This window comes from Phascolarctos cinereus, unplaced genomic scaffold (genome assembly GCF_003287225.1).
Source record: "Phascolarctos cinereus isolate Bilbo 61053 unplaced genomic scaffold, phaCin_HiC Scaffold_5;HRSCAF=322, whole genome shotgun sequence".
NCBI lineage: Eukaryota > Metazoa > Chordata > Mammalia > Diprotodontia > Phascolarctidae > Phascolarctos > Phascolarctos cinereus.
The window spans coordinates 448958891-449029866 of NW_027555958.1; the positions used below are offsets into that span (position 1 = coordinate 448958891).

The following is a 70976-nucleotide window of genomic DNA, read 5'->3' on the forward strand; positions in this document are numbered from 1 at the left end:
CCGTGTGCTAATAAATCCACATTTTAAATTACGTCTGGATCTCACTCGCTGATTTCTCGGTATAACAAAAGCAAAAATTCAGCACTGGCCAGTCCCAGGTACAATGTGCAGCCCAGAGACATTAAAAGACTCACCCCAAGTCATAAAGCTGGAATGGGAAGAGCCAGGCCTGGAACACCAGGTCTTCTGACTCCAAATGCAGTGCTCTTTGTAGAGTTCCAAAGGGCACTTAGGTTTCTTCAAATTTTCACTATTATATGATTTTGCTATAAACAATTGCCAGGTTGTTGTTTTGTATTTTTTTTTTAGGCAATTGGGGTTAAGTGACTTGCCCAGGGTCACATAGCTAGTGTCAAGTGTTTGGTCTGAGGCTGGATTTGAACTCAGGTCCTCCTGACATTGGGGCCAGTGCTCTATCCACTGTGCCATCTAGCTGTCCCCGTATTTTTTTTTAACTACACCTAACTACAATGGATAGGAACTGAAACCAGAAAAAGGATGCTGAAGCCTTGCCAAAGTTGGAAAATAAAAGCTATTTCATGGGGTTTGACTGAAATGATTCATGGAATTGTTTTTTACCTTTGGTAGGGAGATTCCTGTATGAGTCCCCTGTGATTTGCTAGCTCCCTGAAAGCTGCTTTGAGGCTCCTGGAAAGAGAGCTGTATGGCATACCTAACAGGGAACCTCCAATATATGTAACAAAACTCAACAGCCTTGGGGTCAGTTAGGTGGCTCAATGGATCCAGTACCGGCCCTGAAGTCAGGAGGACCTGACTTCAAATGTGGCCTCAGAACACTTACTAGCTGTGTGACTCTGGGCAAGTCACTTAACCCTAATAGCCTCAAAAAACCAAACCAAAACAAAAAAACCCCCTCAACAACCAACATCAGATTCCATTAAAATGTGAAATTCTCTAGGTGGGTTAGCATGGTTGGTGACAGTGTGGCTCCCATCAGCGAGATCACAGACCCACCAAAGCCAATATTATTAGCTGGCTACAGTCAAGTCTGAGCAGAAAATGCAGGGAATGGCTGCTTTTCCCCTCCCACTACCACAGATAGAGGCAAAGAGTAAGAGCCTATTGAGTTGAGAAAGGGGAAAAGTAATTATACAGTTTATCAGTAATTATACAGTTTATCAATTATAGTTTGTTCAGACTAGAATAGACCTTTTCCCATCCAGCCCTGCTCTGTAGAGTTCTTGTTAGTAAAAGAACTTATAAGCCCACTTAAGTATTCTCACAAAGGTCAGGGACGCTTCCCTGAAATTGTGGATGGATAGACGTGTAGCTCCTAGCATTAATGAACTGACAATGCTGGAAATGAAACTGCTGAAATTTATGAGAACTTATTAGGAAAGATAGAATTTTCAGGTTTATGGAATCAGACTTGTCTGACAAATATTTATGGACATATAACAGAGCAGGACAGACTTGAGAAGAAAGGATCTCATTACTTACGCAAAGCAAACAGAGACTCTGGTAGAACCACAGGATGTTAATATCCTGTGTGTATACAGTGTGACCAAACAGTGATACAGTGGTTAGTTCAGGAACACTCTGAACAGGCCAGGATTACTGTTCACCACAGGTAAGACTGAATACCAGTTATCTATCTTCCTTTCAGAATCCCCAGCTAATGCTCAGTTTTCTCCTAGTAGACAGTATAGTGCTTTTTATAGCATTAAGTAAGTCCTTGGTTGTTCTTACCAATAGGTTGACATTGTGGATAAAAGGACTCATTGTTATCACCATGAAAAGAGAAGTTGGAATTTGTTTCTTTAGCCTCTATGCTTAGTTCTGTAACTCATTTTTTATATGCTTTAGCAGCTGCTACTTAATTTCCTGTAGTTCTGTTTAAACTTATCCTTCTATTCACAGTTAGGCTTAATCAGAAAGTTCTGAATTCAAATATGGACCACTTACTGACCACGTGACTTACTAGCCCTCCCTTTGTACAATACATATCTGTTCCAGGAAACTAAGGTCACAGCAGCTCTCTTGGCTTCCATGTTACACTTTTGACTCCTCAAATTAGTTTTTTTTCTTGTTTAGTCTTTTTTAGTCATGTTCAACTCTTTGTGACCCCATTTGGGGTTTTCTAGGTAGATACTAGAGTGCTTTACCATTTCCTTCTCCAGTTCATTATACAGATCAGGAAACTGAGGCAAACAGGGTGAAGAGACTTGTCCAGGGTCCCACAACTAGTCAGTGCCTGAGGCTAGATTTGAACTCAGGAAGATGAGTCTTCCTGACTCTAGTCCAGGTGGTCTGTGCGCTATGGTGCCTGAAGTTATAGCCCACTAGAAACCTTATGTCTTTTCCACACCAATAGCTTCCTTGACACATCTGTTCTAGAGTGGTTGTTATTTTGCACTGAAGAGTTGTCCAAAATTATTTGCCAAGCTGCATTAAAATCTTAGCCTAATTTTATAGGATCAGGAAATTGGAGGAAAAGCCATTTGCCCAAGGAAGTGAATCAGTGGCAGACTTTGCATAATAATAATCAACAAACATATATATATATATGTATATGTATAGATATTTTATTTTTTATTTATTTTTTAGTGAGGCAATCGGGGTTAAGTGACTTGCCCAGGGTCACACAGCTAGTCAGTGTCAAGGGTCTGAGGCTGGATTTGAATTCAGGTCCCTCCTGACTCCAAGGCTGGAGCTCTATCCACTGTGCCACCTAGCTGCCCCAACAAACATATATTAAACATCTACTAACTGCTACAATGCCAAGATTTCCCTGGGTGTCATTCCCCCTTCTTCTCCTAGAGAGCCACCCCCTAAAATAAAGAATTTTCTTAAAAACTAAAAAGAGAAAGAAGAAATTCAGCAAAACTGATCGATGCATGCACAAGATCCAGTGTCATGTGTGATGTTCTGAACGCATGGATCCTAACCTCTGCAAAGGAGTAGGGAGAAATGTCCTTTTATGTCAGTTCCTCGTGGTCAAGCTTGGTTTTTGTAGTTTCACAGCTTCTTTTATGGTGGTTATTTTTTCCATTTGCATTGTTGTAGTCACTGTGTGTATTATTCGCTCACTTCATTTTGCATCAGTTCACATCTTCCCACACTTTTCCATAGTCATCGTGCTTGTCATTTCTTACAGCACAGCAATATGCCATTATATTCATGTGCCACAATCTGTTTAGACATTCCCCCATGTCGGACATCTACTTGGCTTCTAGTTCTTTGCTACCACAAAAAAGTGCTGCTAAAAATATTTTGGTGAATATGGAACTTTTCTATGAATTATCTTTTATTATTTCCCTCATCATGGTGTTAAGGTTTTTTGTCCCGTCATATTTTCCTAGGAGACCTACAATCCTTAGGTTGTCTCTATGCACTCTGTCTTTGAGATCAGTGTGTTTTGCTTGTACAATAAGCATCTTTTCTTTTAACGTTACTGCTTTTGCCTTTCTTCTTCTGGGTTGTCCTTTACTTTTGTTTATTTACATTCTCAGTCTATGTTCCTCTTTTTTGTTTCTTTGGTGAGGCTTGCCATCACAGATTCTAGTTTTTCTATTCTGCCCATTAGTTTTTTCTGTGAAGGCCACAAATTCTGCCCTCATAAGTTTCATAAGTTGTGGCTCCATGTTCTCCTCACATTCCACTGCCTCTTCTGTCTTATTAAGCCCTGCATCATTTTCCTTTGTTTGCAGTATTTGTTCATAGATGCTTCCACTCATTTACTGGACCTGGGGGCCATATTTCCTTCTGTTGTTACCGTTTTTCCTGTTGATATGTTTGTGTTCAAGGTTGCTGAGTTTTCTTTGTCCTGAAATGTTTGGTAATTTTCAGTCTTTCCCCTCCCTTGTTTTCCCCTATGACTCACTTTATGATCCCTTCCTGATTGTGGTTTCTTTAGGTGTTGGGTCTTAAAGCATCTCAGCCTCCTCCCACACTAGGTAATTCATAGTATGCCAGGCTAGATCTCTGCCTCAAGTGACTTTGGGTGGTCAGAATTGGCCCCACTTGGATGCTGTGCTTTTTTCCTTAGGCTTAGTGGAGTGTTACACAACTATCTTCCCATTTCACTAAATAGCACCCTGTCCTGGGGTCCTATCCCGCTTCCTATTCCTTAGTTCTTTGGGATGCACCAGTAGTTTGGAGCTTTGAGGCACTGATGTTACAGGGTTGTTGGCCTGGCTCTAGCTTTGCCAGTGCTACAGGGTTGGCCACCTGACAGCACTGGCAGTTCAGAGCTTTGCAGCACTGGTGCTATAGGATTGTGGCCCCTGGCTCATGTCCTTAGGTCTGCTAGTGCAGCCTCACTGCTGGTAGCTTAGGAGGCAGAAAAGTGACAAGCGAACTCAAGGTGAATAAGTGTCAGTTTATGGATTTGGATTTTGTTTTTTAACTTATTTTGGATTCCAGGTGTCCTACACCATGGAAACAGCTGACATTGCTTTATCTTTGTTTTGTTTTTTGTTTTTGCTAGGAAATGGGGTTAAGTGACTTGCCCAGGGTCACACAGCTAGTAAGTGTTATGTGTCTGGGGCCGGATTTGAACTCAAGTCCTTCTGAATCCAGGGCCGGTGCTCCATCCACTGAGCCACCTAGCTGCTTGCATACTCCAGCCTATTCTTCCAAGCAGGTGGCAGTGCAAGATTTAGATAAGATCTCTTCCCTGACCCAACTGGAGATTTCTCTTGGGATCAGCATTGCTTCTCAATTAGCTCTTCTGTGAGCTACCCTATTGGTTCAAAGCAAGGTCCCCTTCAGTGAAATGATTCACTTCTATCTTATGGTTATAAACTCAAATCCACACTCCTGACAACTAAGCCTTAACTTGGCAATATACATTTGTCTCATAGGCACCAAACAGTTCTAGGAACCAGAGTTTTTGAGCTATTAACTCAAAGTCCTCGTGACAGGAATTTGCAAGTTATATGTTTAGAAACAGGACACTTGGGACATCTTTACCCAAAGTAAGTGTATTTTCTCCATGGGACTTTTTTTTAAAAAAGCGTTTCTCTCACAATTATCTTTGTTTTTGCCTCTTTCAATGAGTAAAACTGTGTACCTCTGAAAGGGACAGTCCTTTACATCAGGATACACAAAAAAATTACAAGGTAATAGTAGGGGGAGGTATTAATAGTTGAGGGAATCAGGAAGTCTTCATGTGGAAGATGGGGTCTAAGGTGAACTTTGAAGGAAACTTCCAAAAATTAGAAGTGAGGAGAAAGTGCCTTTCAAGCATAAGTGACCCCCACTTATGGATGGGAAATAGAGTGATGTGTATGAAACCCAATAATGCTAGTTTGCCTGGACCATAAAATGCACAAAATGGAGTAAGGTGTACTAAGATTGGAAAGGTAGGTTGGAACTACACTGTTACGGTATTCAATCCCTAATTTGATTCTAGTGGTAATAATGGCCAGTGGGGTTTTGTGTTGGGAAGTGATATGGTCAGACCTGTGTTTTAGGAAGATTAGATTAGCAGCTATACAGAAGATGGATTGCAGTAGGGAAAGATCAGAGGCAGGTAGTTCCATTAGGAAGATATTGCCATAGTCCAGGCAAGAGGTGAGGTGGGTCTAAGCCAGGGTGACAGCTGTGAGTGGAAAGGAGGGTATGGATAAGAGAGATGATACGGATGTCAAGGGGACAGTCAAGGTCCCCGGGCCACTCTGTGGCCTCCTTGCTGTTCTGAGGTGAATGTCAGCCAGTTACTTTGGCACAATCAGCCTTTTAGGATGGTTTGCAATTGTGTTCGTGCCTGTGCTTCCTTTAATTGATCATATCTGATCCCTTGACAGAGGTTCTTCTGCGAAACCTATTACAATGATTACCATGAAAGCTCTTGTGGAAAGGCCTTTATTATAAGAACAGATTGGTGTTACAATGGGCTGGGCATTCATCCAATGTCAATAGATTGCCATATGGACAGGCCTCCTGATAGGGGAGAGAGCTGGACTCAGAGCTAGCAAGCCTTGGGCTCCTCCTGACCCCTACTGGCTGTCCCAAAAGTGACCTTGGGGCAAGTCACTCAAGTTTCAGGCAACTTTCTAAAACTATCAAAAAGCACAGGGAAGGAGTAGCTGAGCTTTTCTCATTTAGGAGTTCTCTACATCAATTCAATAAACTTGTTTTTTTATTAAGCACCTACTATGTGCCAAGTGCTGGGGATACAAAAAGAGGCAAAAGACAGTGCCTGCCCTCAAGGACTTACAATCTAATAGAATTAGACTGACTTGGATCAATGAAATCACAGGGAAGACAACGATGCCTTCCAAGGGCCTCAAATGACATGTCCCTGACTTGCAGCCCCCTGATTAGCTGCAGTGCTGCCTCCTGGGAAGTAGCTCAGGGAAGGAGGTGGTTAGAGGGGTACATGGGGGGTTCAGAGAGGACCAGCACCTCTGGTACGAGGGTTTTTTTTTCAGGGCTGCTCATCCACCTTTGTTGTCCACTGTCACCCAACTCTCACCTGTGGTTATAAGAAGCTGTAGCATGGGCTACACCCCAGTAAAACCAGGTTGGGGGTTTCAACAGGCCTCAAACCCACCAGTGAGTTAGGGGGTGTCTACCCCAAGCAGGTGAAGCCTGCCCCCAGTGGGATGGGCAGCTGAGAACAATGTGTTCCAAGGAACAGGAAGGTGGCTGAAGCAGGCGCTTCAGGGGAGCCCACAGAGCCTTGGTCAGACATGGATGATGCCAAGGTCCCCCACGGGACCACGGCCAGCTGTCCTGACTTTTGTCCTGCCACTGGACATTAATGACTCCAGAAGAGAGAGTCAGGCCGAGGACACGGTTCAGGTCTGCCTCACTTAAATCCAATTCACACGCAAGTCAAGGCATCATCCTCATGACATCAGTCCTCTTTGGAAATGAAGGACAAGTTAGGGGCTGGAGCAGAAGGGCGATTCCTCCTGTATTGTTTGAAAGGGCAGCTGGGTGGCACAGTGGATGGACAGCCAGGCGTGCTGTCAGGAAGACTCATCTCCCTGAGTTCAAATCTGGCCTCAGTCACTTACTAGCTGTGTGACCCTGGACAAGTCACTTCACCCTGTCTGCCTCAGTTTCCCCATCCATAAAATGAGCTGGAGTAGGAAATGCAACCCACTCCAGTATCTCTGCCAAGAAAACCGCGAATGGGATCACAAAGAGTGGGTGGCAGTCTCGGCACTGAAAGCCAATCCTTAGACTCTCATCGGGAGGGCTGCAGACAGACGCCAGGTTCGGCCCGGGGAACTTAACCCCAGCTGGGGCTCTCAGAGCTCCCAGAGCCGGCCCCTCCCCGCCTAAGCTTCTCCTGATTGTCCCGACCCCTGCTGCCCATTCGCCCTCCCTCGAGGCCCCGCCCACCGCGCACGCTCCCGCGCCCCCTCCGGCCCCGCCCCCGTGCCCCTCCCCGTGCTCCTTCTCTTTCTAGGCAGCTAGATTCAGTCCTCGGGAGTCGAGGTTTGGCGCATGCTGAGCTGCTGCCTCCGCCTCCGCCTCCGCGTCTCCGGGCCCGGCCTCGCACTCCCGCTGCCCTTCCTGCTGCAGCCGCCTCGGGCCCCGGGTCCGAGCGTCCGCCGCCTGCTCCCCCCAACCTTTGACTTCGGCTTCCGCCCGCGTAGCCTCATGAAGCCGTTCGTCGTGTTCGTGCTGGGCGGGCCCGGCGCTGGCAAGGGCACGCAGTGCTCCCGCATTGTGCAGGTGAGAGCCAGGCCTGCAGGCTCGGGGACCCCCGGACTACGGCTTCCGGCGTGCCCTGCGGGGCTGCCCCGCAGCCCAAGCGCCCGGGGCTCGCGGGGCATGCCGGGACTTGTGGTCCTCCGAGGGCGGGAGAGGAAGGCCGGGACCCTCCGCGTCCAAGCCGCCCGCGGGGCATGCCGGGACTTGTGGTCCAAGGGCGGAGGCCAGGACCCTCCGAGAGTGTCGTGGGCCCGCGTGGCATGCCGGGACTTCCCCCGCCTCCGCTGGGGGGTGGTGCTTGGAGCAGCCAAAGGTCGTGGGCTGTAGCCACGTAGCTAACGCCTGGCCGGCTGGCTGGGTCCTTCCCCTCCCTGGGCCTCGGTTTCCCCCTCAGCCCTGGCCGTCACTGTTCTAAGCTCCTCCCAGCCCTGCTAGTCTATGGAGCGTCCTCTCTGGGCCTCAGTTTCCCCACTGGCAGTCAGTGTTCTAAGCTCCTCCCACCCCTGCTGGTCTATGGAGTGACCTCTCTGGGCCTTAGTTTCCCCATCAGCCCTGGCAGTCAGTGTTCTAAGTCCCTCCCACCCCTGCTAGTCTATGGAGTGACCTCTAGGCCTCAGTTTCCTCCTGTGTAAGACACTAGATGATATCTGTGTCCCTTGCAGCTCTGCCTTTGCCTCTGAAGGACAGGGTTAAGCCACAAGATCTCCAGGGTCGTTCCTGCACAGCAACCTCAGGTGCACACTGGTTGTTCATCTGTGTAGAGCATAAAACCCTGTCCCTGGCCTTAGGTGGGAGTCTTTAGGCAGGGACAGCTGCATAAATGTCTCACCAGAAGTTTTCCTCCCCACAAAGGAGCAGCCCCGAGGCTGGGTGCTGAGCCACATCACACAGAGGTGGAGCCTCTCTGAGGGGTAGCCCTGGGTCTCTTTCCTGCCTGCGGTCAGGGGGTCAGGCAGGCTGCTGGTGTGTGGGGCTCCTCTGAACTTTCCAGGGCAAGGCTGCTCATCTTTGGTTCTGGGGGTTTGAAAGCTTCTGTGACAGAAGAGTTCTGGATTCGGGGTCAGGACTGTGGAGGGAAAGCTTTGCCCTGCCACTAGGCAGGCAGTGAATTAAGTACTTCATTATATTCTTTTGTATTTGTGTTTATCTTATTAAGTATTTTCCCCAGTTACATTTTAATCTGGTTTAACTGGGGAATTTTGCACACCTTGAGTATGACCCTGTGATCTAGCTTAACTCTTTTATTTAATACATAAAGGAGACGCAGAGATGAGAAATGACTTGTCCAAGGTTACAGTTAGTCCATGACAGGATTTGAACCCCTATCCTAACCCCCCGTCTAGTACTCTTTTAGTGGCAGTAAGTGATTCAAGGGCCTGTGGAGCCCAGGATGACAGAGTTGGAAGGGTCCTGGGAGGACAGCCAGCTCATCCCACACCTGAGTCAGGACTCCAGTGAGGCATCCATCCTGTACCTGCCAGCTCACTCTGAAGGGATCCAGGGTGGGCTGAAAACTCTCTCTAGCCTGCGGCTGCCCATCTTTACACTTTGGGACAGCTCTCACTTTGCCAAAATCTACCTTGGCCACTGAGAAGAAATGAATGAATGAGATCAGCATTTGCTAGTGGGCACGAAGGAGTCGAGTCACCCAAATGCTGGGCTCCAGAGAAGGAAGAGCGTCTCAGTGATTGTGGGGAAAGAGTGAGTGTCCGGATCTGACCCCGGCAGCTGCCCTCCCTGGCAGCCCTTGACAGAAGTGTTGGGGAGCTGCTGTTTTCCAAGATCATTTCCTCCTTGGCCTCTCTGCTCCAAGGCCTTGGCCAAATTGGGATTTGGGCCTTTACTAAATTTCTCGATGCTGTTGTCCTGAGTTTCCTCCTGGATTCTCCCCTGGACCATCTGAACAAAGTTGTTTTATCCCAACTCTGACATATCAGTGTGTGTGTGTGCTCATGGGATTTAGGATCAGAGGCTGGGAGCTCCTCAGCTGGGTTTTATAACTGCAGCCTTTTTTTTTTTAAATTTAAAGAAAAACCAAACCCTATATGTTGAGAAGAGAAATAATATATAAATTCCGTTTTTTCTTAATCTTTAGATTACTTTTGCTTCTTTTTTCCTTCACCTTTTAAAAGGCAGATGCTAGAAGGGAAGATTGGAAAAACAGCATGACTGTCCTCAAAGAATTTTTTTTTTTTTGCTTTTTGGTGAGGCAGTCGAGCTTAAGTGACTTGCCCAAGGTCATACAGCTAGTAAGTGTCAAGTGTCTGAGGCCAGATTTGAAGTCAGGTCTTCCTGACTGCAGGGCCAGTGCTGTATCCACTGCACCACCTAGCGGCCCCCAAAGAATTTTAAATGAATAATAGATCACAAACATACAGATTCTTGATGATTTTCATAGTATGTCAAGGCTAGAGGCAGTATTTTCTAGAGGAGTGAACACTGGATTTACATCAGATGACCTGGGTTTCAATTCCAGGTGTGTTACTTGGCTCTTTGCCAAGTATCAAGTATCTGAATTTCAGTTTCTTTCTCTGAAAAAATAAGAAAGGTGGATTAGATGAGGGATTCTTAGCCTGGGCTCCACAGATCCCCCCCCCCTCCCTAGGGGCTTGTGGATGAATTTCAAGGGGTCTGTGAACTTGGATGGAAAAAAATGACATCTTTATTTTCACTAACCTCAAGCTGAAATTGAGCATTTCTTTCCATAGAAATTAAAAACAAAACCATACCTAAAGCGTGATTGTGGCCCAAGGCGTCTTCTCAGGCTGTCCCAGCTGGTGTGCCTAAGGTGTCCAGCTCTCACTGAAAGGTGAAGAGCCCTTGGCCTTGAGGATCCCAAAGATCCTTCGACTTCATCAATCAGTTTAAAGTCCTGTTATCCCCGTCTTTGCAGATAATAGGAAATGGAGGCTGGGGAGGTGAGATCCTTGCCCAGAGTCTGTGAGCTAGTAAAGGTTAGAGCTGTGATTTGTGTTCTCTCTCTCCTGCTTTCTCCAAGTGTGAAGCTTTTGCTAAACCTGACTCCCGCCTGCCACCCCCAGGCATTTGGCTGGTTTTGTATTTTAGTGACAAGTTTTAACATAACCAACCAAGTGTGCTCCCAGAAACGTATTAAGTAAAAATGGAAAAAAAACCCCCAAACCTAGCACCCAACCAGGTTTGTGCCTAATAATCCTATCTATACCTGTACCCTTATTGTGAAAGAGAAGGGATGACTGTATGCGTTGACAAAGGTTGTTGAGATAGGGCAGGCAGCCTCTGTGGTCTTTGACCTGGATTTTGTGGCTGCGCAGTATCAGCTGTCTTCTCGCATGGTTGCTTTCACTGTGTATGTTTTTCCTCTTCCCTCTCTCAAACATCAGGTGTTGTTCTTCAGGCTGGGAGTGAGTTGTCCGGGGCAGGAGTTTTAGCTATAGTAAAATCCCTTGAGCTGCCTTACATGAGGCCTGTGGGTTACTCTGAGTGACTTGCTGTGATTTAGTGATGAGGCTGTGACTCTGAGTCTGGAGTCACAGAGTTAGACCTCCATCCCAAGGGACCTACCACCCCCCTGCTTTACTGAATTCAGAATGACCTCGAGGGTCTGGAGTTGGGCTTTTATCACTGCCCAGCAGGTCACGCCAGTGGCTGCCAACACCATGGTGAGCCTTGGACTGTGCATTCATCGTAAGCTTGAGTTCCTGAGATCTGAGGATTTTGGAGCAGAGGATCAGCTAGTCCCTGGAAGGTCACCCACAGGGCCTTGTAGACCTACGTGGGATATAGCCTCAAAGGGTTTCGAGGCCCCTGTTCCCAAGTGAGCATCTTGAGCCTGCCCAGCCTTGGGTCCTCTGTCCTACCCTTTCTTCTTTCTTTTCTTTTCTTTTCTTTTCTTTTCTTTTCTTTTCTTTTCTTTTCTTTTCTTTTCTTTTCTTTTCTTTTCTTTTCTTTCCTTTGCTTTTTCTTTTTTTATAATTAATTTATCTATTTTTAATTTTCAACATTCACTTCCACAAGATTTTGAGTTCCAAATTTTCTCCCCATCTTGTCCTTCCCTCTACCCCAAAATGGCATGCATTCTGAATACCCCTAATCTGCCCTACCTTCTATCTCTCCCCGCCTTCTCTTATCCCCTTCCCCTTCAATTTTCCCATAGGGCATAGATTCCCTTTCTCCTTTCTACTCGGCAGTTTGTCTAGACCAGAAGTGAGCTGGCACCCAGAACACTCCTGACACTCCAGAGTGCTGCCTGAACCAGATTAAAGGGTCACTGGGGAATATTTAACAGAATTAAATAAAAATACAGTAAAACATAGATAATGCTCATATGTGGTTTTCTAAGTCAGTATGCAGCCCTCAGGGATCCTTTTGTATGGGGAAGTGACCCCATTTCTATTTGAGTTGGACCCCACTGATCTAGCTCCCAGGCTCTTCCCCCTCAGTGTCTGTCAGTCATCTTCCAGGCTCCCTCCCACCTTCCTGAGTGACTTCAGCAGCAGCAGTGTCCATCTCTTCCCCTCCCACCTCCATTCATTCCCCATTTATCATCCTTAGGTCTACACTGCAGTCTCATTGTGGGGAAAGCATTTGTTAGCTCTAAAGCACCACAGAAATTTGAGTTATTATTATTATTATATCATGGCCAGGAAAAGGGTGAGGAGTCACTTTAGTAAAAAAAAATCCCTCCATCTTCAAGTTGTAGAATTGTTTTTGATGTAAGCCAGTTATACTAGACCCAAACTCTGCTCCCCAAGGCTGTTATTGCTGGGTGCTTCTTAAAATACCAAGAAAGCCTCTCTCCTCCTGGAGTCAGTCAAAGAAACTCAAGAATTGGGCCCTTAGGCCAGCCTGCCCTCTCATGGAGAGCCACTTTGTAGGTATTTTCCAACTTGTAAATTCCTTTGAGGGCAGGGCCCTCAGTTGAGTCACTTTTACTTTGCCATAGTCAGTGACCCAGGCTTGAGCTAGACCATCAGAACATGTAGTCACAGTGGCTCTCAGGGGATGCCCAGGCTTTGGTCATCTCTGCAAGGTCAGTTGCCTCAAATAACGGTGGGGTTGTAGAATCTGAATGGGAAACTGATGGGAACCTTTAGGGGTCCTCAGATAATGGGGCTGGGCTGGGGCTGAGGTGAGCAAGGGGAGACAGTAGGAAAAAGGGAAAGGTGGGATTGAGGGGGCTGGAGGTGAGGGAACAGCAAAGGGCCTGGGCAAGAGGTTCTGAGGGGATGAGAAGGGGAGTGGAGGGTGAAGTGATGGGATCTGGCAGTGGCTTCTGTGTGGGCAGTGAAGGAGAGGGAATACTCCAAGGTGGCTTGGGCAGGGCAAATCAGGAGAATGGTGGTTCATCCAGAAGAAATAGGGGCATTTGGAGGAGAGGTGGATTCAGAGAGGGGAATAATAGTAATAATAATAATAATAACCAGTATTTCTGTAGAGTTTAAGGTTTGCAAAGCACTTGCTTTATATACAGTGTCACATTTCATCTTCACTACAACCCTGTGTGGTAGGTGCCATTCTTCTCCATTTTACAGATGAGGAAATTGAGAGAAGCAGAGGTGAAGTGACTTGAGTCTTATGGCTAGTATCCGAGGCAGAATTTGAACACAGGCCTTTTTGAGTCCCTAGTCCAACATTCTAGTCACTGTACCATCTGATTGCCCCACCAAAAAAAAAAAGAGGGCATTGCTTGGCCTCAAGGAGCTCCTGTTCTCACTGGGGACACCTCCACATACAGGAGTAGCGGCCGGATGGGGCACTTTGATTACATAGTTACGGGGGGGCCATAGTAGGCTGGCATCTCCTGTCCAGAAATAACAGTAGAGTTGATTTGATAGTGGCTCCAGAAAAGGGGTGGAGAGGGGACGGAAGGTCCACCGAGGGGGAAGGCAGTTGGCAGTTTAGGGGTTGTCTGTGACCAGCAAGGGAGGGCAGCGAAGTGTGATGACCAAGGCTGTCCTGAAATTGTGGTCCAGGAAGGGAGGCTGTCCCCGTGCTGAAGTCCGGGCTCCCAGGCAGCGCCGTGTGTTTGGAGGAGAGAATGTGAAGCCTGAAACCATGGGAGTGCAACAAAAACAGGCTGTGATGCAGGCTGACCTTCACACACTGTGCCTCAGTTTCCCTGCAGTGCAGAACCAGCATTCTGCCCCCCTGTGCTAGAGGGGAGGAGGGGGAGAGTCACAGTTGCCCTCATGTCGGTGGCACTGACCTTGCAGGGCTCTGAGGCTCCCGTGGATGGTAGAGGGGAAAGCTTCCTTGTTGCTGGGAAGGCTTCCTTCCCAGGAGAGGTGGCCTTTGAGCTGGGTCTTAAAATGTCAGTGGGAAACCCAGAGCAAATGATTCACATTTATAAATGTTCATTATGTCATTACCAGGCTGAGTTATTTTTGAGCCACGTTGTGTACAGGAAATGAGGTGGGCATTAAAATTAACTAGGAATAACACTACATTACCTCCCTCCTTTTGATACCAGAAAAAGGGGTACAGGGTGACCACTGTCTCTCCTTAGGTCACTGCTGTGGGAGCTCCCCCTTGTGGTAAAGGCTGTGGGGATGTGGGGATTTCTCTGTCAAGTGATGTCGCTGGTGTGTGTGTGGGACCCACATGCTGCTATGCCATGCTGCTTATGAACCCTAGGCAGACTTCTGGAGGGCCAGGCCACGTTGGGCACGCTTCCCTTCCTCTTCCCTTCCCTCGCCCATGGTTGAAGGTGTGGAAAGTAAAGAAATCTCCATTTCAGTTGTGGGATTTGGAGAGGCACTTAACTTCCTTCCCAGAGAGGAAGTAGGAGGCTTCGGGATTTACTCTTCCTCCTAGTCTTGTCCAGAGTGGCTAGAGGTTTCACCTCCCACAGTGCTAGGAGGGCCAGGAGGGGAAGGCTTGGGCGGCAGGCCCTTGGTGTCCAGTTGTACATGAAGAGGGAGCTGGGAGACCAAGGCTACTGGAGGCCATAGCGGCCTAAGGATGCCCTCATCGGAGTCCTTGGAGGTGCAGCCCTCCGGCAGCCTAGGGTGCCAGTGTTTCCCCCAGGCCCGGAGCACTTGGCCTTCGGACCTCCCTTTGTATTACTTGCTGATGTCTATGCTGCATCTCCCAAGTAGAATGTAAGGTCCTTGAGGGCAGATGTTTTTTGTTTTTTTATTCCTAGCACTGAGCCTTGCATGTGGTTCACTTAATAAATATCTGTTGAATCTGATTGTGCCAGGAACAGGTAATAAGGGCCTGGGGTGGGGGTGGGGGGGTTAGTAGTGGAAGTGTTGAGAATAATACAGAGCTAAAACTTGCTTCGATCAGATGACAGATTAGGGCTGCTCTCACTTATGCGTTTGCTGTCTTTCGCTTCAGGCCTCTCTCCTGAGCTGTATCTAGATAATCTGATAAACCAGGCCCAACTAATGAGCGAATGAGAGAGGTTCCAGGCCCCCTTGGTCACACGTGGGTTTTTTAAGGGTTGGCCACCCAAAGAGAATTCTTGGCTTGGGGTGGAGGAAGAGAAGTGGTGGAAATTTCAGTCCAGGTGGTAGTAGCTAATGATGGGGGTTGGGGGGAAGGGAAGAGGGATAACCCGGGAGGTGAGTGATGAAGGAGGAGCTTTGGCCATCTCCCCTTATACCTCACCTGATGTAGGGGTAACCCTCCCTCATCACACCAATTCTGGACTACTGGGTGGTGGGGCTGGGTAACTGGGCTATAAGCCGTTACTTTCACTGTAATTACCGTGTGAAAACATATTTGCCCTAACATTCCAGCAGCCTTAACCTGACAAATTTGGAACAGTTTCCCAGACTAAACATTTGATAAGAGCGTTTAGAACTTAATAGGGAACAGGTGTGATTGACATCGTGCTAGCCACACTGTCTCATGCTGCCTGGCGATGAGATTTGAGTTAGTAGAGCTTCACTGCAGGAAAAGCAGCAGTTCTGGATTGCTCCGTGACCTCCCCTCTGGGGCTGTGATTGTGGTTGCCACCGCCGCTGCCACCCCCACTGCTGCTTTCCGGGCTCTTCATCTGAGCAGCAGCTGCAGCAGTGGAGGGATGGGGACGGACACTTCCACTCAGTGCATAACCCTGGCCTGGGCTGGTCTCCTCTCCTCTCTGACCTCAGCTTCCTCAAAGGGGAGCCAGCAATACTGGGGCAGGGATTTCTTTCTTTTTTTTTTTTTAAATCATCTCTTGATATCCTTTGTTTTTATATCACCTGCATTTCCCAAAGTATCCTTTCCCCTTCCCTCTTTTAGAGTCAACTCCTATAACAAAGAATAAAAAAGGAGAAAATTCTCACTTATATCACTGATCATGCTGCATTGTGATGCTTCAGTGAAATAATGGCTGTTTCTTAATCCAGAAAGTGCCATAGCAATGTCTCCTTCCCCTCTCCCCCAGCACTTTGTGCTGAGCCCTTGGGTGGGGTGGAGGGCCAGAAGCAGTTTGATGAGAAGTAGCAGCCTCCCTTAGCGCATTAAGAGAATGTGGTCCAAATGCTGGTGACCATGATACCCAGGAATATAGGAGAAGTATATTAAAAGATTCAAAATAGTGCCTTGTGAGCCACCTTCCTGGAGCTGGTGGAATTTGGGTTGCGCTTTAGGTGGGGGGAGGAGCCACGATTAATAACGTCAAGGAGTAAGTCCTACTTCTGTGGCTTTGAGATGCTCCCTGTGAAGGGAGATTCTAGGGGTGGGGCCAAGGGGTGCTGCCTTCTGGGCCATTCACCTTTAGCATGGTGCTTGTCCAAACAAATCACAAAATGGGCACCTCTGAATCACACCCTGCCAGGCAGGCTGCAGGTCCATTTGTGTAGATAAGATATGACTGGTAGTAATGGAGCCAACCTCCTTTGCCTCTTGCTCTCCATGTCTTTACCCAGTGGTGGTCATGCCTGTCTCCTGCTGAAAACCTAGACCCCCTTCCCCTCCCCCAAGCCATGGCGCTGGGTCTGTCTGTCTTGCCTTGCAGCCCCTCAACTCCATTTCCCACCAGACTGGGGCCCTGGCCTGTTCTCTGAGCTGGTCCTGGGCTTTCTTGCCCTACCCCTCCCTATATGCCAGTTTCCAGCATCCTCTTCTCAGCCATTTCTTCAGCTGAAACCTATCATGAATCATTTTGTGAAAAATAAATATTTATTGTCTTTTTATGTCACATACATTTCCCCATGTATCCCTTTCCTCTCCTCCCTTCCAGAGGCACCTCTCATAAAATAAAGAATGGAGAAAAAAACCCCACAACAATTTCAGCAAAACTAACTACCATATTGAAAACTCTAACATTATACTTGCGGTATTCAGAGCTCTGGCCCCCCGCCTCTGCAGAGAAGGCAGAGAGGCACCCTCTTACATCTTTCTTTTGAGGCCAAGCCTGTTCACGAGAACGTTCTCCTCAGTTCCATTCACTTGTGGTTCCTGGGTGGTTCTGCTCATTTCCCTTTGCATCAGTTCCTGTCAGTCTGCCCATGGATAGGTCGTCGTGTTCATTGTTCCTTAGAGCTCAGTCGTGCTTCGTTGTGTTTGAGTGGCACAGCTTGCTTTGCCATGCCCTAGTTGCTGGATGTCCACTTTGGTTCCAGTTCTTGCTGGAAGTAAGATTTTGTTATTCTTTTTTTAGATAACAGTTCCCAGGATCCGTGGCCGTAACAATCTACTGGTTCCCAGGATTTCACATTGTAAACAATTTCTACTGAAAACGAGCAGTGAGATATAAGGATGGGACAATGTAAACATTTGAGTTTAGTTGTAAATAATCCATGGTGCTTGTGCCACGCTGAGTCATCAGGGTTTTGCTAAAGTTAATGTGAACGTGTGAGGCTGTTGCTGGCAAATTGCCTTCTTTGTGTGCTCCTCTATAAATCACCGTGAGCGCTGGTCAGTAAGTGGGCATTTGAGGAACGTGCTAGCTGAATGCTGTGCTTGCCTCAACCGGCCGACATTGAGGCTTAGGGGAGTGAGGTAGTGTTCCTACATGGGCATTGCCCCATTCTCGCTGGCCCCCAGGAGAAGGATAATTAGAGGGTGCTGTAGGAGTTGGTGCTCCTATTATTTCAGCAACCTCATCGAGAAGAGTAGAATAAGTTATTTAACCCCTCATTAGGTCTCAGTTCCTGTCCTGCTAGAAGCTGGAGCCCAAAAGCATCAGTGCCTCCCACCTCACAATTGGCATAGTCGGTGTCTCCTGTGTCCTTGGACTTGGCTGCCACAGAAAGTGCTGAATCTTCTTCAAGGCCTAGTTCAGCTAGTGTCTCCATGAAGTCTTCCCTGCTTCCCTCCTTCTTCAAATACAGGGCATTTCCCACTGTGTCCTGCTGGCTCCCCCTCCTCATACCTCGATGTAGGACCTCCTTAAAACAAGAGGGGACTGGATTAGAGCAGGGGGTCTTCCCCATTTTTGGGAACTCCTTTGGTGGGCGGTCTGGTGATGCCTAAGATTGGACCCTTCTTAGGATGATGTTTTTAAGTGCATAAAATAAAATACACAGGATTATAAATGAGATCAGTGGAAATACAGTTATTCAAATATTAGAAACCAAAGCAAACATAACTTCCTCTTTCCTAGGCCGTGAAAGAGAAGCCCTGGCCAGGATGTTCTCCAGAGGGAGGTAGTGTAGAAGAAGAGAAGGAAATGGGGTGAGGTATCAGGGGAGCTGGGTTCAAGTCCCTTCTCCCTGGGCCTCAGTTTTCTCATTTGAAAATGAGGAGATTGTAGAGCAGTGGTGTCACACCCAGATGGAAAGGGGGGGGGGGGGCGGGCAACTAATCCGTGTACATGAGGATCCCTGCAGGCTGCATATTGACTTGGGCTTAAAAGGTAACATTATTGTATTTTTTAATGTTGTTAACTGTTTCCCAGTTCTGGTTCTGGCCACACTCTGGAGTGTTGAGGGCCACATGAGGGCCTTGTGTCTGATCCCTCTGCATTAGATGATCCCTAATGGCCTTGTAATTATTCATCACGTTGGTGATATGTTCTTCCTGTGCTTAGTATGGCCAAAGCTTCAAGTAGTATCTCTTTCCAATTTTCCTATGTTGTGAATTCATCTTTCTTATTGTTATTTTGGTAGCTACAGTCCCTTACTCCCCACTGACCCGGTGGCCCAGGGCAAGGCTGGCCCTGTGATTCAGGGGGGTTAAAAGAAGTTTCTTGTCTATATCTTAAGAGTGTTGGAGGAACCGCTAAGCCTGTCTACATGCCTAGTTGTCAGGATAGGCTCTTCTACCTTAATACCCATTAGAAGTCATTTCTTTTTTTTCTTTTTTTAAATTTATGAATAAGAATTTTATTTTTTAAAATTTATTTATTTTTAGTTTTCAACATTCACTTGCGTAAGATTTTGAGTTCCAAATTTTCTCCCCGTCCCCCACCCAAAGACGGCATGCAGTTTAATATAGGCTCTACATATACATTCATATTAAACCTATTTTCACATAGTCAGGTTGTAAAGAAGAATTAGAATCAGTGGGAGAAACCAGGAGAAAGAAGAAACAAATAAAGAGTGAGAGCAAATAGTCTGCTTCTATCTGCGTTCAGATTCCATAGCTCTTTTTCTGGATGTGGATAGCATTTTCCATCATGAGTCTTTTGGGGTTGTCTTAGATCCTTGCATCACTAAGAAGAGATAAGTCTATTAAATTAGTCATCGAATAATGTGGCTGTCACTGTGTACAATATTCTCTTGGTTCTGTCCACTTCACTCTGCATCAGTTCATGTAAGTCTTTTTTTGCTTTTTGGTAAGGCGATCAGGATTAAGTGACTTGCCCAGGGTCACACAGCTAGTAAGTGTTAAGTATCTGAGGCTGGATTTGAACTCAGATCCTCCTGACTCCAAGGCCAGAGCTCTATTCACTGCGCCACCTAGCTGCCCCTCATATAAATCTTTCCAGGTTTTTCTGAAGTCTGCTTACTCATCATTTCTTATAAGCACAATATTATTCCATTACATTAATATACCACAACTTGTTCAGCCATTCCCCAATTGATGGATATCCCCTCAATTTCCAACTATTTGCCACCACAAAAAGAGCTGCTATGAATACTTTTGTCCATGTGGATCCTTTTCCCATTTGTATGATCTCTTTGGGATATAGCCCTAGAAGTGCTGTTGCTGGGTCAAAGGGTAAGCAGAATTTTATAGCCCTTTGGGCATAGTTCCCAATTGCTCTCCAGAGTGGTTGTAGAGGCCATTTCTAGACCCATAAGCTTTTTACAACAGCAGATCCATTTTTCTTTTCATGTGCAGGATTTTACTTTTCTAATTGAACCTCCCACACTTCCCATCCTGGGATAATCTATCATATTTTGAAACCTCTGGGATAAAATTCCAAAGCAGAATTGTTGGTTATTTTTTTCCCCCAAACTGAATAACAGCCTCTATGGGCTGACCTGGTTAAGCAGTCTCTGGGCTCTGTATTGAACAGTGGGGATAGCGAAGTTTCTCCATGTTCACTTTTTATCCAGTCTGGCTCTTAAACTCTTTCCCTTGCCCATGGCATTTTTCCCAAACAGTCAGAGAGATGGCCCAGATATCCTGGCCAACATTCTATGCCTTATATAAGAAGCTCCAGAGCCAGAGGCTGCCTAAAGATAGGCCTCCTCACCTTGTTATCAGGAAAGGAAAGTACTGCCCAGAAACCAAAGACAAGAAATGATTGAGTCAATTCCATTCTGTTTCTAGATAGCAGTAGGAGGAAAAGCAGACATGAATTTCCTGATTGGGGCAGGTATGAAACTCTCCTCTTCCACTTAAATTGGGTAATCTGCGTGTGTCCCCCTCCTTCTCTCACCCTTTCCTGCGACCCTATTGGTTTATAGCTGTGCCCTACCCCATAGTTAAACTGGATTATTTCTTATTCCTGACTCAGAAGACTGAGATGCCAATTTGCATCAACCTGAAATAATTCAATCCCACAACCCTGCATTAAGTACCTACTGTGAGCAGAGCTCTGGGAGGTGGGGATGGGGGATGGAAAAAAAAAGTCAAAATCTCTGCTCTCAGAAGCTTTCAACGACTATTTGGGGCTAAGGAGTGTACACAGATAATAAGATTTAAGATGTGCCCAAGAGAAGGTGGGTTTTTCTGATTACTTCAAAAGATTTATATTTTCCCTGTGGTATCATTCCCTGGAACCAATATGAAACTGAAGAAATCCTGGGGGTTCCCATCTTTATTGTTGGTCACCTGGAGACAAGCCCTCTTCCTCCTTCTGCTCTTCCAAGCTTTCTCCAGTAGACAAGGTGCTTCCTGACCAGGCTCCCAGATCTGCCCCTGTGCCAGCGTGTCATGAGGTGGGTCTCCTGGGGCCTCATAGGGCACATTGCCACTTGCCGTTAAGGGAGGACCTGAACGCTTAATCATGTTCCTCTCTCAGCAGACGTGTCTCCATCACAGGTCCTCTGCCCAGACTCACTTCTCCATGGTTAGCATTGTCTTATCCCCCTGTACTCGTCCCATCTCAGTGATTCTGAACCCTCACTTATTGATATATGAACCTCATTCTCCACTGCCAACTGACCAGTCCTTTGTTCTTCTCCATCCGAGCCTTACCTCCAAAATGTCCCATTCCGTGTCTGACGAGTCCATTGCTGTGGCCTCTAAAGTGCTTGCTCTATAATGAACAAGATTCCTTTCATTTTAAACCTGTATTCCTTCTCCCTACCTTCCGTCTTGCAGCAGTCACTGAGATGTGGCTCTTTCCTGCTAACGTGGCCTCCCTGGCCACCCTTTTCCAGGACAGGTGGCACTTTCTCTCACTTTGTCCCACTGGTCACAGTGGGGGGGGGTGGAAACACTCCTTGCTTCTTGTTGACACTTCTCTTCTATTACCTGCTCAGCAGCCTGTCTTCCTCTGAGGGCAGTTTATCCATATTTATCAGCCAGTCCTCATCTTAGTGGTGGTCCTCCATCAACCTCCAGGACATTCTTCTTCCTTCCTCAGTGGATCAGTGCCTGGCTCACAGTTTTTGTCTCCTCCTCATCTCCTGCCCTCAGACTAGGGGACTTTGCCCCCTTAAAGACCTTCACTTCTGAGTTTCTCAGTCTACTCAGTTCATGACCTACTCCCTTGCTCCATCTGAACCACACAGAGATGGGCATACCCTCGTCTTGCCATCATCTACACATGATCCGCCTTTGTGTTCATGAACTCTGAATTCCGTAATATAATAATAATATAATTCCATTTTCTTTTTTTTGTTGGTTTTTTTTTTGCTTTTTTAGGCAGTTGGGGTTAAGTGACTTGCCCAAGGTCACATAGCTAGTAAGTGTCAAGTGTTTGGTCTGAGGCCGGATTTGAACTCAGGTCCTCCTGACTTGAGGGCCAGTGTTCTATCCACTGTGCCACCTAGCTGCCCCTGTAATTCCATTTTCCCTCATGACTTGCAGCCCCTAACCCCGTGACCTCCATCATCCCTGCACCAGCTAAAGGCTTCTCCCATAATAATGATGATGATATCTAGCATTTCTATAACACTATGTATTAACTCCCTTTCCTGCCTCAGTCTCTTGGTGAACAGCTCAACTCTACATATGAATCTTTGCTGATCACAGCTTACCAAACTCCAATCTTGAATTACTCTCATCATCCGTTGCCTTTGCTCTTATTCAAGCTAGAGAAAATCACAAAACGGTGGTACCAGGGTCCATGACAAACTTATGTTACACAATCTTGGGTTCTCACTGCAGCAAGGCAGTCCTTCTTATACCTCCTTCATTGACTCACTATTCCACTTTCCATTTCCTGAACCTTTTCATCTGTCACACTCCCCATGGTTCCCTCTTCCCCAGTCTTCCCAGCTGAGAACCTTGCCTCCTATTTCATTGAAAAAATTGAGGCCGTTTACAGGGAGTGTCCTTTTCTTCCCTCCTCATTTCACATCACTCAGATGACTACTTCTACTTTCTCTTCTTTCATCCCTATCTCACTTGAAGGTAGGTCCTTCTCCTGGCCAAGGCAAACCCTTCTACATACACAAATGATCCCATTCCAGCCTGGCCTCTTCGGCAGATTGCTCTCTCTATCGTCCCCGCCTCTCTCACGTATAGCCAGTCTCTCTCTGCCTTTCGGTGTCTTCTCTCTTGCCTGCAAACACACTCAAGTTTCCCCTATCATTAAAAAACCCTCACTTGATCCAGCCACCCCTGCTGGCTATCATCTGATATCTCTTCTCCCTTTTGTGGCTAAATTCCTTAAGAAAGCCATTTATGCTTATTTCCTCCACATCTTCCCTTCTAAGCCCTCTGCAGTCTGGCTTCCCAATCCATCTTTCAACTGAAACAGCTCTCCAAAGTTGCCAGTGATCTCTAAGTTATCCAATCAGATGGCGTTTCCCAAGCCTTAGCAGCCTTTGGCATTGTTAATCTTCTCCTCTCTAGATGTTTGTGACGTTATATTCTTCCTGACCTACAACTTTTCATTCTCCTTTGCTGGCTCTTTATCCAGGTCATTCCTGCTGGCTGTGGAGCCCACCTCCCCACAAGTGTCTGACCTGGACCCTCATTTCTTTTTGGTCTGTAAGTTCACTCTAACTTGATGGTCCTCTTAGCCCCCATGGCTTTAAATATTAGCTGTGTGCGTGTGATTCCCAGATTGCCTTTGTCTTTTTCCTGAGCAAGTCATGTATCTTCAGCCGCCTTCTGGCCCTCTTGAACTGGGTATCTCAGGTATTTCATGTTCAATATTATCCCAACTTATTCTCTTTCTCCAACAACCCCACCCTTCTTCCAAATTTCCCTTTTACTGTCCAAGGCCCCACCATCCAGCCAGTCCCACTCAGTCATAATCTTGGAGTCATCCTTGACTTCTCACTTGCATTAACCCCGTATGTCCAGTCTTGCCAAATCTGGTCACTTCTACCTCTACAGCATCTGCCACATATGTCTCCTTCCCTCTACTCACATCACCCTTGTTCAGGGCCTCATCATCTCTGCCCTGGACCATTGCAGTCACTTTTTAACTGTCCTTGAATCCATCCTCCCCTTCCCTGCCAAGGTGGTTCTTTCTAAAATCTGGGCTTGACCATAACTTCACCATTACTCAGTAGCTCCCTGTTACCTCCCAGATCACTTAGCCCGACCTCTCCTCGCTCTCTAGTCTTGTTCTTTACTCCCCCTCCTCCCCCATGCTTTGATTCAGCTGAGCTGGACTGCTTGTCAGTCCTTCAACTCTACCCTGTCTACCCTCTAGCTAGTGTCCTGGGGGCACAATAGACAGAGGACTGGGTCTGGAGTCAGGAAAATCAGAGTTCCAATCCAGCCCCAGACACTCACTAACTGTGACCCTGGCAAGCCACTTTGCCTCTGTCTCAGTTTCCTTGTCAGTAAAATGGAGATCATAACAGCAGCTACCTCTCAGGTTCTTGTGAGGATCAGAAGAGGTGATAGTTGTAAAATACTTAGCACGGTGCCAAGCGCACCATGTAAATGTTAGCAATCATCGGTGTCAGCCATCATTTCCCATCTCTCTGTTTCTGCATGGGCTGTCTCCTAGGCGTTGAATGCTGTGCCCCCTCACCTCCATCTCTTAGTGCTCCTCACTCCCTTTAAGATGCTGCAGAAATCCCACCATGTGCAGGAGACCTTTCCTGCTTTCCCCAGTACTGCAGGCGCTTTCCCCAGTACTGCAGGCGCCTTCCCTGTGAGATTACCTTCCATCTCCCCTGGCTGTTTATTTCTGGTTATTTCTGTCTTCTTTATCAGTGTGAGCTTTTTTTTGAGGGAAGGGACTATTTCTGCCTTTGTTTTGGTCTCCGCAGTATTTAGCATAGTCTGCATGCCTGAATCTGCTTGCACTGGGTTGAGAATTTGTGAATATGAACCTTCTTGTTACTGTCTTTCCCTTTGTTCTACTCATAGGCAGATGCAGGAAGTATCTGTGGTAGTTCTGTTTGTTATTAGTTTGTGGTTAGTTTTGGGACTGGATGCATACGAGGTGTGTGGCTTACTCAAGGGTGCTTTTGTCCCTTTCGTTTCTGAACTAGCTATCTGTGTACATGTTTGCATGGAGTGACTTGAGTAGAATTACATTTCACTTTCCAGATTCCCAGGTGCTTGTGTCTCAGCCTCAGTGGCCATCACTGGAGCCATGTGTTGGTAACTCCTGGGCCTCCAAAATGCAGGGAGTCCCTGGGTGGCTGTGGTGGGCACACGCTTTCGTGTTGTGTGTGGTCTGATATTAGTGACACACCACAGAGCGTGTGGGCACATTTCTTATATTACATCAGCCAATCTGCTTCCAGAATGGCGCATGACTGCATTTCCCAAATGAATTTGGCCACAAAGCTCTGTTTTTGGATGGAAATATATTGATGGAACCAATCAGGGTGTCTGGGTGTGTGGGATATCCTGGGATGATGCAGAGTTTAGTACATTTGGGAGCAAAAGAGAAAAAGAATTCGGCCTATTTTCCTATTGAAAAGTTACCTTATATAATATTTTTGATTCATACATAAGTTCACATTTAGTATTTTAGAGTAGAAATGTTGGCATTGGCATTCACAAATCCATATTTATGTCAGGTGGAAATCGAATCATAAAAAACAGAGTTTGAGAAACACTGGTTTATGTTATTCCTCTCTATGACCCTCTGAAAAAAGGCTGGTTTTACAGGGATCCACAAGCAGGTACTGAGGGAGACTTTGGCTCTGTGTGAGCTCAGCTCGAGAAGCATCTGTATGTGCCTGTTACCTCTGTGATAAAGTACAAGCTCCTCCAGACCTCCAAGCTCTTCTCAGCTTTCTAGATCAATTTTGAGCTCCCTCCTCCTTCCCCTCTCTCCACCATGGTGTATTTCAGCCAAACTGGGTCATATACAGTATCCCATCTCTAGCCTCCGAGCCTTTGTACAGATAGTTTCCTATGCCTAGCCCTTCTGGGCTTAGCTCCAGGACTGCTTCCTACTGAGTCCCTTCCTGATCTGCCCCAGTTGCTTGCTAGCAGTCTCCCACCTCCACCCAGATTGCTTTTTATTTGTTTATCCCCTTGGGGGCTGGTATTGTTCAGATTTTTATCTTTGCATCCCTGTTAATGAATGCTTAATGAACATTTGTAGGTGACTAGACCCACTGCTCGGGGCTGGACTGTGCAGTGATGTCCTTTCTGGCTCGGACAGTCAATGGTGTCCCCTTGATCTCGCCGCAGATCAGCCTCTTTGGGTCTGTTTCTGAAGAGTGGCCGCCTCTTCCCCGTCCTGTAGGTGGGCACGTTAAAGCTTTAGGGGAAAAGTGCTCTATAAATGCAGAGCATTAATGTTCTCATTAGCTGGGCTTAGGTCAGCTGATCAACCCCCCTGTCCTGCAGCAAGCTTTACATAATACTTCGTAAATTTCACCTTTTCTCAAAGACATTTTTTTCCTTTCTCTTCAGAAGCTCAGAACCGTTTCAGTTTTGTTTTGTAAGGAAAATTTTAACAATCTTCATGAGTTCAACATTTTTCTTGCATGAAGAGCAAAAAATTGTAGGGAAATTAAGTGGAACTGTAATCCCTTGAAGCTGGTGGGAGGGGGACTGTAATCTTCTGCGCCCCCCCCCCTTTGTAGGGTGGGAGTTCTAAAAATCCCGTGTCACCCTTTAATTGGAGTGGAAGCTCCATGTAGGTTTGGAGAGGCTTGCTCCAGCTTGTTTATGAAAAGGGCCAGTAGCTTTACGCTTCTAAGGTTGATAGTTAATATGTAGATTTCCAGTTAAACAAGGTTGGTCCAGTACATCTGCCTGCTGGGCAAGAAGGGCAGTAACCTAATGGGGCTGGCTGTGAGAATCTCTGAGCAATGGAATACGAATCTTGACTCTCTAATTCTCCCACTGGAGGCTGCCTGTTTTGTAATAATAATTTTCCTTAAACGGTTGGGGTGAGGTGGGGGGTTGACTTTTTCCCACTCTCTGTGGGTGGAATTGGGAAGAAACCTGAAAGGTTGGCCAGTTTGAAGCATCTGAGAACTATGGAGCAGTCAGACTAAGGCTCAAAGAAAAGTTCTCTGATGTTGTTTGGTCGTTTTCAGTTGTGTCCAAGCCTTTGGGACCCTATTTGAGGTTTTCTTGGCAAAGATACTGGAGTGATTTCCCATTTTTTTCTCCAGCTCATTTTATAGATGAGGAAACTGAGGCAACAGGGTAAAGTGGTTTGTCCAGGGTCACACAGCTAGCAAATGTCTGAGGCCATGTTTGAACTCAGGTCTTCCTGTCTCCAGGCCTGGCTCTCTATCTACTGTGCCGCCTGGCTCTCTATCTACTGTGCCGCCTGGCTCTCTATCTACTGTGCCACCTAGCTGCCTCTCTGATATTGGGGGTGAGGGGCATCATCATCAGCCATCTCAACCAGTACTTCTTGGGAAAAGTACTTTTGGAAAACTGAAAGGAGCGTGAGATGGATGGCTAGGCTGTTCTTAGAAGGGCGGGCCTTCATGGATTCAGGGCACCCTCAGCCCTGCTTATGGAAGAGGGAATGGATAATAGCATCATTTTCAGACAAGGAAGACAACCTTTCTTGGTGGTAATCACTGGATATGCATCTCAGGATGATGCTTTTGACTAGATTTTAAGGATAAAAGCGATACTGAGTAAATTTACCTGGATGTCTGTGTAAGCTCTCTGAGCTGTGTGTTGGATACCTGCAGAGTGGGCAGGTGTTTCTGAGCTATATGTGCATCTGACAGTCTGCTGTTTCCTATCTGTGCCCCTACTGCTGCCTGCCCGTGATGGAGGGATGGTGTGGGGCAGAGAACCTGGTCACTCACAGCCTGTGAGTGGAAGGCTGAACGGGACACCTGCCACACAGGGAAGTGGTAGAAGAGACCCAGGGACGTGTCCAAGAAAGAGAAACAGATTGAGACTCTCCAGGATGGCTGATATCATGGAACTGTCAACATGAGACCTGGTTGTAATAATCACAGAATAAGAAGGGGTCTTATGCCTTTTTTTTTTAACCCTAGACCATGAGAGTACCATATAAAACAATTATTAGATTGTGTTGTAATTTAATAACGAGGGATCAGAAAGTGAAGATTGAGGCAGTGGCCGGCCACATATTGAGTTGCTTCCTTTCCCACTGGAGGCTGAGGAGAAGGGTTGGCATTTTCATTCCTGAAGTTTATGGTATTTATAACCTGTTGTGGTTTTGTGTCCTGCTGCTGAGGCTGCAGTTAGGCGTCGTTTTCAATTGCCCGGAGCTTTTGGGGAATGGGAAAATGTTTGGGTTTTAAGGCTCCATAATTTCCATCCTTGCTTTTTTCAAAATTTGCTTTGGCTATCACTTGATTATGATGGAATGCTTTTGGAAGCATTAAGTGCTGTTTAAACTCTGCTTATTATGATAAATACCCTAATCCTTACTGTACCAGTGATCCATTAAAAAACAAACAACCCACAACTTTGGGATGGGGGAACAGCAAAGCCTTCGGTCCCTTGAGAGGTAAAACACAAGAAAGATAAGTTGTAAAATGGAATTGCTAGTGAATAACTCTCAGATAAAAGAGCTTTAGAAATGGAATACAGAGAGAAATTTTCAGCGGGTAGAAAGATCATTGTGTGGCTTTGACCCATGCACAGGTCATCCTCAAAGTGAGTTAAATTCTAGGGCTTGTCAAAGAAGCTTATTTTTGCCTCCTAAATGATGCAGCTTCTATTTTTAGAGACCGTTCTGTACCTCCGTAACTGACTGTTCTTTTTCTCCCTAAAGAAAATCCCAACCAAATGAGAATGTAATTGCTAAAACCCGCTTTAATGCAGGCCCCAGTTTGGCAGTCTCAGCTCTCCAATGTCAGGAAGCACACCGCAGATGCACTAATTTCTAAATTACTAGCTGGGCTTCATAATGTATATGTTGTATGCACAGCAGAACATTATGGAGCAAGCCTTCTTGGGGGGGGTGAGATTAGAGCACGCACTCTGACTGCTGCTCGCTAATGTTTGTGTCTTCATTTGGGCGATATTTACCCTAGCCTGGAATCACTAGAGCCAGCAGCAGGCCAGCGGGGACCCTGCCAGGCAGCACCAAAACAAATACGGGAAACGATGGAGCTGCCGGAAAATTGTGTGGACAGTAGTTGCTCATACTTGTAAAATGCTTTCAAAAGGAAAGAAATTGTGTACCCTGAGAGTGAAAGCAGCTGCGCCCCAAGCATTGTGTAGGCGGCTGGTTTGGAGAAGCTTCCAGGGAATCTGGGCCCCAAGTGGGCATTTTGGAAGAGGCCGGAAAGCCTTTTCCAAAGGCACGGTGAGGATGCTGTAAAGATGCTGTCGGTGCTCGTCAGGGCTCCTGGACTGACAGCAGGAAGGAGTGGGAGAGTGTAGACCACCAGAAAAGGAAGAGGCCTGGCACAGAGGAGGCACCTAATTGGTGCTTGTTGACTGGCTGGTGAGGTTTGCAGAGCACTTTGTAGAGCTCACTGCTTTCGATTCTCGTCACAACCCCATTAGGTAAATGCTATAGGTATTGCCATCCCCATTTTACAAATGAGGAAACTGAGGCTGAGCTAGGTTGGAATAGAATGTGAGTCCAAAGGTCACGTAGTGACATGGAGGCCGGGGCCTCTGACACATGGAGTGTCAGAGCTGGAAAGGGTCTTCGAATGCCAGACCCCAGGAGAAACTGCCACCCAGAGAGTGACATAGCCTGGCCAAGGTCACACGATGTCTATTCCACCAGAGCTGTTACTGGATTCTAGTCTGACGCCTGGCACTTTCCCACGTCTCACGCATTTGTAGAAGCTAATAGGCATCCAAGTGAATTATTGAAGGGGCCTTAGAAACTGTCCAGGCAGGCCACACTCTTCCTTTTGCAGACTTGGAATTTGTGGAGGCCTGCCCCGATGGAAGACCCTCCAGAAATCATTTCCTCATGCTGAGCCTGTCTCCATACCTGTAGACTTCAAGCATTACAGACTCCTCTGTGTCACTCAAGGTTCATAACCATCTGGTTTTGTGGATATTTTACATGCCCAGCATGTACAACACATTCCAGCCCAGCTGGCCGGTTTGTTGTTTCTTGGATGAAATATAAACTACTTTGTCATTTAAAGCCCTTCACAACCGGGCCCCGTCCTGCCTCTCCAGTCTTTTTCCACTTGCCTCTGTGACCCGGTGGCGCTGGCCTCCTTGTTCTTCCTTGCACACAACACATCTGGAGGGAGGAGAGAGTGATCAGCAGTGTCGGAGGCCTCAGAGAGGTCAAGGAGAGTGAGGATGGAGAAAAGGCCATGGGATCTGGTAGCTGGAAGATCATCGGGAACTTTGGAGAGGGCGGCTTCAGCGGGAGCAACCTCAGCCTGCCTTCACTCCTCACTGGATTGGATGATTACATTCAGTTCAAGGGCAGAGGGTCCCTCATTGTGTTTGGGCCAGACTTATGTCTGTTTACAAAGCCTGTTTCCTTGTTCTGCTCAGTGTGGGGGGAGGGGATGACAGGTGTGTGGGGGCGTCATGGGACTTCATGGGGGACTGGAGGAAGGAAACACTTGTGAGCTGCTAGGTCGCGTTGTTCCTCCTTCCTTCTCTTGCACACTTAGCTATTTTATTAAGAGGCACTGAGGCCTTGTTGGAAAGCTTTGTGCTGGGCATGCTGGGGCACAGGGCAGGGTCTGCCCTTAGGGAGCTCATAATTGAGTTAGGAAGATAGACTCCCCCATGTGAACCCCTTTACACAGGTAGGGAATGGGATGAGTGCCCAGCAGGGGCATGTTAAGGTTAGAAAATGGAAGTTAGAGCCGAGTACCAGGAAGGAAAAAATCTCCCTAGGTGGGATGGGCTGGGGGCATTGGGAAGAACTTCAGGAAGGAAGCAGCTCCTCAACCCCTGATAAGAGACTTGAGATTCCAGGAAGAACATGGGCTCTGAGAACATGAGTTCTCAGAGTCAAAATAGTTAGAGATGGAAAGGACGCTAAGGCTCATCTAGGCCAGCCTCCTCCTTGTATAGCTTGAGAACCCACCGAGCCCAGAGATGTTAGAGCAGGAGTGAGTGCAGATACTCCCGGTTCAAAGCCGGGGCCTCTGATTCCACATCCAGTGTTCTTTCCTCTGTGCTACATTGCCTTTCTCTCTCTCCCTCTCTCCCCCCCGCCACTGCCTCCTCTCCTTATATATATATATGTATATGTATACTTGATATTAAATTTAGCTCTGTAGAGATGTGCATTATTAATCATAATATTTTTACCCTTGAGAGTCTATGGTATGTAAATGTAACAGCTCTATAGAAATTCAGGACCCTGGTTAAGACTGGATTGTGTGTGTGTGTGTGTGTGTGTGTGTGTGGTTTTTTTTTTCCAGAAATATGGCTATACACACCTTTCTGCAGGAGATCTTCTTCGTGATGAGAGGAGTAAGCCAAATTCTCAGTATGGTGAGCTCATTGAAAAGTACATAAGAGAAGGACAGATTGTGCCAGTTGAGATAACCATCAGCTTGCTGAAAAGGGTAAGGAGTGTAAATGGTGATTAATTCATTCCATCAAACAAGCAATAAATTAAACCCATCTTTCACTTGAACAAACTAAAAGGAAACAACGGGGTATTGTGTTTCCATCTTATGGACAGTGACCACATTGTGGACAGCTTGTGGCGTTAGAGAATGAAAGAGGAAGGAATATTCTATCAAATTAGGGATTATCTACATTAGGTCCATCCATGTGACCAGCCTGTGTAAGTATGTGTGTTGTATATATGTGTACATATATAGGTAAAACAGGAAAAATTAAGAGGAATAAAAGGAACAGAACTATAGGAAAGAATTACTAAAAAAAAAGGAAAGAGTACAAGGAGAGAGAGAGAAGTAGCATATATGATGGAGAAAGGTAAGATATCCACAACTGTCCTAACTGCCCCTCAGCAACAGGCCACTTGTTTACAGAAAAAAAAGTTGGAAACCCTTGTTACTATATAACAACAGCTATTCCAGGTATAGTATATATAGTATATATGCTATATGCTATACATATATGTGTATATATGTGTGTGTGTGTATACTTTATATATGTATATACTTTATGTATGTAGTAAGTAATGTGAATGTGACCACTAATCTGTACATAAATATCCCTGGGGGATACACTTTGATTTAATTTTAAAATATAATATTATCTGTGTTTTATTGTATTTTTATTTAGTTTGTTAAATAGTTCCCAGTTAGATTTTAATCTTGTTTTGGCTGTATGTGGGAGTGTTGTGGCCAAGTGTTTGACACCTCTCAGCTGAAGCTTTGGGCAGAATCTAATAAGATGAAATTCAGTAGCAATAAATGTAAAGTCTTGCACTTGGGTTCAAAAACTTAACTGCCAATTCAGGATAGGTGAGGACATAGGTAGCAGAGTACCTACAGAGGGGGCCTGTGAGCCGTCAGCAGTGTGCTGTGGTAATCAGGGAAGCTAACAGATTTCAGGATACCTAAAAAGAGTCAGAGCTTCCGGAAATCCTTCTCTACCCTGCTTCGGTGAGACCACATCTAGAGGATTGTGTTCTGTTCTGGGAGCCACCATTTAAGGAGAACCTTGATAAGAGAATTCCAAAGGACCCTTGATGACAAATGCTGTTCGTCTCCAGAGAGAGAAATGAGTTCTGAATGCGGATTGAAGCAGACTTTTTTAACTTTTTTTTTTTGTTTGTGTTTTCTTTTGCAACATGACTACTACGGAAATATGTTTTGGATGACTTCACACATATAATCAATATCAAATTGCTTGCCTTTTCAAGGAGAGAGAGAGAAGTTGGAGGGAGGGAGAGAATTTGGAACTCAGTGTTTAAAAAATGATTGTTAAAATTTCTTCTCATGTAATTGGGAAATATTTAATGAAAGAAATAAAAATGGATTTAAACCTAGAGAGTCTGCAGGACAACAGCCAGAATGGCCCTGGAGCCCAAGGCATACAATAGGTTGATTAGAAAAGCCTGAAGGCAAGAAGGAAAGACTTTGGGAGTGGGGCAAAGAAGAGCTGAGAGCAGTCTTCCAGAAGACTTGAAGAGCTGTCATGTTCAGAAGGGGTTAGACCTGTTTGTTTGCCCCAGAGGGCAGAACCAGCAGCAGCATTTGGGGGAAGGAACATGGAGGCCAGCTAGGCTGGATGGCAGAAGAACTCTCTAGGCATGAGGGCTGTGCCGTAGAGAGATGGGCTGCCTTGGAGAGCTTACCAATTCCTCTTCTGACATGGCCGAGCAGATGCTGAGTGACCATTTTCATGGGTGTTCTAATGGACAGTCCTTTGGGGTATGGGCTGGGTCTTTTTTTAAATAATATTTTATTTTTTTCCCAAATTACATTTTAAAACAGTTTTTAACATTTTTTTTAAAGTTTTGAGTTCCAGATTCTATCTCTCCCTCCATGATATAGGTTATGCATGTGCAATCATGTAGAACATTTCCATATTAGTCATTTTGTACAAGAAGACAAACAAACAAAAAAGAATGAAAGAAAGTAAGAAGGAAAGTGGAAAACAGTATGCTTTAGTTTGTATTCAGACAATATAATTTCTTTCTCTAGAGGAAGATAGTATTTTTCATCTTGAGTTCTTTGGGATTGTCTTTGAATCATTGTATTGCTGAGAATGAACTAAGTCATTCACAGTTCTTCATCATACGGTGTTGCTGTTACTGTGTACAGTGTTCTCCTGGTCCTGCTCACTTCACTTTGCATCAGTTCATGTAAGTCTTTCCAGGATTTTCTGAAATCATCTTACTCGTCATTTCTTATAGCATAATAATATTCCATCATAATCATATACCACAACTTGTTCAGCCATTCCCCAATTGATGAGCATCCTCTCGATTTCCAATTCTTAGCCACCACAGAAAGAGCTGCTACAAATATTTTTGTGCAAGTAGGTCCTTTTCCCTCTTTTTTTTTTAATCTCTTTGGGATATAGACCTAGCAGTGGTATTGCTGAATCAAAGGGTATGCACAGTTTTATAGCCCTTTGAGCATAGTTCCAAACTGCTCTCCAGAATGAGTGGTTCAGTTCACAGCTCCACCAACAGTGCCTTATAGACTAGAGCTCTTTAAGGTTGCTTTCAGCTCTCAAATCCTGTGATTCTGGGTCCATGATAGATCTGAGTTGTATCTTGGGAGCCTATCAAGGGAACAGGCAGATTGGCCAGAGAAGAAAGAACCAGAGCTGAGCTGGAGACCATGGCTGTGAGAATGATAGCTGAGAGAGAGCTGTCTTCGGTCCCTGTAAAGCCTCCTGGAGCCTCTTCATCCATAGAGATGGTGAGATGGAGGCAGTCTGGATCATGGTGTGGTAAAAAGTTCTTGGACTCAGCCTCTTAGTGGGAGGACCTTTTGACCTATAATGGCTAGGTGACCTCCCTTTAAGCTCTCAGGACTCCAAGCAGCTCTCTCAAAACTATAAATTGCAGAGTGAGTGCCAGTTGACATCAGTGAAGGGAATTTTCCTCATCAGGAGTCCTCTCTACCAATGAAGTCCTAGATCTGGCCCAAAAAGACAGTGAGATTGAGGGAGACAAAGTTTCCTGGACTGTACCAAGTTCTTAGAACCAGACTTCTGCAGGAAAGAGGAAAGGTTCCAGTTGAGTTTCTGAATCAGGTCTCTTGGAGAGAAGAGGAACAAGCTTACATGGCCCCAGTAGGCGGAGGGACAGCAAGGGACAGTCACAAGGCTGAGGAACAGCCTGGACCATTTCTCTCCAATGTGCCTGTGAGCTGTTTAGACTGTGCAGGTCCAGTAAAAGGGCCCTAAGCTCCCTTACAAGCACTCAGGTTAGTAGTATCTGTCAGATACAGGACAGTCTTTATTTCTCCTTTCAGAAAGAATGAAAAAGAAAAAAAAAGCACACACCACGAAGGACTCAATGAGCCATCTGTCCATCTATCTTCTCCCTCTTCTAGACCTAGGTAGTCCTCCAGACTAATAGTGCCACCTTGTGGTTGAGACTCTGCTGGAAGGGAACACACTTGGGGCCAGGGAGGAGAGTCAATCATCTTCTCACGGGAATTTTCCTTATCAGGAGTCCCAGCTACCCGTGAAGTCCTTTGGCAGTCAGACTGTGGGCCTTTCTGAGCTTCATGAATCTGGTCCTTGGGGACTTGTTGAGACCTGCTGGCACTGACTGAGGAGTGACCGGCCCCCCTGGAATCTGGCCTCCAGAGTTAGGCGGCAGAAGAGAGCTTTGATGGGAGATTAACAACTTGGCTGTGTGTTAGCGTAATTGTAATCCTTTACATTTACTTTGTGTTTTTTTAGGAAAGCTCCAGGGGCCCTAACAGAGCCCACTTTGTCTAACTCCTTTGCTTTTATAGCTGAAGGACTGAGGATCCCAAAGGGGAAATGATATGGCCGTGAGCAGACTTGTTCTAAGCAGCAGAGTCAGGGTTGGAACCGGAGTCTTCTGACTCCAGATTCTGTGCTCTTCCCACTCTGCTTCCCACACTGCTCCCTACTTTCTGAGGGGTTTTGTATACATTATAGATCACAATATTGCCTGGTCCCCTCTGTGGGAATTTATACCAAGGTGGGAGAAGAAGAAAGCATGAATTTTAACTTGGCAGAAGTGAGAAACAGACGTTGGAGTGATGATGGCTTCTGCACGTGTCTCCATTAGGAGAGAGGAAGAGGAGGGGGTTCCCATTGGCTTCAGGGAAGATGGTGCTGGATACTCCTTTTCCTAAACAGTTCTTTTGCCTTCGTCCTTGTTGTAAGTTTCCATTAGTGAGCCCTGGAGCAGACAACTCTCTTTTTGTCCCCTAGGAAATGGATCGAATAATGGAGGCCAGCGCTCAGAAGAATAAATTCTTGATTGATGGGTTTCCTCGAAATGAGGATAACCTTCAAGGCTGGAACAAGACCATGGATGGGAAAGCAGATGTAGCTTTCATTCTGTTTTTTGACTGTGATAATGAGGTAATGAGCATCTTAACCCACTTGTGCTTCGCTTGTGGAGGTCTGTAAGACGCTGGCTGTCAACAGCAGAAGTCCACAAAATGGTGTTCACCTGGGCCTTCCACACCTAAGGTCATGCCAATAGCAGTGAATTCGGCCTGGAAAGACAGTAGCCCTGTGTCTTGCTATATGAACGTGAAAACACTTTGGCATTGGCAATGGGGCTGTTGGTCTTGCAAAACCAGAATTACCTTTCTTTTCACAGTACTTGGGGCTTAGTTATTTTTTATGGGAACCGACACAAACAGCTGGCTGGACCACTATTGTCTTAGGGAGTGCTGGGATCAGAGCCACTGTTTCACTTTATGTAAAGGGGGGGAAGAAATGGACATTCCTGGGACGTCAAAGGGACTTTCCCAACTAGCCAGAGCGTTCAGGATGTTCTGATGCTCTTCTCCAAAGATGACACCATCTACACATATGGGAGACAGGTGTTTTTTTTTCCTTTCCCAAGATGACTTAGAATGCCTTTAAACGTGTGTGTCTATATTTTTAAAATTTGGAACTTAAATACATGGGTTTCCGGGAATTATTTAACTAACATACTCAGCTCCATTTGAGAGTTGCTCTAATGTGAAGTTTGTTAAGCTCGTGTCAATAACTGAACAAGCCGAGGATTGGAAATGGTCCCTTGAAGACTCTGTGGGATGTGTGCTCGGATAAAAGGACAAGTGTGCCCTTGTTTGTAGTAACGGAGCATCACTGGAGACTTTGCATTATTTGAAAATGCACCCCCTTCTTCTCCTAACCCCAAACCAATCTGTTTTCACTTACTCTTCAAAGTCAGCCACTAGAATGTTACCACAGCTTTGTAATGAAGGAATGTTTATTTGTTATTAACAAGAGATGCTTTATTGAAGTGCAGATATGTTGGTGATTAAATATTGGGATATTTATGGTGTTATTGACAAGTAAGCCAACATGGAACCCAAACGGAGGCATGTAATTCATACCTAATAAGTTAATAACATGTTTGGAGGAGCCACGTTCGCATAGACCTTCTTTTTATTGCGGTTTGTGAAAGAATACCCAGGAAAAACTGAGTCATAAATGGATTCTTAGGGTGCTCTGGACTTGTTTAACCTCGTTTATATAAATTGAACCACACACTTCAACGTCAGAGCCTTGGCTTGTTGATTAATGAATCAGACACTTGGAGCTCCGTGCAGGGAATCTTGGGTTGGTTTTTTTTTCCCCTTTCCCTCTGCTTCCTTTAAATTGTTCAGGTTAGGAGAATGACAGGTTTGGGATCAGCATCTCTGTCTAGTAATTGTTCCACGCTCCTTTTGACCAGATCTGCATTGAGCGCTGTCTCGAGAGGGGCAAGAGCAGCGGGAGGAGTGATGACAACCGGGAAAGCCTAGCAAAGAGGTACCGTTGTTTGTGTGACCCTGCCTGCCCTGGGTGGGCCACGCAGCCATCATCGCGGGTGCTCTTGGCCGCCATCCTAGGGACACTTTGGGCCTTCATCCCCATCCCGGGGGCGCTCTGGGCCTTCATCCCCGTCCTGGGGGCACTCTGGGCCTTTATCCTCATCCTAGGCGTGCTCTCTGCTGGGCTGGGGCAGCCAGAGCTGCTAGATTTCCTGCTTCTTTTGTTCAGAGGCCCAGGCAGAGGAAGAGTCTGGACTAGAAATCTCCGAATCCAGTGGCAGGGTCATGATTAGAATGGGGCGATGCCCACAAGGATTAGCCCACTAAGCCTCACTTGAACATGGCAGTGAAAGGGGAAATAACTTTAGCATACAGTCCGGTCGTGTTTTCTCTGTTACAGAATTCAGACCTATCTGCAGTACACTAAGCCTATTATTGACCTTTATGAGGAGATGGGGAAAGTCAGGAAGGTGGATGCCTCTAAGTCCGTTGATCAGGTAAGAATCTGATACTGCTGCTGTTCCCCTTTGAAAAGGGGAAATTATTTCAGCTGCAGTGTGGTCGATGTCTCCCAGGGTGGGCAGGAGAGGAAGGACTGTTTGAAGGATTAGTATGTTTCAAATCATCAGCAACTGGGTAAAAATAGACCTTCTCTCTGTCTAACATGGATTTTATAACTTCAGGCTTGCTCTTGTGAGAAGTATGTCATTTATTATTAACTTTAACCCTTCTTTCCTATGCTTAGGAAGATGGAGATTTTGGGAACTGTGAGTCTGCATGGGCTCATGAAAAGACTTCTGTAGCAGGGGTGGGTCAGCCATATAGGACCAAAGCTCCAAGCTGGTCCTTTTTCTTCCCTGGCCCCACTTAGCAGAGGACACAGCTCCAGAGGTGCTGTGTCCCATGAGTCATCACTTCCCTCCTCTCATTCTTTTTTCTAAAATCAGCGCTCTCCAGATGGTGATCTAGAGGCCGTCAGAGCCCCTGAGAGGCTTCTGGCCGTGCACACTGTGCCTGCTTCGCTGTCCTGGCCCTCCTACTCACTGTCCTTGGGGCTGCCCACTTGTCCTGGAGAGAGGCCAGGTCAGTGAGAAGGCCTGTGGGGAGCAGCAGAGATGGCGAGGACCAAGGGAAGACGACAACCCAGTTGGAAAGTCTAGTCCCTCAACCTGTGTCCAGGGCAGCCGTGTGTAAATCACAGGCAAATCTTGGTGCGGCTCCCCTGACTCACAGCAGCCTTCCCCACAGACACAGGCACAGGAAACAGGCCCGCAGTGCTGCTGGCGCTGATCATGGAATTCTCAGGGGAAGGTTGGACTGCTTCCCTGTTACCTGCACAAGCCATCCTGAGAGGATGACATTCTGCGGAGAGAATAGACAAGAAAACGGCCAGCCAGGGTGACTGAGGGCTCTTGACGAACTGCTGATTTGTGTGGCTTTTAGGGGTTTGCAAAGTGCTTTGTCTACACTATCTCATTTGGTCCACACAGCAGCCCTGTAAGGCAGCTAATGTATGTATTAGCATCCCCACTACACAGATGAGGAAACTGAGGCACAGAGAAGGTGAAGTGACTAGGCCAAGGCCACACAGCTAATAAACAACAGATTCAGAATTAGAATTCTGACACCCCTCACCCCACCCCAAACCCTCTGCTCTCCCCAGCGCATGTGATAACCACCACCACAAAGCCAGGAAGAAAGTCTTTACTAGTGGTGGCACACCTGTCTTTTTGCATAGTGCTTTTCAGTGATTTGGAGATGGGCAGCATAGGAAGGAGGCTGCACTTTTGGGATTCGTATCTCAGCTCAGCCGCTGACTTAACCGTGTGACCCAGGAAAGTGACTTCCTGTGTTTATCTTCTCATCTGTAGAATGGGGATAATAATATTGACTCTGAATCTGAGGGTACATCGGTGTCTGCTGGACGGTACCCAGATGAGGGCTTGGCAAAGCACCGGGCACACATGCAGAGTTATTGCCGTCCCTCCTACAGTTTTGAGCTAACCTGGGTGCCCAGATGATATTGTAGGTCCTGTTTTATAAATGAGGACAACACATTTATTTAATATATTGTTTAACAGTACGTGCTCATTCTGTAATACTCTGGTTTTTACTGCCCTTAATATACTCCAAGGACAGGCTCCCCGCAGATTGCCATCTGTTGCTGCCTCAGTCTGCCAGGTAGCACTTTCCTCCTCTTGTAAAATACATATAGAAATATTTAAAATACACATAGAAATGTTTGCCTAAGCACGTGTTCGGTCATCCTCACGCCATGCTCTTAGTCCAGGAGAGAGGCTGATAAAGTCGTCTAAGAAACCAAAGCAAAACTGGGCCCTTGGAGCCTGAAGGGGTCCCAAGATCACAGATTCTGAGAGCCAGGTGGGAACCTCAGGGGCATCTGGGCCAGGAATCCTCTATGCCAGGCCTTCCATAAGGGGTTGGGGTCCTCACCCCTCTGCACAGCTGCGATGATGAGGTTCGCCTTTGTCCAGATCCAGGTCTACCTGTACGACTTCCAGCCACTGCTTCTACCTTGCCTTCAGGGCCAAGAAAGATGTGCCTCATTGCTCTTTCCGACTCTTAAAAGATGACTGCCCTGTTAGAACCTCAAGGAATTAGGAGGGCCCTCCTCCAGCTCCGAATCCTTCAATCACATGGGCTGTCTTTCTCTTTCTTCTTTCAGGTGTTTGAAGATGTCTTGAAAATCTTTGACAAAGAAGGCTAATTTCTCTCCATAAATCGTGCTCGCTTTGATAGCTGCTACTTCAGTCTACCCTTTGTTTAATGAAGTTTTTTAATCTTTTTGTCATTATGTCTCGATGGATGACTGGAAAATAGATAGTAATTAAGTGAAAAAAATTTTTTTACAGCAGTCATTTTATATGACTCCAGTAGACAGTCACTTCAGGGTCCTGCTTAGTATTAGTGAAGGCTTTCACCCAGCGAAGAAGGCCCTCCTCTCCCCTCCTGCTCGTGCCTTCTGGAGCCAAGCTTGCCACCCACTCCGGAGCGACAGGATGGTCCCCAATTGCTTTCCCAAGCAACCAGTTAAAAAGCAGTCACCACCTGCTATGTGGATCCATGGACCAAATGTCAGGAATCTTGTCATGAAGTCGCTGTTTGCATTTTTTTTTTTTGGTAAATGAAATGAGAAAACAAGGCCGTGGGGTTGTTTTCATGTTTGTTACTTTTAACTGACCATAGGAAATCTGGACCGGATTTGAACCTCCTTGGCTCTTGGCAGTGAGTAGTGGGAGAGAGGGGCATGTTCAGGGTTCCAGGGCTTCAGGCCTTCAGGCCATCTTGGTTCAGTCATGACCCGAGGCCGTGGCAGGTGGAAGGGGGAGGGAACCGGTCTCTCCAAACTGACTCCACCTACCTCCTCCTGGTTCAAAGGAACCTCAGCAAAATTCCTTGCCAGTGACAAACCTGAAAACATGTGCTGGGGGTAAGGGAAAAGGAGATTTTCAACAGTTTGATTTTTGGAACACTTAAAAGAGATTTGGGTCTTCAGGATAATAATGTCTGGTATTGGCTAGAGGGGGAACATTGTCTTAAAATTTGAATTTGAAATTTGTTATGTTTTCTTGGTGGGTTCATTTTTTTCATAGTTATTTGTTTGAAAGGATTTTTCTAAAAATAATTGCACTTTGGTTTGTTCAAGAAAACAATAAATAAATACGCCTTATAAGTGTTTGAGTCTGTCTTGAGGTGTTTCTGTTCAGTCAGTTCTGTTGATGGATGGCATCATTTTGACGTAGTGAGCCTTACTCGATCAGTGCTGTCACCAGAAAGTGCAGACTTCGTCCTGCCCATCCAGAAGGAGCCACTTTCCACAGTCACATCTTCTTTCAGCAGTTTTCCTTCTTCCCACCTCCCCTATCAGCTGCAAGCAGCAGTACTCGACTCAAAAAACTTAAAATTTAAGTTTTCTTAAAACTGTTTTTTTTCTTCTACAGTGCTTCTGGATGCAGGGGTGGGGAACCTTAAGCACCACCTTTAATTCAGTCAAAACATAGCACTTAAGGATCTAGAAAGCCACAAGTTCTCCACCCCTGTATCTAGACTCTGCCAGCACTCTGCCCCAGCTGCCTTGGGAAGAGGCGTTTTGACTAGGAACAGTTGAGAAATTATAACAAATCTGTTGGGTGAAGATAGAAACATTCTTGGGCATGGTAGGGAAGTTGCTTCTTTCAGATTAATTTTCCAGCTGATAAAAAGCCTAGTCCATCCCCACCCCCACCCCACCTGCCAATGCTGTGAAGTTTTTCACCCCACCAAAGCTGGGAAGAGGATTAATTATCTTGGCTTCTTAGGAGAGAGACGGCGCAGAAGCACTTCTCTGCCGAATCAGTCTAGCTAATATGGAAGGGCCTTCCTGGGGTCCTGGTTTGCGAGCCCACCCCAGTGAGGACCAAGAGGTGGCTTATAGAGACTTCTGTGTCCCCACCCCCAGCTCCCGAGCTGGAGAAACAGAGAGAGAGACAGATTGTCCTGCAGTGTTGCACTCAAGCTGCCGAGAAGAGGTGCCTTACTTCTTTTTTGTCAGATATCACTTGGTGACTTCTCGAGCTGAAACCCAGAAGTGGCTAAATTGGGTGGCTGTTCTTTTGTTTGTAAGTAGGAAAACACGTTGGCCCCGATGGAGCTCCATCTGACTCTGCTGGTCCGGTCATTCCTTTTGTTAAAGACAGAGTCACTGTGAAGTCCATGGGGGTTTGAAAATTGTCTCATTTGGAGTCTTTTTTTTTTTTAATAGCTCTTAGCACAGTGCCTTGCCTAGAGTAGGTGCTTAATAAATGTTAATTGACCGACTAGCTTGTGATTGTTATTTCTGTCTGGTGATGTTAAACAGTGTAAATTATTTAAACGACGATATCCATAAATGTGTGCTGTTGCCTTTGCTGATTTCCTGTTTTGAGACTGAAGCTCGGATCCAAGTCAAGCCATGGGCTTTGTGGAGGCAGGATTAGGAGACAAGGGAGCCAGATTCTAGTCCTGGCCCTTGCTAATTAGTAGCTCTGGGATCTTGGGCCAGTTACCGCTTCTGTTTCCCCATCTTTAAAATGAGGAGTGTAGGCAGACCAGATGATTTCTAAGGGCCTTTCTGCTCTGACATTCTGTGACTGTGATTCTAATTAACCACAGCCCCCATGTATACCAATGGGAGGAGAACCCGCAAGACTTCTGCCACAGTGCCCTGGAAGAAGTCAGGGCCACTGCACAGAGACCCTGCCCTGGCACCTGCCCCACCATCCTTGACTTGTGTCTCCCCAGGGGAAACTGGCAACTGGTGGTGGCTTAGGGGATGAGGTATTTTTAATAGCTTGCGGCTCCCCTGCTTAGGTCCTTTTGTGGTTGCTTGATCTTCCTGTGGTCCGGGTGATGTCTGTGCCCAGTCCACAGTTCTCCATGCAGGCACAGACCCACGAGACTCATCCCACACTTGGGTTAGGGCCAGCCCCTCAGGGATGTGTTCCCTTGTCTTAATGGGCATATCACTTCCCCTTGTCCCCTTCCCCTCCCTTCTCCACCTCCCCTTCCCCCATCTTTAGTGCCTTGTACGGTGCCTGGATGTTAGTTACTCCTGGATGCTTCAGAGGGTCTGTCAGGGTGGGCTCTTGTGCCAGTGACACAGATCACAGTCTTCTCTGGCTTTAGTTGATAGATGGGTGTTCATGGGTTGCTTTGGCTAAAAACTGACTTTCAGGAGAAGAGTCATGTCAAACTTAGCCAGACTAACCGTCAGATGCTGGCTGGTGCCATGAAGCTTGTACTCAAAGCCTCCGGCCCCATAGGCCCTGTTGGAGCTTGGCCTTGGAGTGCCCAGGGCACATCCTCCTCCATGAGGACGCATCCATGGAAGATGACCGAGAAAAAGCAGCTTGAAGCATTTATGAAACTGCATGTGATGATGTGGCAGGCATTCCATAGAGTCCTGCCGACACACTGCAGAACACCCTCCAGGGATGTTCAGTCAGAGGTCGGCCCCCGAACTGCTGTGGCTAGACATGTAAAGCGATGGACCACGAGAAAGCTAAAGTACTGTTTGCCGCTGGGGTTGAGGGTAAAGTGTATTTAGGATTGGAGAGCAGGAGGCTGATGGCTGCCCAGTAAGGGAGGAAGGGAGAAGGAGTCACCCCTTTCCAGTCTCTGAGAAGCCATTGAAGAGTAATAACATCTCAAACAACTCATTATTTTTCCCCTTCAGCCCACCCACCACTCCCAACCTCCCCTGTGTGTCAGAGGACCTCAGTCCTCCCAGGGAACCATCTTTCGCTTTCAATGATTTCCCCTCCCACTCCACCTTTCACAGGTTTTCCGAAAGTGAATGTCATATGTCCAGTCAAGGCATGACCTGGTCTGACTTACACAATTCAAGGAGACCGCTTAGGGTGGAATAATGTTAACAATAAATGACAGCATTTATATAGTGCTTCAAGGTTTTTGAAATGACTAATGTTATCTCTTGAGGTCACAACAACCCCATTCTACAGATCAGGAAGCCGAGGCAGGCTGAGGTCGAGTGGCTTGCCTGGAGTCACACAGCTAGTGAGTGTCTGAAGCCTGATTTGACCTAGGGTTCTTCCCGTTTCCAAGTTTCAAGGAAGGTAGGTATCGTTATTATCCCCACTTTGCATCTGAGGAAATCAAGGCAGGCAGAGGTTAAGTGACTAGTAAGTGTCTGAGGCCAGATTTGACCTAAGGTCTTCCTGCTTCCAAGTTCAGGCTCTAGCCACTGCACCACCCAGTTATCTGGGTGGAATAAGACAGGACCTGATTGGATTTCTCAGTCCAATTGCCTTCTTTCTCAACTTACTACAATAGTTATAACCACAGGAGTATGGTTATTACACTTCACAATGTACAAAGTGCTTTTTTTCACGTCAGTCCTGGGACATTGGTCATAAAATTAGTGTGATCTTCATTTTACAGAGCTAGTAACCATTGGATCTGGCACTAAGACTGATTTCCTCTGACCCCAGATAACACTTTGCACCACCCACCTGTGTACTGATGACAGACTTAAGTACCAGTCAGCAAATGAGAAATTAACTGATGTCTGGCTGCACCGTGGCTGGGTAAGGAGACCATTATGCTTTTGATCAACTTGTTTAGATCTCCCTATCACACCTTATCCTGTGACCAGACTCTGCTTAGAATGGAAATTTTTTTATTGTTTTAGATTTTTTTTCAATTACAAACAATTTATTTTCTTTCCTCCTGTTTAAAAGAAAATGCTTGCAATTAATGAATAGCTGATTTTTATGGAAAAAAAATTTTAAATACATTTTTGTTGATGTCTTTTTTCCCCACATTGTAGTTTTTGCCAGTATCCATTCCCATCCAATATGTCAAAATAATGTTCTTTAAAGACCAAAAAGAAAAGAAAAAAATCAACACAACCGATTGATACATTGAAAAATTCTGAAAACAGTTGTGGACCTTCTGTCTCCACAAAAGAGTGGATTGGGAGAGTCCTCTTATATCTCTTCATTTGGGTCCTGCTGAGACAAGTATTTCTGAAAGTAACTATGTTCCCAGGATGGGAACATCTCTGAAGCTAGAAGTCATCTCAGATTCCTTTTCTCTCTTCCTTCTTTGGAGTTCCTTCTCTGTACTTAGTCATCCCTTAATTCTTACTTTGGAAGTAAGTCTGCACCTACCCTACTGTATTAGATTTTAAGCACTGGCCTTTTTTTTTTTTTGTCCCTCTTCACATTCTGATTTGGAAGGGACCTTAGGAGACCTCTTGTCTAGACTGTGGCTAAGCTGTCGTGATCCATTCTTGATGAAGTCCATACTTGCTCCTTCTGAGTTCTGTAGCTCTTTAAAAATGCTCATCTAAGGGAGTACCCAATCGGACTTCAGCAAAGCTGAAGGTTGGAAGGGGTAAAAAGATGTTGCCCTGTAGCAAAACCTTTTATATGCATTGTCTCTCCCTAGTAGAACATGAGCCCCTGGCAAGCTGGGACCACCTTACAGCTGGAAAGGCTCTGAAGTGGGAGTGGGAGTTGGAATAGTAGCCTCAGAATGGGTGCTGTTAATGGAAATGACTCATGACCATCAGATAGAGGGCAGCTAGGGGGTGCTGAGGATGGACCACTGGGCCTAGAGTAAAATTCAGCCTAGGACACTAACTAGGTGTGTGACTTTGGGCAAGTCACTTAACTTGACTGCCTCAGTTTCTTCAACTGTAAAGTGAGGATGATAATAGGACCTGCCTCAAAGGGTTGTTGTAAGGATCAAATGAGATCGTATTTGTGGAAATACTTAGCATAGTATTTGACACATAGTAGGTGCTACATAAATGCTTCTTCTCCCTACCAGTGCATCTCCCTCCACAATAATACCCTTCTCTCATTTGGATATGGCAACATTCTCCCAATTGGTCTCCAGCCCCAGTTCTCTCCCCTCTCCAATCCATTCACCACCTAGCTGCCAAAATAATCTCCATCAGGTACAAATCAGAACCTATTTCCCCCACACACATACCCCAAGAAGTTCCAGTGACTTCTTCATCATGGAGGCAATTAGGATTAGGTGACTTGACCAGGGTCACACAGCTAGTAAGTGTCTGAAGACAGATTTGAACTCAGGTACCCCTGACTCCAGGCCTGGGGCTCTATCCACTGAATCACCTAGCTGCCCCTCCAGCCTACAATGTCTAAGGCTCAAGGTCTTTTACGATATTGCTCAGACTGACTTTCCCAGAATTATTTGAAGATAATTTCCTCCTCCTTCACATTAATCTCACCTCCTACTTGACATTCTAGCCAAAGTGTTGTTTGGATCCATGATTCCATCTGCCACTTCCTTTGCACACATTTATATGCCTGGAAAGCGCTGCCCCTCCTCTCCTTAGAACCTCTAGCTTCCTGCCAGATTCATCTCAGGTGCGCGTTCCATAGGAAGCCTTTTCTGACCCCCTCTCGGATACTGCTCTCCTGTAGCTAAGGTGTGGTCACCTTATCTGGATACGTGGTATTTCCCTCCATAGACTGTAAGCTCCCTGAGAGCAGAGGCTGGGGGGTTTTGTCTGTTTCTCCAATCTCTAAGGCAGCACTTGGCAGTGTAGACCCTTCAAGTGTGTTTGCTTGACTTACAGCTTACCAGCTGACGTTCTCCTTTCCTGTTTTTTTCTCTCCCCCTTCTCCCTTTCATCTCCACCATCTCCTTCGCCTCCTCTTCCTCCTCCATTTTTCTTCCTCCTCCACCATCTGCTCCTCTCCTCTATCATCACCTCTTCTTGCTCCTCCTCCTCCTCCCCTCCATTCCCTCCCCTCCTCCTCCTCCTCCTCCTCCTCTTTTTTCCTTCTCCCCTTCTCCTTTTCCAGTGTGGCATTTCCCTTCTGGTGAGTCTGCATCCGAATGCTATTTGGAAAACCCTGATGCCTTTTTCCATCTCGCTGGGGATCGCTTGCAAACAAAGCCCTCCCTGGGGTGGGTTTGGCCAGCCTGGCCAGGAGAGGGGTGGCTCCCAGCGATCAACATCCCACAGAATTGTGTTTGTTATTTAAGAAAAGTCTCTGGATTTTCAACTAATTGCAAAAATACATAATGGCTGCTCCGCGCATCTGCTCTTTATTTCTGGCCCCGGCCCTTGTCCAAAAGCAAACTTTAAACAAACAATACGATTATGGGGCCTTAACTGCTTCAATGTGTGACCCAAAACAAAGATCTGGGCTCACACACGTTTACTCACACAAGCATAGACCTATGTAGGCATGCATGCAAGTGTGCTCACGGATCCATGTGCACAAAGAGACCTTACGTGCCTTACCCCAGCACAGAAGCACGACACAGACATGTGTGCTCAGGGACCCATTCGATTCACACATATGTAGACATGCAGGCATGGGCACAAAAAAGACAGATCCATGTAGATATGTTATGTGCACAGCTAGGCACATACATGTGTGCGCACATCACCCCTGCCAGGCTCTGGGAGACGAACATGCAAGCATAGACATAAGTACACATACACACAGATACTTGCAGATATAGGTGGGTCTGTCCTTGCACACACACATACACGCACACACACATACACACACGCACACACATCATCCTGTTTTTGCACAAATCAGTTTTGGTGCTGACCACATGTATCAGTCCCCAGGCAGGGCTGTACAGGGCAGGGGATGAGGCGGGGGAGGGCAAGATGAAGGACGATACTTAGATGGCCTCTCTGGAGTGGTCAGATTATTCCTGGGCCAGGTCTGACACAAACTCAGGCATTCGCAAGTCAGGCCACCAGGGGGCAGACTGGATCCATCAGGCCATGATCAGATCTGGTTTTTTCTCCAAGGAGAAGGCAGGAAGGGTAGGGGTGCAGAGAAGCTATGTTTGCTGAATTTGCAAGGCTGTCTTTGCCCCATTCCGACTTCCCCTCCTGTGCTTCTACCCACAGGATCACAGAATGGCAGGCCTTAGAACTCATAGACACCACTGTAGAGATGAAGCCGCCCAGGTTGGGGAAGGGACTTGCCCAACGTCCGCACTTGAGAAGCAAAGCCGTTATGTACAGTCTTCTGACATTAGTCACACTGGGGTCTTCCGGCTTCAAACCCTTTCTTGGGAAAGGGCTCTGTAGACTCTAGCATGCTATAGAAGGATGAATTCTCTTTCCTTCCTTGGAATCCGCTGCTGGTGCCTCGTAGGACAAGGGGTACCCTGGGCTCCCAAAGGCTCTGCCATGGGCTAAAGGCTCCAGTAGGCAGCGTCAAGCTGGACAGACTTTCCCAATGGACTCAGTGGCTGGTGGTACATTACCCTCAAAGACCAGGCCATCTCATTCAAATAAACTCAGCTGGAAACTGGGAAGCTGACCTCACCCCTAGCCCAGGTAAGAGACCGTGTCCATCACAGGAGTCCCTGTTGCAATGGCATCTCGGCTTTTCCAAGTCTTAAAGTTATTATTATTGCTATTTCCAGCACTGTGTAGAGGGAAAGTTCAGGCAGGAAGGGAGAAGGCCCTCCCTGCTGAGCCTGCCATGCCTTTCCTCCGTAAGTTCTAGCCTCTGGCCAAGCTGAAGGATTCTGTGTTCCCAGAAAACAACCCATGCTCTTAAACTTCCAGAAATGGAACTAGGGTGGGGTGATTGGAGCTTTGTTCAGGGCACCAGATTTGGAGGGCACTGGTAACATAGTCCTTCAGCAGTTTAGTGCCTAGCTAGCGGATGAATTTATTAAAATAGAAAACTAATATCTACCTATCTGTCTATCTATGTGCATATATACATATGTATACACATATATATGTGTATACATCCACATATATACATACATACATTATGTACACACACACACACACACACACACACACACACACACACACACACATACACACACATATATTGCTTTCTCCACCCTGGCCTGTACCCTCCTGCCTTCCCCACCACTACCAGAAAAAAAAAATGCTGTATTGAGAGGGTATTTTATGCCACTTATCCCTGATGCAGAAATGGCTGGTTCTAGCCATGCCTGCTTTGGGGAATTTGTTCATTTGGTTCTCCCTGCCTTGAATGACACCCCCTTCCTCACTCAGCCTGCTGAATTCCTGCCTAGACTTTAAAACCCAACTCAATGCCCCCTCTTCCAGGAAGGCTTCTCTGGCTTCTGGTTAATAATGCTCTTCCATCCCATCCCTGGCCTTTCCTGCATCGCTCAGGGTATCATCATCATCTGTGTTAGTGTCTCGCCTTCTCCCAGGCTGTGAGAGAGGGAAGGGGCTATCTCAACTCAGTTTCAGTGTCTGCTAAATAAATGAATGGCCACTTTCTGGGAGGTTTCTCTCTGTGAATCTCTCTCCCCACCCCCATAGGGGGAGGGGTGGTCTGAAGGTGCTATCTGGCCCCTCTTTTCAGGATTTCTCCACATACCCTGGCCATTGTAGCCTGGATTCCAACCTATTTGAATCTCACAATAGTCTTGAGAAAACTGAGACTTAGAAAAAGAAAGGGGCATAGTAAGCCAGGGTCAGACTGGGACCTGAAGCCAGGGATCTTGACTTTGGAGAAATCCAAGATCCTTAAGCTTACAGTTACCTCTCCCTGGGTGTGTCAAGTCTCTGAGTCCAGGAAGGCTGGGGGGAGGGTTGGGGGAGCTGTCTTGTGTTTTGATTTGGAGGTTCAGTGATCAGAAAGGAATGAAATGTGAAAACTGTCAGGCTGCCGCCAAAGGTCTCCTGGGTTGGCTCCAAGGAGGAGCTGCTGCCTGTGACCAGCAAGGCCGAATGGCCGGGGCAGGGTTTTCCACAGGGCTTCCTTCTTCTGAGTCCTGAAGGTTTATTGGTCTTATTAGTATAGGGAGCATGCCAGCACCCCCCCCCCCACTACCTCCAACTCCCATTCTTCTGAGGCTGCTGTGGATACAAGAGGGAATATAAGGCCAAAGAGATGCCCAGATGCCTGTGGATTTGGAGAGGGGCCTATGGACCTATTTGACTCCTTTGTGGGACTGAGAAGCCAATATCAAACAGAGACGTTGGAACACTGACAAAGCCGTGAGAGGCAGAAGTAAACCTACAGATCTTTCTGGAGTTGTCGGTTATTGAGAAGCAATGCAGACATATCCTGTCCTTGGCATTGTGAGTCATGCAGACCATATAGTTCCGGCCTAAAGATGGGACCCATGACAAGGCAGATTACTTGACGCTCTTAGAAAGGGGCTTGGACATAAGACTACTTGTAGGTAAAATGTGTCCTGAGCTGGTAGGATGGGAGATTTAAAGCTGGAAAGTGCACAAGGATGCTCATTGCCTATGAATATGAAATCATTGAATTACTTTCTAGCCTCCAAGCAGGCCTGTCTCTTTACTAGCCCAACCACACCAAGAAGCTTGATTTCTAGCCCTGGCCCACTTTAGAATCTTGAAGAAATCACATTCCCTCTCTTGGCCTATGTTTACTGCTTTGTAAAGTGAGGGGGTCAGATTTCCCAGAATCCCAGAATTTGACAGTTCAAAGGCACCTCAGCAGACAATCAGCAATCTCTCTGTATCATGTCATTTGAGAGTCAGAAGATGACTTATCCACCTAAGTTCAACCCATTCCCAAGTGGTCATCCTTGAGTTTTTTCTTCTCTGGCTTCGAAACATTCACAATTCCTCCAACCAGTTCTCACAGGGCTCGAGGCCCTTCACTAAGCTGGTTTCCCTCCTCTGGGCACTCTTTATCAATGTCCTTCCTGAGCTATGGGGCCCAGAGTTGAACAGAATCCTCCTAATAAGGAAAGAGGGCTGTGTGACTGTCACCTCCATTCCTGGAATCTCTGCTTCTCTTAGTGCAGACCCTGATCGAATTCACTTTGTTAGTTTTCACATTCCACTATTGGCCTCTATAGAGCTTATGGTCCACTAAAACCCCCAGACCTCTTTCATACACACTGCTATCTCTTCACTCTTCCTTCACCTTATGTTTGCAAAGCAAAAGTGGCACTGTGGTTAGGAGTGCTGGGCCAAGAGTCAGGAAGACCTGAGTTAAATCTGGCCTCAGATACTTGGTAGCTGTGTGACTTTCAGCAAGTGACTTAATCCCTGCCCTCCTCGATTTCCTCATCTGTAAAATGGGGAGAATAATAGCACCTCCTTCCCAGGGTTGTGAATCTGGAATGAGATAATATCTGTAAAGTGCTTAGCACAGTGCCTGGCACATAGTAGGGGCTTAAAAAATGCTTGTTCCCTTATGAAGGTGACTTTTTGTTTCCAAGTACAAGATTTTACATTTATCTTTATTGAATTTCCTTTTATTAGATTCAACCCAAGGCTCTAGCCTTTGAGCCCTGACTGCCATCCATTTGTATCAGCTCTCCCTCCCAGCTTTGGAGTATCTGCAAATTTGATGTGCCTTTGATGTACTTTTATCTATTTGTGCCTTTATCCAAGTATCTGTAACATGTTGAACAGCCTAAGGCCAGCTCCTGGGGTACACCCATGTTGAAGGAGCTCAAAGGTCTTTTCTAGTTCTGACATTCTCTGTTCTAAAGACCCAACTCAGCTCTAACATTCCACATTCTAAGACCCCTCCCAGCTCTAACATCCTCTGTTCTAAGATCCTTTTCAGCTGCTCTCAGTTTTGTGGCTCCTCCTGACATTCTGAGGTTCCATGTTCTCAGGTCTCTCTCAGTGCTGTCTCTGTTCTAGATTCTAAGAACCTTCCCAACTTTAACATTCCGTAGCCCCTCTCGGCTTTGTCATTCCATGTTCTGTGTCATTAGAGTCCCTTCCAGCTGTAACATCTGTATTCTAAGTTTCCCCTGGCTCTGAGATTCTCTTTCACCTCTGACATTCTCTGATCCCTCCAATGAGTTCTTGTCCCACTCTGAAATCCTATGTTCTAAGCTCTAAGATCTCTTCCAGCTCTGATAGTCTCTTTTGTTGTTGTATTTGTTTTTACTTTTTAGGCAATTGGGGTTAAGTGACTTGCCAGGGTCACATAGCTAGTACGTGTCAAGTGTTTGGTCTGAGGCCAGGTTTGAACTAAGGTCCTCCTGACTTCAGGGCTGGTGCTCTATCCACTGCGCCATCTAGCTGCCCCCTCTGATAGTCTCTTCTAGGTTCTAAGAGAATTCTGAGTTTAAAGGGAGCATCTGGGGAATATTATCACCATCTTTCCTGTCGTCAGGATCCCCCAACTTGGACAGTGAAAGCTCGCCTGGGCATGTTCTATGTTCTATGGAGAGATGTTGCAGAAACCTTGTTGCCCCATTGGCTGTTTGTGGGGTGAGGGAGAAGAAGAGTTGAAGGTTGTTCCAAATTGGGAACCTGGGTGATTGGAAGGCTAGGGGTACTCTTGTCAGAAACAGGAGTGTTTGGAGGGGAGGGTCAGAAGGAAAGATAATGTTTTAGACATGTTGAGTTTAAGATTCCTGTGGGACACACAGTTAGAGATGTCTGATAGGCAGATGTCCTGTAATCTCTCAGGAGAAAAACGAGGGCTGGATATGCAGGTTAATATCCCGCCTTAGTGGGGCAAGAGTGGTCTGGACCTGCATAGACTTGGGAGGTTTTTGAGGGTTTTGCTTGTCTTCTGAGGCAAGGAAACATTGCATGGTTTGGAACTGGTCTGAGACTAAAAAGGAGATCCCACCAAAGAAGAAAGAGGACATGGGAGATGAGGAAAGTAGTGGGGCTTTGTTGAAAAGTCTCAGGAGGCCGTCCAAAGTGTCAGATGTCACAGAGAAGTCAGGAAGAAAGAAGATGAGAAAAGCCTTCTACATTGAACAAGTAAGAGGCTATTGGTAATCTTGGAGAGAGCAATTTCAGTGGGAAGGTGATGGCTAGATAGACAGATAGATGGATATGTGGATTGATAGATATACAGATAGATGGATGGATGGATCTATAGATGGACAGATAGAGAAATAGATGGATAGATAGATGGATGGCTAGACGGAAGAATGGATGGATGGATAAACAGATGACAGGTAGATGGATAGATGGATGGATGGATAGACAGATGGATAGAGATAAACAGATGGATGGAAGGATATATAGATGGACAGGTAGATAAATAGATGAATAGACAGATGGACAGGTAGATGGATAGATGGATGGATTGATGGATGGCTAGATGGAAGAATGGATGGATGGATAAACAGATGATAGGAGATGGGTAGATGGATGGATGAATGGATGGGTAGATAGATGGAGAGGTGATAGGTGGATGGATAGATAGAAACATAGATGAATAGGTAGACAGATGGAAGGATGGGTGGTTAGATGGATGGATATATAGAGCAAACAACGATTAAAGGAGAAGAGAGGATCCATAGAAGCGCTGAGTCAGAAGAGAAGCCCCAGGGCACCTGTACAAGAAGCCGGCCCATGAGGGGGAGCCTCCCAGCCCTTGCACCCCTTCCCCTCTGGTGGTGATAGTGGTAGTAGTAGTGGTGGTGGTGGTGGTGGTAATAGTAGCAGTGGTGATGGTGGTAGTAGTGGTAGTAGTAGTAGTAATAAACACAGCAGCAGCAAGTAGTAGGAAGGGAAAGGAGGAGGAGGGGTAGAAGGAGAAATAAGAGCAGGAGCTAGCATTTCTATAGCATTATAAGATATACTTGGCCCAAGAAGCAATGGAGAGGGCTGTGGGTTTGAGGAGAGTGCTGGAGGGGAGACATCCAGGCCAAGAACAGCATTTCTTGGCTGTGTGGTCTTGGGTGAGTCATTGAACCTTGTTTCAACCTTGCTTTCCTGAGATGTAGAGAGGTGATCGTGTCACCGTGCTCTGCCCCTGCCTCTCTCCCTCCCTGCCCTCCACCCCTGGAGGTTGGGAGAACTGAAGAGAAAGTTCAAGTACAATGATGTGGCATCACTGGCACACTTGTGCTGGTGATTCTCACTTCCCTGGCCTTGTGGCTGCTGTGAGGAACCGTGGCTGTAGCTGCTGGGAGGGGCTGCCCTGAGCCATCCCACAACCCCTCTCCTGTGCTTCCCAAATGTGAGGTCAGAGTCCAGTCTGAGAACAGTGGGAGGATCCATAGAAGCGCTGAGTCAGAAGAGAAGCCCCAGGGCACCTGTACAAGAAGCCGGCCGATGAGGGGGAGCCTCCCAGCCCTTGCGCCCCTTCCCCTCTGGGCTTCCATTGCATTGTTAGGAAGTGGGTCTTGACATCAGGTTTAGATCTGTCTCTGCAGCTTCCCTACTTGTTCCCGGCTCTGCCCTCTCAGGCCAAGCAGAAGGAATTGAATGCCTCTTCTGCATGACCACCCTTCAGATACTTGATTGTAGCTGCTACATGTGTTTTCTGAGCTCTCCCTTCCCCAGGCCGAATCCATTAATGAGTCAGTCAGTCAACAAGCATTTTTGAAGTGTTTACCATGGGCTGGGCCCTGTGCTGAGCTCTGGGGTTACAAAGACAAAGCACAGTCCCTGCCCTCAGTGAGCTTGCATTTCCTTTAGCAGGCCATCATGGTCAAATCCAGTCTCAGACCCTTCCTAGCTGCGTGACCTTGGGCAAGGCACCTCATCTCAGTTTGCCTCAGTTTTTTCATCTGTAAAATGGGAGTAACAACAGCACCTACCTCCCAGTGTTATTGTAAGGCTCAAATGAGATAATAATTGTAAAGCACTTAGCATAGTGCCTGGCAGATATGAGGCACTTAATAAATATTAGCTATTATTATTATTATTATTATTATTATTATTATTATTATTATTATTATTATGTTATTATGGCAGCTAGATGGCGCCATAGTGAGTGCATAGAGCACTGGGCCTGGAGTCAGGAAGATGAGTTCAAATACAGCCTCAGACATTTACTAGCTGTGTGATCCTGGGCAAGTCACTTAACCCCATTTGCCTCAGTTTCTTCATCTGTAAAATGAGCTGGACAGGGAAATAGCAAACCACTCCAGTATCTTTGCCAAGAAAATCCCAAACGGGTCATGGGCCAGTCACAACTGAACAACAACATTATTATTACAGTCTCCAGTTCTCTCACTGTCCTGGTCACCATCTCCTAGATGTTTTCTAATACCCGAAGTGAGATTTTGGAAATCACGTTTTTATCTCACGTTTTCATTACATTTTGTGGCTTTTATTTTATATCCAACTCTATTAAAGTTCATTTTATTAGATTCACCTTACTGTTTGAGACTGTCTGGATTGTTTTGTCTCTTGAGTCTGACCTCCTTGTTATCCACCCCTCTCCTGTACATGTTCTCTGAAAACTGAGTAGTAGTAGTAGTAGTCATAGTAGCCATAATAGTAGTAGTGGTAGTGGTAGTAGTGGTGGTAGTGGTAGTGGTGGTGGTGGTAGTAGTAGTAGTAGTCATAGTGGTAGTAGTAGTGGTGATAGTAGTAGTGGTAGTAGTAGTAGTAGTGGTGGTGTTGGTGGTGGTGATAGTGGTGGTAGTAGTAGCAGTGGTGATGGTGGTAGTAGTGGTAGTAGTAGTAGTAATAGTAACAACAGCAGCACCAAGTAGTAGGAAGGGAAAGGAGGAGGAGGGGTAGAAGGAGAAATAAGCAGGAGCTAGCATTTCTATAGCGTTATAAGATTTGCAAAGCACTTTATGTATTTATCCAAGTCATTGATAAAATTCAGGGATCATGAAACAAATACAAGTGATGGTCTATTCTGTGTGATTCTCTTCTGTGGCGATAGTGGCAATGTACATGTGTGGGAGGTGGGGTGGGAGTGGGGAAGGGGACAGGAAAGGCTAAAAATCAGATTGTTTTTAGACCATCTACAAACTTAAATTTGGTTGCTGAGATCCTTGGGATATCCTTGTTCAAGGACCATTGAAGGACCATTTTTCTTGACATTCTTGCTGTAAATGAAGCCAGAAGTAAGAAGGAAGTGGTAAGTCAGTGGAAGGCTGGCTGACAGGTCCTCTTCCTCCTCTTCCTTCTCCTCCTCCTCCTCCTCCTTCTCCTCCTCCTCCTCCTCTCCTCCTCCCTCCTTCTCCTCCTCCTTCTCCTCCTCCTCCTCCTCTTCCTCACATGTACCTATCCCTTGGAGAGGCAGAGAAAGGAGTTGGCGAAGTGGGCTTTATCAGAGTCCAAAAGCAACAAGAAACATTATTTCCTGGGATATCTGTTTATCTTTTATTATAGTACTAATGATAAGAAGGAAGGAAGGAAGGAATGAAAGAGAATTTATTGAACATTACATGCCACACACTGAGCTAAGCTCTGGGTATATAGATACAAGCAAGAAAGACTATCTGTACTGTAATAGAGAATACATCCTAAGGGGGGAGGGGAATAACAGATATAAAGAGAAATTAGAATGAAGACAAAGAAGCCAATAAAGATAATTGTGGCTGATGTACCAACGTTGGTTGCTAAAGATGAAGGTGTAGAGAAATTCTATGAAGAATCTGATAAAAATCCTCCATGTTTAAATCAATAGAGTCAAGTCAACAAGCATTTATTAAGCACCTACTATATGCTAGGCACTGTGATAAGCAATGGGGACACAGAGAAAGGCAAAACATGGCCCCTGCTCTCAAGGAGTTCCCCGTCTAATAAAGGAGCCAACATGCGAACAGCTATGTAGGAACACGATCTGTTGGTCAGTCATTTCAGTCATGTCAGATTCTCCATGACCTCATTTGGGGTTTCTTGGCAGAGACACTGGAGTGGTTGCTGTTTCCTTCTCCAGCTCATTTTACAAATGAGGAAACTGAGGTAATCAGGGTTAAGTGAGTAGCCCAGGGTCATCTAGTTAGTAAGTGTCTGAGGCTGGATTTGAACTCAGGTCTTCCTGATTCTAGGTACGTGGCTATGTGCACGATAGTGCCACCTAGCTGCCCATCTCCTATAAATAGGAGATAATCACCAGAAAGAAAGTACTAACGTTAGTGTAAATAATACGCACTGGATCCTATCTGTTCTCTCTCTGAAAACTCTGAAGTCACCCTCCTCCCCACCAACCTGGGCTGCTCATCAGACTGCCCTGATTTCCTCTCCTTCTCAACTGTGAATTTCAAAAGGGGGATGTCAATTACCTGTCCCACTCCCTGTTGGCCAGAATTAGGTGTGGAGAAGCATCTCCCTTTGGCCTTTTGAAGGATAAAATGATCACCAAGGCAAGTCACAGATTTATCTCAGTTGCTTTGCTTTTAGGGGGAAGATCCCAGCAGATATGTAATTAGCTGAAGTCTCCATCACAACTCTCTCATGTCATCTTGGAAGGCAATTCTCCCTCCCCCATTCTTTTTCAGATTTAAAACCTCTAATCAGATTCATTAGACTCTAGACTCTTGTTTGGGACACTCTATCCCTTGCTAAGAACTCATATTTTTAGCCCTGGTCCATTAATCCAAAACCTGTTTTTAGATACCACTATGTTCTAAGGGTCCTCCCAACTGTGAATTTCTGTTTGTTGTTCTAAGATCCCTCCCAACTCTGAAGTTCCATGTTCTATGTTCTAAGGGCCTTTCCAGGTTCAACGTTCTTTATTCTCAGGGACTGACTTTCTACATTATTTCTAAAATAATGATAATAGTAATAATAGCTAACATTTATATATAGCACTTCATATGTGCCAGGTACTGTTAAGAGCTTTATAGTTATTATCTCATTTGATAATTAAAAATTAAAAAAAACCTATTTAAAGCATGACAATCTGTGTTCTATGTTCTGTGGTTCTTTCTAATGCTAGCATACTCTGTTCTTCCTTGATAGAATGGGAGCTTCTGATGAATAGGGTTTGTTTCATATTATTTTCATATCCACAGTGCCTAGTATAGTGCCTGGCACAGAACAGGAAATTAATAAATGTTAATTAATTGATAGATTCTGAGGTTCCTTGTGGCTCTGAAAGTCAGTGGCTCTAGGAAATGAGAAAGGTCCCTGTGATCTTTGAGGGGTGCCTGTGTTTCTCTGGTACCTCTGTTCTTTATATAGGCAACTGTTAGCTGCTGGGGGAGCCTTCCTACTGTTTCCCTGGGATACCAGACTTGTCTTTGACCTGGTGGACTGGTTTCATTAGAGAAGGGAAGGATGACAACTTATACATTGGATTACATACCTCTGCCACCCTTGGATCTCTGAGCTCCTGAGATTCGAGGGTTCTCCAGATTGCCTACCATACCTCCTAACAGAAATCCTGTTGCCTCGTGGTTCTTTGCCTGTGGCATATGCCTAACAAATATTTCATTTTGAGTGTCTTTTCTCTGCCCTGTCCTTACAACCAGGACCTCCCCTACCAGCATCAGGGATGGCAAATGTGTGTGTGTGTGGATGTGTGGCTGGGAGTGTGGCCTTATAGGCCAGAGAGCCTCTAGGCTAATGATTCACAGAACCCTTGTGTCCCGCTAAGGGCAGACATCCCAGGTTTAGATCCTCTAATCCCTGCCCTGGAGGGAGATAAGGGCAGGGGGGAGGGAGGCTGGAGCTCAGGATAGTCACAAAGACTGTTCCACCCTGGCTGCTGGTGGTGGCTGCCGGGGGGGCAGCTTTGCATTGGGTTTCATGGGAAAGTCATATGGGCCTTTCGAGGGATCCCAGTTCCTTTCTGTCCCTTGACCTATCCTTAGCCCATAATTTGCTCAGTTCCATTCCTCTTCTCCTTCCACCTCACTTTATTTGTACTGTTTCCCATGCCTCCTCTACCTCCCCCAACTACCAACCAGTTAAAACTCTCCCTCTCTTTCCAGTCCCACTCCTCAGGAAACCTTCCATGACTGCCCCAGTCCCAGGTAACTCTTTCTCCTTTTGGTCCTGAAAGCCCTTCCTCATGATGAGAAATGTCCTAAAGTGGACTGGTCTGCCCTGGAGGGTGGTGAGCTCCCCTTCCTCGAAGGTCTCCAAGCAAAAACTGGACTACCACTTGCCAGATATGTTATAAAGAGGAATTATTTGGTGTATGGACAGGACTGGATGGCCATGGGGATTCCTTCCAATCCTCCCATACTGGGATTCTAGGAAATCCTAGTGGTCTGCCCTGCTTTTTGCCCCCTGAGAGTCAGAGCACTCAATCTGCCTCAATTTATCCACCATGCACTGTTGTGTGATATTATTATTTGAGTGAAAGTCTTCTTCCACTCCTAGACTAGAAGTTCCATGAGGTCAGGGCCTGATCTTCCCTAAATTGTGTGTGTCCATTGCCCCAGCACAGTTTTCTGTGTGTAGAATGTTTTTAATAAATGCTTGTTGAATGAGCAAATGAGCAAATGCTAAATGAATAAATTAATACACTGGTCTATCTTAGTTTCTCTTCTATGGATGACTCCTGTTCTCAGCGGACAGGGCCCACCTCTCCTTCTCCCAGTACATTGAAGAGCTGGTTGCAGGGCTGAGCTGTAGCAGAGTGCAGAAAAGAGTTGGGTGGGTAGAGACTGTAGAGCTTAGCAGACAGAACAGTAGATTTGGATCTAGAGGACATGAGTTCGAATCCTTGATCTGCTACTGAATACATGTGTATTGGCTAGGTCACTGGACCTAGGATCTGTCTCTTCCTATTTCTGGACCTTGGTTTCCCCATCTATAAAATGGGAGAGTTGGACTACAGTATCTCTTAGTTCCTAGTCAGCCCCACAGTCTGTGTACTGTGTTTCAAAGGCAAGCCTCCACCTGAGAAGGACTCTTCCAGATCACCACCTTCCAGGCGCCATGGTTTCCATGAAGAAGACAAGGAGTAAGATTCGTGAATGCTCAGATTCTTAGAATACTGTTCAAGAAAAGCTGCCTCAGCGGAGCACGAAGGTAGGGATTGAACCCTTTGTCCAATACTTGCCTCCATGACCTGGGCTCTGAAAATGGACTGGGCTACCTTGATAGGGGTTGGGTCCCTTTCCTTGGAAGTCTTCCAGAAGCCTTCCACGACCACTTGTTAGGTACTTTATAGCAGTGATTCCTTCTGGGTACTGATTGGACTAGATGGCTAATAACTTAGAATGTGTAATACAATTACAATCTTATATAATACATAATATAAAATTATAATAATAATTAATACTAATTTAGAATTCCTGTGATTCTCCAGTCATATGGCCGCCACCACAATCCAAGTTCAGGATGTTGTCATCTCATTATATAGTCATCAGACTATTATGACAGCTTTACAGAATTAAGCTTTCTCTTCTAATTGGCTTCTCTATATCTCGTCTCTCCCCTCTCTCCCAGGGCCAGTCCAGCTTTGTTTCCTGTCATGGTTCCAGACGGTAACCCTGAGATGTTGGTGTGACTCTTCTCTACTTCTGTAGGCTCAGGCCCCCACCAGCTACCTTCACCCAATTGTTATGAGCCTGTGACTGGCATCTTGGTTCTATGGAGCCACTTAACACTGATTAGCTTTTACAAAGAGATATTTACTTCAAAGATGCAGTAAGAAAGAATGTTCAAGTAGTTCATCCAATGCCTCTGGGACATATTCTTCCCATACCACCTTGATCTCTGGGGACAGCCCAGTTCCTATGTAGCATTGGTCCTACTGAGTCCATGTCCAGATATAGCATGACTCCTGGTTAAAATCTTCCATTGGACTGGGGTCCTAAAGGTCATTTCTGAAGGTTACATCTTGTTGCTCAGGGCATTAATGCTTTGATGGCCGTAAAACCCAGCTCAGACTCTGACTTCCAGATTTCTGTGGCTTTCTTTCTTGACTTTTTAAAAATAAATTAATTTATTTTTAGTTTTCAACAATCACTTCCATACACTTTTGAGTTTTACATTTTCTCCCCCTCCCTCTCCACCCCCCTCCCTAAGACGTGCAATCTGATATAGGCTGTACATATACATTCCTATTAAACATTTTCGCATTAGTCATATTGTAAAGAAGAATTAGAACCAATAGGAAGAACCACAAGAGGGAAGAAACAAAACAAGACAGAAGAAAAAAAAGAGCAAATAGTATGCTTCAATCTACATTCAGACTCCATAGTTCTTTCTCTGCATGTGGATAGCATTTTCCATTGTGAAACTTTTAGAGATGGCTTACATCCTGGCATTGCTGAGAAGAGCTAAATGTATCAAAGTTAGTCATTGCACAATGTGGTTGTTACTGTGTACAATGTTCTCCTGGTTCTGCTCACTTTACTCAGCATCAGTTCATATGAGTTTTTTCCAGGTTTTTCTGAAGTCTGCTTGCTTATCATTTCTTATAGCACAATAGTATTCCATTACATTCATTTACCACAACTTGTTCAGCCATTTCCCAATTGATGGGCATCCTCTCAATTTCCAATTCTTTGCCACCACAGAAAGAGCTGCTATAAATATTTTTGTATATGTGGATCCTTTTCCCATTTTTATGATCTCTTTGGGATATAGCCCTAGAAGTGGTATTGCTGGGTCAAAGGGTATGCACAATTTTATAGCTCTTTAGGTCATAGTTCCAAATTGCGCTCCAAAATGGTTGGATCAGTTCACAACTCCATCAACAATGCGTTAATGTTCTAATTTCCCCACATCTCCAACATTTATCATTTTCCTGTTTTGTCATGTTAGCTAATCTGACAGGTGTGATGTGGTACCTCAGAGTTGTTTTGATTTGCATTTCTCTAATCAATAGTGATTTAGAGCATTTTTTCACATGACTATAGATAGCTTTAATTTCTTCATCTAAAAACTGCCTGTTCATATCCTTCGACCATTTATCAATTGGGGAATGACTTGTATTCTTATAAATTTGACTTAGTTCCTTTCTTGACTTTTAAAACCCCAGTGTCGGGGACTCTACTCCCTTCACCTAAGAGAGAAAAGAACAAATGAAAAGGCCAAGTACCAAGTCCTGTTTATTGGGGCCACATGGCCTCAGAAGGAAGATGGTTCCAAGGCTTCTCTTTACTTGTGTCTCATCAGACGCCATCAGTGAGGGCGTCACCAAGCTCCTTCTGATGGGAATGAATCAGAGAGGCCAAGAGAAGGTAGATGAGGCTGGCAGACCTTTTTGTATGCCTCTGAGACTATGCAAAGAGCTTACCCGTTACCAAATGGAACTCTTTTGAACAGTCTACAAATGCTCTCTAGTCTCTTTCCTTACATGTCATCACAATTCTAGAGGCAAGCTACCTGGTGTCTTCCACACAGAGAGGTTACATCGGCCGAGGAAGATAATAAGGTCTACATGCAGTAGACCCCCATTACAAACCCAGCTTCCATAACTTTCCAAGGCAATGTTTCTAAAGCACTGGTCTGACTGGCTCAAGAAGCATCAGTAGCCTTCTATTATCTCTAGGATAAAATAGCAACTTTTGTGATTGTCTTTTTAAGACCTTCACCATCAGGTTCCAACCCATATTTGCAGTTTGATTTCACATTATGTCCCGTCATATGTTATATATTTAAGTGAAACTGTCTTCCTTGGTGTTTCACAAACGTGGCATTCTATCCCTTATCCCCATACCTTTGTACACGCCTGTAATTCTCTCCATTGTTGTTGATGTCTTTTGGGATCCCCACATCTAATCAAGGCTCTGGTCTAGGTCGGCAACATTCATTGAGTACCAGTGAAACACTTGAATTTTCCATTGGTTAAACTGCCTTCTTGGGGGATAACCAGCCCATCTCATTTTTCTGGCTGAGTGGATGCACTCAAAGAGTAATCATCAATGGTTCCATGTCAACTTTGGAAGGAGGTCTCCAGTGGAGTGCCCTAGGGATCTGTCCTTGGCCCTGTGTTATTTTAACATGTGGATCAGTGACTCAGACGAAGGTGTATATGACATGCTTCTCAAATCTGAATATCAGAAGAATCTGGAAGAGATATCTAACACATGGGATGGCAGGGGGAGGGTCCAAAAAGATCTTGTCAGGCTAGTGCATTGGGATGAATCTAAGAATATGAAATTAACAGGGACAAATGTAAAATCTTACATTTGGTCCAAAAAGATCAACTTCACACATTTTAAATGGGAACATTTGAAAAAGATCTGAGGGTCTTAGTGGATTGTTCATTGAATTTAAGCCAATAGTCAACATAGCAGTCAAAAACGTCTGATGTAATCATGAAGAGATGCATTACTTCCACATTTGGGGAGCTGGTGGTGGTCCCTGTGTCCTCCACCCTGCTCAGAATACATGTAGAGTACTGGGTTCAGTTCTGGGCACCACAAGGATGTTGACAAGCTGGAGGGTGTCCAGAGGAGGGCAACCAGATTGGGTAAGGACCTCAAAGTCACATTATATGAGGGTCAGATGAAAGAACTAGGCCTAGTTAGCCCAAAGAAGATTCAGGGAGACATCAAGTGTTTGAAGGGCTGTCGTGTAAATAAGGGTTCAAGCTTGTTCAGGTTGGCCACAGAGGGAAGAACTAAGAGAACAGGTACAAGTTGTGAAAGGTAGATTTAGATGTGCTGTCAGGAGAGATTTCCTTTTTTCCTTTCTTTCTTTTCTTTTCTTTTTTTAGGCTATTGGGGTTAAGTGACTTGCCCAGGGTCACTCCTCTAGTTTGTGTCATGTGGTTGATCTGAGGCCGGATTTGAACTCAGGTCCTCCTGACTTCAGGGCCGATGCTCTATCCAGAGAGATCTCCTAATACAGTGGGGCAGGCTAGTGCGGAAGGTAGTGAGCTCCCCTGCACCTCCCCTGGAGGTCTTGAGCAGAGGCTGGAAGATATTGTTGGGTATTGTTGGAGTGTATGATGAATGTTTAATAATCAACTCACTGGACATGACACACTTTGAAATTTAATCTGCATTTTTATTATGTTCTCCATCACCTTAAGTCTGGAAATCAATAATGTATTATGATACATACAATTATAATATAAAACATATGTAGCTCTGTTTTCTAGTGTTTGCCAATTTCCCAGGTATAAATGTTTACACTGAAAATTTTACATTTGGCTCTCCTGGGCCGTTGGAACTGGTTCCAGTATATCCCTGACTGTCCTTTGCAGTGTGTCTTGTAACCCTCAGGTTCTGTGAGTCTGTGACAAAGAAGGGCCATAGTCACAAGAGGCTGCTGCCTGGGGACCTTGAAAGTGCTCCTCAGTGTCCCCTGTGGGGCCCAATCTGGTCAATTCTGCCCTCAGGAGGGAGAATTCATAGGATGATTGCTTCTAAGTCAGTTCTCAGGGGAGGAGGAGGAGGGCAGTGGGGCAGTGTGATGCAGTGGGAAGAACACAGACTCTGGAGTCCAAAGCACTGGCTTCTGATTGTGCCTCTGTCATTTATTACAGGGGTGGTCTTAGGCAAATAGCTTCCTTCAGTGGGCCTCAGTTTCTTCTTTGGGAAAGTGAGGGTCTCTAAGGTCCCTCTCAGTCCTAAATCCATAATCCTATGAATACTGGATACATGATTATTGACTGACTGACTGACTGACTGAGAAGTGGAGGAGTGAGTCTGTGCCCCTCGTGTTTGGTGAGCGTGGCTGTAGGTAGAGATAAGAGGACTTCTGGAGGTATTCCTGCCTTCCTGGAGCCATTTATAAAGGATTTCTGCATCCCCTCCTCCAAGCATATAGGACTGTCATTTTTAAGGATGCAGGAGAAAACTGCGCTTAATTCAAAGGAGTTATTCCCTAATGGCAGGGTTTCTAGCCCCAGCTGGGGAGAGAACAACAGCAGGGATGCCATCCTGGGACCCTCCCACTTCACCCAAGGCCAGCAGAACCCAGGGATTCCATTCCTTTATCCCTAGGGAGGGACAGGAATGGCATTGTGTCAGCCACCTAGGGCTCCAAGGCTTGGTTTTCCTGGGCAAAGTCTGAAGGGAGTTTGATGGGGGTGTTGAGGAGGGTCGTGTCCCACCAAATAGGGGTCTAGGGCCCAGAACATTCCCTCCAGTCTGGGTGCTAATCACCGATCCTGTTTCTGGACCCCTGGATCCTGTGTCTGAAATGTCTGATGTTGGAGGGGTTGGAGAGGTTGGTTGGGGGCCAGGCCCAATCTCTAGTTGAGGACAAGTATTCATCCAGAGAGCTATGGGGCGAATCAGTCAGGCTCCCCCTGGGCTCCAATAGGCAGGAGCAGGGGGCAGGGTACTAATCCTCCTTTTCAGCCTGGCTGGGCCCCTCTTTTCACAAGCCCTGGGCCGAACGTGATTCGGCTGAGCAGCCCACGCTACAAGGACCCGCCGGCCCCTTTCTCATGGGGCCCGAATGGCTTCCAAGTGACCGCTCCGGGGGGAGAGGTTAGGTGGGGAGGGCAGCTCTTTGTCTGACTGCCAGGGCCCATGGGCGATGACCCATGTGCACGGAGATCCAGGCTGGCAGGAGGGATTAAGGGCCAGCTCCATTTCCCTGGGGGCCTGTCCTTCCCTTCTGAAATGGCACTGGGCAGTGGGGCCTGCTTGGAAGGTTGACCAGCCAAGAGCAGGAGATCCCTCCCCAGAGAGGAGGGTGGGAACTCGCACCCCTGTCCAAAGCTGTTAGTGTCTGGCTCTACCGCTCCCCTCTCTGGCTCACCAGTCTTAGTCACTGCCCTCCTGGGCTCCCAGCCCTGTCTCTGGCCATGTCTGCCTTTGGGGCAGGGGGCTTCTCTGGCATTGTTTGCTGGGAGATGTCAAAGCGGGGCTTCCAACCAGTCCTCTGAGTCATTGAGGGAGCCTCAGGGTGTGAGGAAGGGGCTGGAGAGGAAGGGAGAGGGGGTGGGGCACCCTGGTCGGGCCTGCCCAAAGACAGGAGCAGCTGTCTTCTCTCTTCTCTTTCTCCTAGAACGAAATGTTTTGACAGATAGACACCTTCAGAAAGAAACAGCCCAGTACAGTAGTAAGAGTGCTGCCTTTGGACTCCGAGAATCTGGGTTCTAATCTTGGCTCTGTTACTTACTTGTGACCTTAGGCAAGTTAATTCAACTTTTTGGGCCTCAGTTTTCTCATCTGTAAAATGAAGGGCTCAAGATAGTTGGTTACTGGGGCCCTATACAGATCAAAACCCTGTGATGGGCAGCCAGCAAGCCCAGCAGGAAGTGCTGCCTCCAAACTCAATGTTCTAACCCCCCTCTTCTCACTCCCAATGGAACCCCGGTTCTTGGATCCTGAGCAGTTGCCTGGAACCAGGCCTTCAGGGCACTTATGACCATTTCCAACCATTACCATACTCCCCTGGGTCCCTTCTTTGTGTGGTTCTTCCCCTTTGGAATATAAGCTCCCTGTGGGCAAGGACTGTCTTGTGTGCTTGTGTTTGTATCCACAGCCTGACAGTGAGTGGCACATAGTAAGCACTTAGCAAAATGTTTTAGCATTCATTCGTTCACTCATTCATATACAGATAAAACAAATTAAGTTTGTTTATAAACTTAATTATAAATAGCTTAGCCAAAGTCACACAGCTAATAAATGATACATGGGGAATGAGAACCCAGGTCTCTTAACTTAGTGTAAGGGCCTCCTCCCATCTACACCCCCAACCCAGGCATCATAGGCAGAATGATTTCCAGTTCTAGACTGAGCCCCGACCCTGGTCCCAGGCTGAGCCCTGACTTTAGTCTGCATTTTACAAATCCATTCTATTTGGAATGAGAGAGCACCTATGGTTGGCCCAGTGGAATTGTCCTCCAATTTTGGCTTTACAGTTTGGAGTTGTCCTCCTGCTGCAGAAGAGTCAGGAGCACCCTCACCACGTACAAAAAGGCCCTTTAAAAGCAAACAAACTAACCAGCCTCACGTGAGATTCTTGTAGAGCCTTCCCGACCTGGAAGGGATCTCAGAAGCCATCCACTCCAGATTCCCACTGAACATGGAAATGTCTTCCAGAACCTGCTTCTTCTGGACTGTCTCAGAAGCAGTGCATTGCATTATTGAACTTTTTAGGAAATAATTGACATTAAGCGCACATTTACCTCTTTGCAACTCCTCCTTCCCTTCCTTCCCTCCCAGCTCTGCCCCTCTGGGGCCAAATTGAACAAAGCTAATCCCTCCTCCCCGTGATGGTCCCCCACCTTCTTGAGGATAGCTATCCCATCTCTTCTCCATACCAAATATGTCCAGTTCTTTGGACTGTCCTATGAATGTTTTGTACCTGAAAGTTCCGTGCCTGGGGAGGAGGAGAGAGAGGAGAGAGAGAGAGAGAGCAATCCTTCCTGAAAGGAGTGGCCAAGGGCTGGCTAAACAGTTTTCTTCCAGCTGCCTGAGTAAGCAGTCATTTGGATGGCAGCATCCCTGTGGCCTTTGGGAGTTGAGACTGGGGAGCTCAGGGGAGAGTCTGGGAGGAGAAGGGAGGGGAGGCTTCCTGATTGGTATTCAATTGCCCCAGGACAGGAAGGAAGTCATACAAGCTCATCCTTCTCAGTTTACCTGCCTCTTGCCCTGAACACTTTTAAGAGAGGTCATTGACTTGGCACCAGTTTGGGGGAAGAGGCTGGGAGGGCTGGCCATAGTTGGAGGCTTAGGGCATAGCCTATAATGTGGGGAAGGGGAAAGAGCCCTTAATTTGGTCTCAGACAACCTGGTTTGAATCCTGGCTGGGACATTTATTACCTTTGTCATCATTTTGGCCAAGTCACCTGTGACTCAGGGTCCCCATTCATTCATTCATTCATTCATTCATTCATTCATTTATTTATTTATTTATTCATTTATTCATTTAGTTTTTGTTTTTGTTTTTTTGGCTAGGCAATGGGGTTAAGTGACTTGTCCAGGGTCACATAGCTATTAAGTGTCAAGTGTTTGGTCTGAGGCCAGATTTGAACTCAGGTCCTCCTGACTTCAGGGCCGGTACTCTATCCACTGTACCACCTAGCTGCCCCAGGATCTTCATTTATTAAGTAGGAATAAGAATAATACTTCCATTGCCTTCATCACAGGGCTGTTGTAAGAAAATACTTTATAAATTCATTCAAACAAATATTAACAAATATTTATTACTTTAAGGTGTTAACAAGGATAACATTGGGAAGGAAGGCTACACTTACAGGAGAGGGTTTTCATAGTTTTTTGTGTTATGTCCTCTTGAAGCGAGATTCTTGGAATTGTGTTTTTAAATGTATAAGATAAAATACATAGGATTACAGAGGGAACCAATTGTATTAAAATACAGTTACCAAAATAACAGCACCCATGTTAAGAACCCCTGACCCCAGGAAATCTCTGGGTTTGAATTCCATCTTCTGGAGCTTTCAGCTGTGAGACCACAAGCAACTTATTTAAATTTTCTGTCTCAATTTACCATTTTCACACCAACTCACTGGGCTCTCTATGGTGAGAGCCAGTAAAGAATACAGTAGCTTCCCCTCCTCACCACAATCTGCTAAACAAAGAAGGTTCTGAATGCTCCCAAACCTATCAGCTTTGTCAGAATAAGACCCGTAGCACCCATGGAAGCTCTGTTTTTCCATCGTTCTCAACCTCAGGGAGTTCGGCTATCAACCAGCCACCAATTCCCCAGGCATTCTCCCCCAGCATTAAGACAGCTCTAGTCTGGAACCTTATCCTTGACCCCAAGACCCTATTCCCAGTGCCTGGTCCTATTTGATAGGAACCCTATAAAAACCCTATAAAGCCAGATAAGAACGCTATACAAACCCACATTGCTTCCATGTGCTGGGTGCCTAAATCCATCAAGGACCCCAGAGGACTGGCCTGCCTCTCCTCTGTGAGCGTCCCTTTGTTCTATGAGGATCCTCACCTCTATTAAGTGTGATTACTTTACTCTGTCCCCTCCTGTCCTCTCTGTTCTCACCTTTGAAGCATAAGCTGTAGTGTTCAGCAGCTGTACCTACAGCCCAAGTCTTGGGATTCTCAATCGAATGATAACAGAAATGTTATCATTATTGTTCTAACTCCGTTCCCACCCCCCATAGTACTAGTCTTGTGCTGTGACTTCAACAGTGGGGAAAAGAGGGTCAGGGCAGGTGAGGATGGTCAGGACCCTCCTAATGGAGACCCAGAGTAGTGTGATATGTGGGGGGCACTAATGGGGGGCTGAGAATTCTCTGGTGACATGTATCAATCAATCAATGAACAAGCAATTGTTACTTGAATATATTATAAGAGAGGGCACCTCACTATGTAACTTGGGATGTTATTTCACCTCTCTGGGCCTCAGTTTTCTCATCTGTATAAGAGAGGGCTGGACTAGATCTGAGCTTTATATTGCAGAATTGGAGAGTTGGGAGGAACCTCAGTAGTCATCTTTACCAGTCCTTACATGAATAAGAATCCCCAACAGGTGGTCATCCAACTCGACTCAAAGCCTTCCAGGGAGGGGGAGCCCCTCTCCTGAGGAACTCCCTCAGACAGATTAAGATACATATGTATATGTGTGTGTGTGTGTGTATATACACACATGTATGCATGCATGCATGTATGTATATACATATGTATGTGTATATGTATCTGGGGCTGACACTTGCCTCTTTTTAACTGTTAGCACAATGCCCTTTGGAGCCAAGGCTGATCTCACTTCAAAACTACCCCTCAGGTACTTGAGTCACCTCTAAAATCTACCCTTCAGGCCAAGCATCCCTAGTTTCTTTAGATCATTCCCACAAGACATTATCTGGAAGACTTTCACCAGCCTGGTTGTATGTCATAGTCTTGGACCACAATAAAAGATTTAGAGCTGGAAGGGACCCTAGAGGTCATCAAATGCAGCTCTTTCATTATACAGATGTGGAAACTGAGGCATGAAGAGGTTAAGAGACTTGCCCAGGATCATGTGGCTAATTTGAACTTAGGTCTTCCCTACTGTGAGTACAGCACTTGATCCATTGTGCCTCCAAGCCCAATCCCCTCACTTTACCTATGAGGAAACTGAGGTCCAGTGAGGGTCCATGGATTTGCTTAACATTTATACAGCAAGTGAGTAGCAGAGCTGGGAGCCCTCTCACTCCCAATAAAGGCTTTCTGCTCATTCTATATTCACTGATGTTCATTCTCCTCATCCCATTTACACTGAGCTGTGAGTGGTCCCAGCTCTTCTTTCTTCCTCTTCTTGTCCCCAGCGTAGCTTAAAACAGTCGCTTTTGGCTGCCCTAACATTCATCACCAGCCTTGGCTCATTTGGAGTTAGAGCATATGACATTCTTCTCAGAGGACCATGACATGCTTTTGTTTCCTGCCTGTGTATCCATGTTTTACACATATCTTTTAAACTGGGAGTCCCTTGGATCTCATATATGTATATACACATGTATGTGCATATTGACACGTGTATACACATACATGTATGTACATAATATGTATATAAGTAGATGTGTTTATAGACACACATATATACATAGAAAGAGGGGGGGAAGAAAGAGAGAGAGAGAAAGAGATGAGAAAGAGAGAGACTGAGAGAGATGAGAAAGAGGGAGAAAGAAAGAGAGGAGAGGAGAGAGCACATTAGATAGCAGAGTAAAATGCTGCTTTAATTGTTCACTTCCAACAGATTATCTCCCGAATGTCAAATTTATATATTATTTCTTGGAAGTCAAATCAAACTATTGTGTTTACTATGTGCCAGGTACTATCCTAAGCCCTGAAGATACAGAGAAAAGCTAAAATATGGTTCTAACTCTTAAGGAGCTAGGTAGCCTAGTGGACAGCATGCTGGGCCTGAAGTCAAGAAGACCTGAATTCAAAACCATCTTCAAATACTAGGCTGTGATCTATCCTGGGCAAGTGCCTTAACCTCTCTGCCCATTTCCTTATATGTGAAATGAAGATGATAATAGTATCATCTACCCTCCAGGCTGCACAAATTCTGGCTATTTATTATTCTAATGGGGGTAATCAACTTGGTACATGCAAACAAGATATATAGAGTCAATTGGAAGTAATCTCAAAGGGGAGGCGCTATCGATGAGAAGAGGGGTCATGAAAAAGTCTTCCTGAAGAAGGTGGGATCTGAGCCAGAGAAGCCAGGAGGTAGAGGTGAGGAAGGAGAGCAGCCTTTTTTTCCTTCTTTTCAAATGTTTAACTTTTTCCCAATTTCATGTAAAAGCTTTATAATATTCATTTTAGAAAAAAAAATTGAGTTCCAAATTCTCTCTCCACCCCCACCATTGAGAAGGCAAGTAATTTGACAGACCAAAATAAAAACCAAAAAACCCCAAACAAACCAAAAAACCCAAAACCCAAGAAAAATAGCTTTTAAAAAAGTATTTAATATGCATTCAGACTCTATAGTTCTTTCTCTGGAGGTGGATAGCATTTTTCATTGGGTCAGTCTTTCAGAATTGTCTTGGATCATTGTGTTGCTGAGAATAGCTAAGTCAATCAGTTTGTACAATATTGCTGTCACTGTGCACACTGTTCTGGTTCTACTCACTTCTCTTTGCATCAGTTCATGTAAATCTTTCCAGATGTTTTCTGAGTGTCCTGCTCCTGTAGTATTCCAACATAATCATGTACCACAACTCATTCAGCCATTCCCCAACTGATGGGTATCCCCTCAGTTTCTAATTCGTTGCCACCACAAAAAGCTGCTATAAATATTTTTGTACATATAGGTCTTTTTCATTTTTTTTTTAAATCTCCTCAGGGTAGAGACCTAGTAGTGCTATTGCTGGGTCAAAGAGTATGCACAGTGTTTTAGCCTTTTGGGCATAGTTCCAAATTGGGAAAGAGAGCATTCTAAATCTGAGGGACAGCCAGCACAAAGACAGAGAGACAAAGGCTGGTGTCATGGGATCATCACTAACAGTGAAGGGGAATAGTGTAAGAAGGCTGGAAAGTTAGGAAGGGGGCAGCTTGTGAAAGGCTTGGAATGCCAGAGAACCGTAGCTGATCCTAGCTGCGCTTGGGAGCCATTGTACTTCAGCAAGGTCACTTTGATAGCTGAGTGGAGGAGGGACTGGAGTGGGAAGA

At 45.9% G+C, this 70976-nt stretch overlaps 1 protein-coding gene across 4 annotated transcripts; it reads left to right on the forward strand.

Moving 5' to 3' along the window:
- The first annotated feature begins 7341 nt into the window (after positions 1-7341).
- Positions 7342-40548, forward strand: CMPK1 (cytidine/uridine monophosphate kinase 1). 4 transcript variants are annotated; one of them, XM_078156621.1, is made up of 6 exons: positions 7343-7656; positions 30861-31007; positions 35287-35439; positions 36773-36849; positions 37252-37348; positions 37799-39531. In XM_078156621.1, the coding sequence occupies exons 1-6, from the start codon at positions 7426-7428 to the stop codon at positions 37940-37942; spliced, it is 849 nt and encodes a 282-aa protein (XP_078012747.1). In that variant the 5' UTR covers positions 7343-7425; the 3' UTR covers positions 37943-39531. The 4 variants fall into 4 exon arrangements, with proteins under 4 accessions (XP_078012748.1, XP_078012747.1, XP_020843350.1 ...); XM_020987691.2 differs by lacking the exon at positions 37799-39531 and adding an exon at positions 39538-40548 and having other exon boundaries at positions 7345-7656; XM_078156622.1 differs by lacking the exon at positions 30861-31007 and having other exon boundaries at positions 7342-7656.
- The last annotated feature ends 30428 nt before the right edge of the window (positions 40549-70976 follow it).

Coding starts and splice junctions, on each gene's coding strand:
- CMPK1 (XM_078156621.1), top strand. CDS start 7,426: ATGCTGAGCTGCTGCCTCCGCCTCCGCCTCCGCGTCTCCGGGCCCGGC. Junction 7,657..30,860: donor AGTGCTCCCGCATTGTGCAG/GTGAGAGCCAGG, acceptor TTTTTTTTCCAG/AAATATGGCTATACACACCT. Junction 31,008..35,286: donor CCATCAGCTTGCTGAAAAGG/GTAAGGAGTGTA, acceptor TTTGTCCCCTAG/GAAATGGATCGAATAATGGA.